Source organism: Melospiza melodia, chromosome 1 (genome assembly GCF_035770615.1).
Source record: "Melospiza melodia melodia isolate bMelMel2 chromosome 1, bMelMel2.pri, whole genome shotgun sequence".
NCBI lineage: Eukaryota > Metazoa > Chordata > Aves > Passeriformes > Passerellidae > Melospiza > Melospiza melodia.
In genome coordinates, this window is record NC_086194.1 from 150,046,502 (window position 1) to 150,118,394 (window position 71,893).

At 41.4% G+C, this 71,893-nt stretch overlaps 1 protein-coding gene and 1 long non-coding RNA gene across 5 annotated transcripts; one reads left to right on the forward strand and one right to left on the reverse strand.

Moving 5' to 3' along the window:
• Window positions 1-4,262: 4,262 nt before the first annotated feature.
• On the forward strand, window positions 4,263-24,206 carry ANKRD46 (ankyrin repeat domain 46). Of its 4 annotated transcripts, none has more exons than XM_063171684.1 (5): window positions 4,272-4,316; window positions 6,011-6,077; window positions 16,273-16,615; window positions 17,946-18,104; window positions 22,140-24,206. In XM_063171684.1, the coding sequence occupies exons 3-5, from the start codon at window positions 16,305-16,307 to the stop codon at window positions 22,354-22,356; spliced, it is 687 nt and encodes a 228-aa protein (XP_063027754.1). In that variant the 5' UTR covers window positions 4,272-4,316; window positions 6,011-6,077; window positions 16,273-16,304; the 3' UTR covers window positions 22,357-24,206. The 4 variants fall into 4 exon arrangements, with proteins under 4 accessions (XP_063027771.1, XP_063027754.1, XP_063027762.1 ...); XM_063171673.1 differs by lacking the exon at window positions 4,272-4,316 and adding an exon at window positions 4,446-4,578; XM_063171701.1 differs by lacking the exon at window positions 6,011-6,077 and having other exon boundaries at window positions 4,263-4,316.
• Window positions 24,207-29,411: 5,205 nt separating this feature from the next.
• LOC134430508 (uncharacterized) lies at window positions 29,412-32,598 on the reverse strand. Its single transcript, XR_010030841.1, has 3 exons — window positions 32,459-32,598; window positions 32,049-32,131; window positions 29,412-29,644 (listed from the first exon to the last, which is right to left on the reverse strand). It is a non-coding gene; the product is annotated as an uncharacterized LOC134430508 (long non-coding RNA).
• Window positions 32,599-71,893: the final 39,295 nt, after the last annotated feature.

Below are 71,893 nucleotides of genomic sequence, written 5' to 3' on the forward strand. Positions count from 1 at the left end.
CTGTGTAACTAATCAGCTGTGGATAGTAGCTTGTACTAAGAGGACTATGAGAGAAGGGCTGCTCTGCCAGTTCATTTCTTACACTGTTGCTGCTGGGTGTAACTCAATACTGATTTGCTCAGCTTATTTTGTTACAGTATTTAGAAGAGTATTTCAGCTTATTCTCAATTTACCTTCGTCAATCTGTTCTGGAGATCAAGATGCCTGAACAGATGAAAAATAGTAAGAAATACAGCATCCAACAAAAAAGGGGTTACTGAGTGAGAAATTTAGTCCAAAATGTAAATACAATGTGTTCTTGCATGTGTTGTTTAGCCCAACTACTGTTTTTCTGGTTAGGTAAACTTCTAAAAAATTTAGCAAGAACTTCTTCAGGTAGGAAAAGGAGGAAAACTTAAATTTTTGAGAAGATAAAGAGGGTAAAAATAAGTCTGAATAAAAAAATATATTTTAGCTTGATGGTTCAACAACTTGCTTCATTTTATTTGCTTATTGCAAGTGTTTCTGAACGATACATTTGAAATTTAGAGAAAGAGAGAATGTGTGTAGAGATAGGTATGTCTATCTGCATGCACCTGCTGATATATTTTACAGACTTGTACTTCGATTCCACACTGGGATTGTTTGTGCATTTGTTTTTTCCCTCTGGTTGGGAATCATACCCATTTAGAAAATCTGACATGCTACATATTCATTCACAGACATTCCCATCACATAAAAGATGCAGCTCCGAGTTCATTTGCAGGAATTGTATCCATTGCTGATAGTTCCTGAACAGCTAAATAACTAAAAGATGTTGCTCTTTCAAGTCGAAAGGGAATGAATGAAATGTTGAATGAAATGGAATAATATAAAGTGAATTAACCTCCACAACAGTGTGATTGGCTGAAGAAAAATATTTCTAAAAAAAATATTTCTAAAAACGCAATCTGAATTCAGAATATGATGCTGCCATAGCTTCAGAAACCATAAAACCAATCACTAACTTCTCTTCAATAAGTAAATCAGTTGAACTATGTGGTGGGTTCTCTTGCCCCTTCCTTCAAAGTGCTCTGTACTTGTTACTGCTGGAGATGAGCTTCTATGTTAGGTGTGGCCTTCAGCAGTCACAAATAACTTGCAAATGATATTAAGAGAGACAACATCTTCTGACTGGAATTGCACCTGTGCTGTGGGCTGAAGGATGTGGTTTAGTGGCTTTGCTGTGATGAAGCTTCAGCAAGTTCCATGGCACTCTGGGCTTGAGGCCATTAGTCTGACCTGAACATGTTTAAAATTTTTTTTGTGAGAAGAACAGCCTTGGACAGGGCGACAGAAAATCACTGAGCATATCAGCTGTGTCTGGTTGCTGATGCAAAACTCATTGAGCTGAAAAAATTAAAGCTGATAATTAGAATAGAGCTGTTAAAGCAAGTCCCAGTGTGCTCTTGTGTTTAACAGTGATAGTATGGAATGGTATATGTCATTTATACAGCAAATTTGAAGTGGTTTATGTCTTCATACACCAAGCTGTGTTTTTAGAGAATTAATATGAAACCTTAAAACCATGTTTAGCTAGTTTCTAAATGCTGTGATCACTATGTTTTTAAGGATTTCCTCTGCTATTTCTCTACTGGTTTTGGGTTTCTTTAGATGCTTGAAAAATGTAGTAAAAGTTTATCTTTTGTACATTCTCATTTGAAAAAGCATTGATTGAGTTGGGTCTTTATAATTTTGGCATTAGCATCCCCAAGAGTCTTATAAATCTTTGCTGAGTTGGAGAAAAGTTTAACCGATGCTGTTGAAAGACTCTGAAAACTTACTGCTGACTCATGAGAAGAAAAACATTTATTTTGTTTCTGATCCTGTAGGAGTGCATGATACTACTAGCTTAGTATAACAGCCTGAAAATTCTTGTCTGAATACACAAGCTAGTGCAGCAGTAAGAATTAGTAGGAAAATGAAGAAGCATAGGTGGACTTTGCAGATAGTGAGGCTTTGTAGAAGGGCCTGCACCTAGACAATTCTGCTGTTATGTGTTATTTTAGAAATCTTGAAACAGGCATGAAATAACTTCTACAGAGATAATGTATGCAAAACCTGGTTCCAGCTTCCTAATGCCTTGATGCTAGTTACTGCAGCATGGTTACCACAGCTTCATGATAAACATTTTTATTAGATTTTCAGGACATTTACTGTACAAACATGTATCAAGAAGATAAATCAGTGCCATAAGTTTTCCTAATAAACAGAAAACTGCAGATACAGGCAATGGAATAGTATAATTTGCCTGCTTATACCTGCCAGATGCTATGGTGTTCAGAAGCTTCAGACAGTACTGGGTACCCTTTAGGAAAAGTGGAGTTGAAAGGCAGCATTTATGCAGTTGTTATGGTTAAAGACTGTGATTAACAGAAGTCAATCTAATTCAGGCCTACTCAGCAGTTAAAGTATCTGTATATATATATATATATATATATATATATATATATATATATATATATATATATATATGTCCTTGTGGTCACTGTAATGCCAAACAACATCGATATTGGCACATTTGGAGCTGCTGTCCAATCCACACATACAGTACATTGTAATAAGCTTTAGAGCAGAAGCAACTGTTCTTGTGTCCTACTCCAGCAGGAAAAAAATAATTCTGTTCTCTCTGAAATATCCCAAAGAGATCAACCTGAACTGTATTATGTGAGATTTTCTAGCTTGTTTGTATCTACCTATAATTACTGAAATGCATATGCCCTTCTAACTGTTTATTTGTTCCACTGCATGTAGTTCATTTGGGTTGTATCTCAAGGAAAACATTTTTAGTTAGGCCAAATGAAGATGACTGTGTAGTTGAGAAAATAAGAGAAGAGGACCTTAATAATTTATTTTAGATACTGTCTTTCAAAATTAATTGTCTGAAAATCATACACCCATTGTTGAAGTCTTGAATTATAAAGAAAACAAACAAACAAAACTCACAAAAACAAAAACCCAAACAAACAACAAAAAACCAAACCAAATCCAAAAAAACCCCATAAACCAACCAAAAACCTTTGCTGTCATTCTTTGCCTGTGCACTGTTCTTTAGAGTTTATACAAATCTAGTTACTAGTGAGAATGGGTGCTGAGACTATGGTTTTTGTTTTGTTTTCCCTTTTCCCAGACACTGTTCCAGCAGAAAGGGGAGGGTTGACAGGAAAAGGTACTACTCTATTAGCAAGAAAAAGTATTTACATATCAGCTTGTCACGTTTCTGTGAGTGTCTGTAATTAGTGTGATGGTTGAGCAGGCTATTGCCACCCTGGCATTGTCTGGGAAAGGCATGCATTTCCTCTGATCCTTCCAAGCAGACCAGACTGTTGTGGTTCGCTTACTGACCTGCTGAGTTATCATCCATCCAAAAAAAAAAAGCTACACTGATATTTTTGGGTGAAGTCAAATAACTTCAGCCCCCACCCTTTCTCCCCTCTCACCCCGCTTCCATTCACATATACTCAGAGAACCTTGGTGCTGAGGTGAGGCGGGCACAGAGGCACTGTACTTTTGCCCGAATGTTTATCTTGCTGATTTTTGTGGCGTTATAGAGGTAGCACACACAGCAGTGTGAAAATCGCAGAATCAGTAAGGTTGGAAAAGACCTCTGAGATCGAGTCCAACCTCTGCCGGAACACCACCCCATCAACCACACCACGGTCCAGTATTTAAGTCTTTAAACACCTCCAGGGCTGGAGCCTCTCCCACCTCTCCGGGCAGTGTCTAATCGCCCTTTCCGTGAAGAATGTTTCCTCCTAATGTCCAACCACCCCTGGCACAGCCTGGGGCGATGTCTTCTTGTGCTGTCCCTTGTTCTTGTTACCTGTGAGAAGCGCCCGACCCCTCTGGCCTGAGGCTCCTCTCAGGGCTCTGCAGAGCGCTCAGGTCCCGGCCGAGCCTCCTTTGCTCCAGGCCGAGCACCCCCAGCCCCATCAGCTGCTCCGCTCAGGGCTTGGGCTCCAGAGCCTTCCCCAGCTCCGCTGCCCTTCCCTGGACTCCTCCAGCTCCTCAGTGCCCTTCCTGAATGAGGGGCCCAGTCCTGAGCCCAGTACAGGAGGGGTGCCGTACCAGAGCCGAGTACGGGGGGCCGATCACTGCCCTGCTCCTGCTGGTCCCGCTGATCCTGCTTTCCAGCCGCTCGCGGGCCGGCCCCGCACCGCGGCCCTGCCCCGTGCCCAGTGCCCGGCCCGGGGTGCCGTGAGGGAGCGCCCGGCGGCCTCCGCCCAGCAGGGGGCGCGCGCGCCCGCCCGGCCGCTCGCTCCGCCCGGCGCCGCGCGCCCCCCGAGAGCCCCGCGCAGGTACGGCGGGAGCGGGACGGGAGCGCGGGGCCGGGGCGGCGGCGGGAGGCCGGGGAGGGCACGGCAGGGAACCGAGGGCGCTGTCACCGCGACAGGCCCGTGCCAGGCCTGGGGAGGGAGCCGGGGACGGGCCCTGGGCACAGGCCGGCCCGCGAGCCCGAGAGGTGGAGCGCTGTGATGCCGTTTGGTGGGAGAAGAGCGGGAGCCGTGCCAGCCTTCAGGGGAGGGGAGGGGACGGGGCCGCCCTGCTGACGGGGCATTGGTAAGTGAGCGGCTTTGAACGTGATTTCGAGGGGTAAACAAGATAAGTGCGACTGAAATACATGTTTTAACCTGCTGTCATAACTGTCTTTGATGAAGTAGTTACTGTTTTTATGGGAAATGGAGTAGTTCCCTTTTTAATTTTCTAGACCACACTAAAGCTGCTGCACGTTGTTACTGTGGTGAAAAGGTAGGGATAACGCCTGAACTGTAGACAGGATAGGGAAGTAACTAGAAACAAACTGTGGTGAGTAATATTGAATCGAAAATCCATCAAATCTGAGTAGCAGAGGGTATAAAATTAGTTCTTTGAAGATCAGTCTTAAGACCAATCTTACAAAATATTTAATAGAGGCCTTGATGTAGCAATTAAAACTTTACTGTCTTAATTTGATAGTGATGGGGAGTTGGGAAGCACTGACAGTGTTGAAGAGGGTTATAGTACTACCCAGAAAGAATTGGGTGATCCTGAGAAAAAGGATATGAAGTAAGTTTAACAACAATTTAAAGAATGAAGGTTTAGAGTTGTTACATTGCAAGCAAAAATTTTGTAGAATAAATTCTTACCAGTTGAAAGCAACACAAAACAAAAGAATGTTATGTAGTTACAAGATATTGAATTGCAGAAAAAGTAAATGCTTACTACAGTGATCCAGTTAAAGGAGTTACTATTACCCATGAACAGAACTCTAGAATTCTTTGTATAATGTTAATCATTCCCAGCAAAAAAACTGGAACAGAAACAGGAAGATATCCCAAGGTCAAGTGGGGAAGTTAAAAGTCTGTTGGAAGAGGCATTTGGCTTTTTTTTTAATTTTGCAGAATAATTGTAATTTTGTTTTCTGTTTAACCAGCAAGGTAAACACGGTGATGGAAATAAATTGAACTAAAGGATCATGTTAATACATGAATAATTTAACATACATTTTAAGATTAATAATATATGAAAATTTCTAACCATCAGTGAGCACTGATATTTAGGACCAGCCTTCAAAAAGGTCAAGGAAGAGCAAAAACTGAACACTTACTAGATGGAATGTGGCTGGTTTGTAAAAATAATATTTTTGTTTGCTGCAGCAGAGGCCTAAGTTTAGTGTTACCTGTAGACTATAGACCAGTTTTTCTTTTTTGTTTGTTTGTGAAATAGATTATTAGCAAGAACTTGTTAAATTGTTTTTTAGAAGAAAAAAAATAGTAATGTTTGCAGTCTGAATAGTAGAGTTTGTGACAGTCAGGAAATGACAGTGGCTCATTGCTGGCTTTTTTGTGTCAAAGAAAAGGTGTGATGAGTACGCTGAGATGAGATGAAGGTTGAAGTGTAGAATGTGCATGTGCTGTCTTCTTACCAGAGCAGTGTGAGTTTGCCTCTGCAAGAGGGGACTCTAAAATTCAGTTCTGATCTGTAATCAGTGACAGAGATTTCCTCTCCTCAGGTTTTGGTGTCCTTCAGTTAAAGTTGTCTCATCAGCAGGAGCAAGGGATTTGAAGCAGTGCTTTAAGGTAATTGTGTTATCTCACCTCAAGTTCTTTTGAACTTAATGTTTGAGCACTTGTGGCCTTGAAGTCCTCATCTGCAGCTCAGGACCTGAGGTACTTGATTGTCCAAGGAGTGAACTACTACTAGAAGCTCTTCTAGGGATCTGGGTATGCTGGAATTTTGAGGGCTGTCACTCTTTTCTTTTGGTCAGTCTGTCAGTTAATATCTCCCCACATGATCTCGATTGTGGATGTTTCACTTCCAGACAGATCAGTTAATAAGCACATAAGATGTTTTAGAGGGCACTGGTTTATACATGTTATGTGAAACACGTGATCCCTTAAGCACTGGGCTTTCTGGAGAGACCATCCATAGAATGCTGTTAGAGTAGGCAGCAGGCCTGTCTTGAGTGCATGGGTTTGTTCCACCAAATTTCCATTGTGAGTGTTTATTGTGTGTGTAAGTCAAGAGCACAGATACTGAAATGGTCAGTTTTGTTGTGGTTTGCTTTGCTATTTAGGGATGATACGTAATAAATATTCATCATAAATAAATGTGGGAAAAAAGGTTTTATCTTGTGCAGTCCCCCACTGCAGCCTTGTCTGTACTTACAGGACTTAGATTCTGTTATCATTCATCTATCAGCACCACTTTTCCAAGTGGCATTTTTTCTTTCACTTTTTCAATGAAATTTCGATTGGTTGTGGAACAGAGCTGCTTAAACACCAGTTTTGTCAGTCAGCACATTTCTGACATCCAAGTAATGCAGCTACATCAGCTGAATTTTATAATATAAACTCAAAGGCATAAATCCTGTACTGCTCATTATGATATTCTTCAGCATGCTCAAGACCTCTTAGAGTGTGTTAGAGTGTCTGCTCAGTGACCAGCACTAGTGGATGGTGACAGAAGGAGGGCAGCAGGACATTTCAGGAATGGCTTGGGGTGTATGGGCTTCTCGTGGATGGTGTAAAATGCTTGTGTGTCTTCTTCACCTTGGAGTTTTTTATCTACAGAAGAAAATGCCTGTTTGTGTTATGTGTTAGTACCTTAGGGGGTTGTTCTCTCTGAGAATGGGTACATCTTCAGAGTTTTGCTACATCCATGACTCATCAGCTTTTCCTCAGGGTTACTGAGTAGGGTTGTAGATAGAGGTGATGTGGATCTTCTAGAAGCATTAAAACAAAGTACCATACTAGAGGCTTTTGAGGAGAGTGGATGTGTGTAGCATCAAAGACATTTCTTACATGCAGAAGTTGTTGGGTTGAAAAATTATAAAGAAGAATGGAGAATGGACTGCAGGAAGCAGCCAGGCTCGTGCTCTCCCAATGGAGGATCTCTGGTGGCTGCTCTTGAAAGCGGAGTGCTGGGTGAGCCAGATCAGCCTGATCCAGGACATCAGTTTAGTCAACTTATGATCAGCAAGACTGGAATAATACTAATTCTGCATGGTTCTGTTCTGGCTTCTGAACTGTTGGAATTTGTATGTACTGCCTAGAAAAGGCAGTGAGCAACAAGGTGGTAGTGTTTGCCAGGACATGGGTTGTAAAGATAGGGTCAGCTGTGAAAAGCTGCAGAAGAGCCCTGTAAAACTGAGTAACTGGATAATATACTGGCACATGAGTTCAGTGTAAGTAGAGGGACTCAGCATAAAGAGAATCCTACCTTCCCATTACTTCTCAGTAATGAGCAGTATCTTAGAGTTTTGATGAATGGTTCCATGAAAATGTAGCAACAGCATTAAGCATCAGTGGAAAAGTGGAAAACAAACAGTGGAATATTACTGAAGAAACAAGTAAAAAACAAAGCAAAGAATTTTGTCATGACACTTGTTAATCCATGGTTCACCCCACACATCTTGATTGAGTCAACCTTGCTCTGTCTCCCAGCTCACAAAACAGAGTAAAAATGAGTGAGATTCAGAGAAGCAAAACAAGAATGGTCACAGACCCAGACCCCCTTACAAATGAGGAATGACCAAGAAAGCTGGACTTCAAAATTCATCCTGGAAAGGGATGTCTGAGGAGGCTGTGATGAAGGCCTGTAGAATCATGAGTGACATGAAAAGAACAGGCTGAGGTGCACAGTCTGTTCTTCCTGCAGCAGAGCTTGGGGTCCACAAGGGAAGCTGCCAAGCCCCTGCTTCAGCAAGACCAAGAGATGTCCTTCATAAGAACTTAGTTGGAGAACTTACCAGAGTATGTTGTTGGTATTAAAAGTATTTGTGTTGAAGAGGAGAAAGCAGATTCAGAGGTGGAGGTGGAGCAAAATATGTAAAAACCCATCCATTTTGAATAGAAAAAGCAAAATTATATATGCTTGCCCTATTCTGTTCTTTCTGGCCTCTGCTTTTTGCCACCATTTCAAAACTTACACTAGGCCTAAAAGGACCTTTGCTGGGATCTGCTGTGGCTGCTTTATGTTGGCTCTTTGTTCACACAAGTCATAATTGATGTGGACTTTTTTTCACAGTTTCTCCTTATCCTTCCTCAAATAGAACTTGTCAAACTTCTTTAAAGAAACATGGGTATTGCTGTTCATTGTCTGGACACCAGGTTTCATGCTGAATATTGATTGGGTCTTTTACAGATGAGTTACTGTTATTTAATAAGTTATCTAAAGGCAGAAGTTCCCCCTGTATATGTGATGTCTTCTGTTTTCAGGCTCAGCAGGATAAATTGATGCATTGGTAAACATCAATTGAGCTACCTCACTCTCAGGTTCTTTTCAATCATCTTTCATTGCATTTCTGGTCAATTCCAGCCCCTGTGCAGATCAGGAGCTTGAACCTGACCTCCCATTCTCCTCAGACCTGCCTGTTGTCTTGAGAATGCTTAGGCTGCTGGTTTACTCCCTTCAGTCCCTTTAGACTGAAGTTGGGCAGTCACTTTTACTACTACATGTTTGCCTACATGGAGAAATTTTTTGAGTCTAAGCATAGTGAAGCAACTATTTATGCAAAGGTAGTATCACTATGTATATAGCAGTTAGACATACAACCTTAATAGTGTTACCATTTTATCTTGTCACATAAATCCACTGTGATACTGTTGCATTGTTAGTGTCATGATGGATGCATTGATAGATATTTAAAATATTTGAAAGAGTAAATTTATCAATTTACTATTTGTCTTTGATAAACTGGTTTAGTGATTTACTGTGTGAACATGAAAATTCTGAACAGAAATATGTGTATCCAGCACTTGTAGTAAGAGTTGCATGTTTGACACTCTTAGTTGTCTTATCATTGGTACATTGATGTAAATGCATTAGTGGTATAAAATAATGAACTTCAATGAATAAGCAGAGCAAGATATTTTCTCAAAGGTGAAGTCAAGCATACAGTTAGATATAAATGACTCACAAATTTAGGAGACATCTGCTTTTAAAAGTGACTTATTTCTGTTCACTAGCCACTAAACCAGATTTGATGTTTTACACTAAGGCCATGTCATCAAGGTTATGCATGACTAAGGACATATAAGCTATTATATATATATTATAAGGGGAAAAAGTAAGAAAATATGAACTATATAACAAGTCATTTGATCACAGGATCTTAGTTTGCTTTATTGCTTTTATTAAGTTCTGATTTCTGATGATTCCTCCTGGACACAGAAAGTTTTTCCCCATGTTAGTTAATATGTCATCTCAGACTTACTGTTTGTCTAGGTAAGGACTAGGTTTTGTGGGGGGGGGTGTTTTGGATTTAGTTTTGGGTGTTTTTAAAGAAACAGGCATAAATACATACTTTTTAAAATTAATACCTTTAGTTTCAGAACTCGAACCTAAGTTCTCATTTCACTAATAGAGAATCAGAGATTAAATGAGAATGCTGTTATACTGCAAGGAAGTTTGGATTTCAGAATCCTTTTAATAAAGTTTTATAAAATCTTATTTTCAGGCCTTTCATAATTTTCTTCCCAGGATAATAGAAAACACCACAAATGTAGAAAAAGTGGTGTGTGTGAGTCACGGCTTACACACCGTGCCAGTACCTAAAGGGGACCTACAAGAAAGGTGGAGAGGGGTTTTTACAAGGACACGAAACTGGGAATGGCTTTAAACTGACAGAGGGAAGGTTTAGATGGGATATAAGGATGAAATGCTTTCCTGTGAGGGTGAAGAACAACTGGAAAAGTTTCCCAGAGGAGCCGTGGGTGCCCCATCGCTGGAAGTGTTCAGGGCCAGGCTGGCTGGGGCTGGGAGCAGCCCGGGTAATGTGTCTCAGGTGTCCCTGGCCGTGGCAGGTGACCTGTTCGTGTCTCTCCCCGCTCACGGCATTCTGTGATTGTGTTTGTCGCTCCATTCGGACAGGAATCCGGCAGTCCACGTGGTGGCAGTGTCCGTCCAGCCTCCCGTGCTGCTCCTGCCTCGGCAGCCAGCCGGACACAGCCCTCCTCAGTCAGTGTCTGCTCCAGAAGGCTGCTCCGAGGCTGCAGCGAATTTAAACACAAACGCTTCATTAAGAGTGGGACAAATTCTCACTACTCCGTTAATAACCAGACTATTAAACCAATAACAAAACAATGTGTAGTAATCTTTAATATTTTCTTGACCAGCATACCCCCTACGTGTTCCCAGCAGAAACAAAAAAGGAGTTCAGGTAAAGCTTTGTGAAGAGGTTGATAATTATGACTTGTATGATTCAATAACTTTATATTAAAACAGATGTATTCAAACTGGCCACAATGATCAGAGAAGTACTGCAGCTATATACTGGTTTAATTGAACCAATTGTGAGGAATTAGTTACAGATTATTTGAAAAAAATCTGTAAATTGCCTTTTTTCCTAAATAGTTCTTGTACAGAAGATGGAAGATGAGCAATGTTCAAAAATACTTAGCTGTATATTTGATTGAAGTTAAATGTGCCCAAACATGTAATGCAACTGAATTACCAGATAAGTTTAGCAAGGATAAAATGTTTGTGAATCTGCTTGTTAATAAAGGCATTTTAAATGAATGATCTCTTTCTTATTTTTCCCTTTTTTTTGTGTGCCTGAGTACACAAAGCTTGTACTATTTTAACTGGGGAAGCATCCTGCAACCCTGGATTGGCATTTGAGGCCTTGTATATTTTTTATCTTGTAGTGTTGACATAGTGAGCAATAATGAGCAAAGCTCCCTATTTCCCAAAGCCATCATCTGCTGATCCATAAGAGCAGCAATAGTTGTTAAAGCTTTTTCATAAAGCACTTTGTAGCCTGTACTTGTAAAGTCCTTTGTAGGTGCAGTGTCCCAGAGTTTCTGCTTACAGGATGGTCCTGACATCAAGAGATCATTACCTGGATGTCTCATGTCTGCATAAGGGAATGGGAATGATTGGAAAAAAATGGCATAAATAATGTTATTCTGTTGGCACCTGCCCATGTGGCTGACTAGGGACATGAGAGGGCATGTAGGTGTTATAAACCTGCTGTGATACCTCAAATCCAGGAACTGTTCAAAAAATAGCTAAAGTTAGAAAGGGAAAATCTGTAGAATATAGCAGTGTGTAAAATAGGCATCATGCTGTGCTTAGTCTGAGATGCTGCTTTTAGCAGCAGTTCCATATTGGTGGAGCCATAAAACCATTCTAGTTGTACTGAAAAGATAAAGATTTCTAATAGAAAATACAGAACTTAAGTGGATTTTGATGTACATAATGGAGTTCTTTCCTAAATGGAAATGAGTTGATCACATAATTTTTTACTAAATATAATATTTATTCAGTGAAATGACTTCTCAGTAAGTTACACATAAATTCGCATGTGCGTGAAAACTTAGCAAGGAATTTCTCCCTCAGCATTTTAAGCAAAGTACTGGAATGTTTTTCATTAAATAATGAAGAGGAAGAGCTCTGCAAGGCACTGCCACTGAAGTGCTCTCAAAGTGCATTACAGAAAGAGGATGCTGTTTACCACAAGGGAGTTGAAAAATGCAAATTTTGCAAGTAACATGTATGGTGTGTTTGCTGGCAGAGGAGATTACTATTTCCTGGATTTGTTTTAGTTTCCATTTCTTGGTGGTGGCAGTTTCCCTAGTGGTGATCTTACTGATGCCTGAGTTCTAGATGTCAGAGTTTGTATTAATAGTGAGAAATCTCGAGGATGGAGCGATCTGATAATGTTCTGTGGTACTGATGTGTTGTTTTAAAATAGGGGCAGTTAGTTCAGTTTTCCTGAATGAAGTGGGGGAAACTAGTTTTCCAGAACTTTTCTCTCCTGTTTTTCTCTCCAGCTTTTCTCTCCTGTTCCTTGGGCTGTTTGGTAGCTGTTGGACTTAAGGAGAAAGCAGAGACCACAGCATATATTTAGTAAAATAAAACTGTGCACAGTTAACACAAATTTTAGGACTAGTTTAAGAAGTGACAGAACTTGCATTTAGCTCTGTGGTTTGAATTTTTCAAGATCGCTCCTGACTTCTGCAGATGAGAATGTGTCCTGCAACAGATGAGTGTGTGACATTGAGTTACCATTGTGCACAGTTTAGTGAGAGACAACTGACTCCTAGTAAATAAATTATTTTTTCAGAATCACTTAATGTAAGCATTCTTTTTGAAAACAAAACAGCTTGGTTAAATTATCTTGTGCTATATGTGTCATTGAAGAGGCTTACAGCATAATTTCTGAAGTTATTAATTAAGAAGTACATTGTGTTGAGGCCTAAAGAAATGTATAAATCTAGGGAAAATGCGTTCTTACATTATGCCTTTCTAATGGGAATCCTTCTAGATTTGGAGGATGTCTTTGAATTTACTTTTTTTCACAAAACTGATTTTCAGTCAAAGTACCAAGTTATTAAAAGCAAACCTTTTTTTAACAAAAAATATTATTTAACAGATACATTTTCAGTAGATAGCGATGCATTTTTACAAGCAGTGATTTACTTCTGTTTTTAAAAATTAGATTTATTTAAGTAGTAGTAGTATTTTTTTTGGGATGTTCAGGATGGTCATTTTGCAATATTTTGTGTCTTATTACTAATGCAACTCCATTTGTCCTAATTGATGCTTATGAAATCAGTCCTTACTGGTAGGATATCAGCTTATGGACAGGTTCAGAGTTGTTACCTCATTCACCTTTCAGAAGCAATTTAAATTGAATGGCTAATGCTGTTTTGTTTCTAAATTTTGCTCCTGAGTCTGTTGTATCAGATAATCATTGCAATAATAAGCTTTTTTGATACTGTGGGCAGAAGTGCAATCACCATTTGTTTAATGAAAGATATCTAATTAATTTTACTTGTGATTTTTTATGAGTTTTCTTACACAGGAAATTCTGCTAGGTTGGGTTAATTTTAAGGCAAGACCATGCTGTTTTGGGACTGACATTTTAAAGATGGTGCATAGTTCAGCTTTGTGTGCAGCTTGTATTTGGCGCAGGTTAGCTAGCCATATGTGAAATAGAATTGTGTTAGTAGAAAAAATCTTTTTAATCACAAAGATAAATCAAACCAGATGGTCCAGATTTTTTTTTGTGAATGTATTTGCTTAGTCCACAATCTTCAAGTATTGGGAAGAAGGGTTTGCCTCATCTTTGTCTTTCTTACTGTGAAATACTAAGGTTTTACTTTAGTCTTCTACACGAGTGATCAGTTCTAGATTTTAGTGATGATAAATTCTGAATCAGAATGACTTCCAGTTGCACTTTCTGTTAACTGCTAGTATTTGTGCTTCCTGTTCTGAGAAGATAAGGAGGTGACTTTTTTCCTAGGTATTATTAGCTAATGTTTCATCACAATTGGGGAATTCTCTAAGGCTTTACCAGACACACACGTCTGGTATGAAAATACAGCCATTAGCTTATATTTAACAGAGCATGTCATGCTGTTTCTCAGCCTACATTTCTTCCAGTATAATATTCTCATGTTGATTTATGTTAGGCCTTGTTTTATTAAGCAGGTTTAAACAATGAAGCGTTATTTTACAAGCAAACCACTTTTTGTCAAGTGTGAGTAGGGGTTTGTGGTATTGATATGCTGCTACTATGGCTGATAATTGGAGGTTTTAAAATGATTTATGATCTACAATGATCTTGCTTTAGGGAAGATTTAGTGCAGAATATAAAGGTCACAATCACATCAGAGAGAAACTGGGCCCATTATTTTTTCTCAGTGAACACTGGATGAGCAGAGTGGAAGAAAAATTCTCATATCATTCATGATTTGGATGGAAAATGGGCAAGAAAATTGAAAATGCTGTCAGCTGGGAATCATAGCTTTGTAGCATCCAGGGGGTTGTAACATATTCACTGAAAATTTAAGTAATTACATTTTCCTTTCTTTTTGTATAGGGTTATAAGGAGGCTGTCAGTGCCCTGCATGACTCCAGTCTCACGCTAAGTTTTATGGTGTATCAGTGAACCGGCCACTTGCTGTTGGAGATGGTTGTGGAAAAGAGTTCTTGAGCCAGTGATGTACTGTCACGTGCTTCAAAACATACTTGCAGCCCAGAGGAATGTACTCTGCTTAGAATCATTCCTTATACAGATACCAAGACATAGAATTTATTTCTATCTCTTTCTCTTCAGCATCCAATAAAGAAAAAAACGTTGTGCATTCCCGCACTGGAAAACTGGACAAGTGTTGATATATGTAGCAGAATTTGTCCAGATAGGAAACACAGCCTAGTGAAGTTTAAATAGGATTTATTAAACTCAACAGCCTCCAGTGCTAGAGCTGTTATTCAAACCAGTGTGTACACATTTTGAAATTACTTCTGGAGGTACTTTGATCTTGAATTTGATCTAAAACATGGGGGAAGAGCTATAAAATATAGACATTATGAACTCTCATAAAAGGAGAGGTTTTAAATTGAATTCTTTGGCTACTGGCCATGTTTCCATTCTCCTGGCTGAATGAGTGCACTGGTGTGGAAGGATACCTTATATAGATGAGAAAATTTAAATCTGTGTATAGCAGTTTTAATAAGAGATTCAGATAGTTAATCAGAACACTGCTACACCGTGAGCCCAGAATAGAACCCCTGGGCAAGCAAAAAATACTGTTTCAAATGACATTTCAATTCACTTTCTATTCCAAGCTCATCTAGTAAAATCATGTTTCCCTCCTATCACTTTAACTTTGTCATGTATCAATTGAGATTTCTTCTAGAGGAATTTTATTTGCTTACATGATTTTTTTTTATTTTTTCCACCTCTCTGAGGCAGTACAAAAAGAGGACTGTTGTCCAGTCTTCTAGATGTTTTCATTGCTTAAAATTGCATCATGAACATTTTACCATTCTCTTGCTAAACCACTCTCTTTTTCCTTATTGTTTTCAAGTAATCTTTTCTGTGTCCCGTAAGCATGCGGTGTCATCGTGATTTGACTCATCCTTAAAATATTCTTCTGCAAAACTGAAATCATAGTTCATCAAATATTCTATACCAAGTAATCCATGGTGAAACATTTGTCTTTGTCTTTTATGTCTGTCCTGATACAGAAAAGGGCTTAATCCTTTATTTAGTATTAAGCCGGAGAAACTGCATTTGTATTTCTCTATGTTGAGGTTCTGCTCAAACCCACAGTAGCTCTGTGCTTGATTTTACCATTGTCTTCCTTGCACCCACTTCCAGTTTTCAGTGGGCAATTTCTCCTAATACATTCAGTTTTCTGTGTTCTGTATTGCTGTTCTTGTTTGTTCTACAGTTTGTGTATCTCTGACACTGTAAAAATAATGTTCTCAAAGACTATTGAAAAATACATTTATTGCAGAATGAAGAAATTAGTATTTTTATTAACCATTTTTATCTGTACTGTAGTTTGTGCATTGAAGTTCAAAATCAGAGGTTGAAAATCCATTGGAGCAGCTTTGCTTATAGCTGGTAAAAATTGCAGTTAGTGTGACTGTACCTGTGGACTGAATTGCTTAGAGTTTCCTCATTTATGAAAAATTCTTCCTTTCTGTCCCAATCTGTGGGGTTTTGCCCTTTAATATCACTACTACTACTGGTTCCTTACTAGGTTGAAAACTAATCACCTGTCTGGCATCTGTGGCAGAGATCTTACCAGTTTCCTCTCCTAACAAAGCTTTGCTGCTCTTTCCAGAGGTGTGAGCTCTTTCTTTTTACCAGAAGGGAATGCAGCACACAAAGTTAATGTGTTTCAGGAGGGTTTCAGAGTTGACCTGTAAGCTAGTTTGCATTCTTGTTTGGGACCCGAGCAGTCTAGTGAATATTAGCATTGTGTTTATTTGCCTGGTTTCACCATCATTTCTTCACCCTTTTGCTTGCAGGTTGCTCCCCTCCTCCTGAGAGAGTCAGAGCAATGTCCTACGTTTTTGTGAACGACTCCTCGCAGACCAACGTGCCTCTGCTGCAGGCCTGCATCGATGGAGATTTCAACTACTCCAAGCGGCTCCTGGAGAGCGGCTTTGACCCCAACATCCGTGACAGCCGGGGCCGCACCGGCCTGCACCTGGCGGCAGCCCGAGGAAATGTAGACATCTGTCAGCTCTTGCATAAATTTGGGGCTGACCTGCTAGCCACTGATTACCAGGGCAACACAGCCCTTCACCTGTGTGGCCATGTTGATACCATCCAGTTCCTAGTTTCTAATGGACTTAAAATTGATATTTGGTGAGTCACTTTTTACAGTACTTATTTTATAATACATTAGTCTTCTGTCACCAGAGCCTTGCATATAAATCTGCTGTTGCTGAAATGCTGTATTTGGTGCAATTCTATTTTACAAAGATACCACTGAATTTAAAAAAGCAAAATAAAAAGGCAGGGAAACAGTAAGAGGCCACTTCTGCTAGTCTGTGCAACAAGCAAATCAAATGTAAATAGCTGCTGGTGGTGTGAGCTGCTGTATCTAATTGTGCCTCATTTATGACATTGCTGCCCTGGTTTGGCCAGACAGCCAGGTGTGGGTGGTTGGCACCAAAGAAAAAATCACATTGACTACTTTAAAAGAATTTCTCCACCCCATTTTCTATTGTGGTACTATCTAAGACAAAGAAAATACAGTATATGTGTGTGTCAGTTCATTCCCATACTCTTCTGGTAACAATGCTTCCTTTCAGTGTTTTTGCCCTCCCTCAAAGTCTGTGACTCAGAATATTGTATATTCTTTCCTTCTGGCTTCCAGCAGCTGTCAGATGCCAGTGCTCAGATGGAAGCTCTCAAGCTGCAAAATAACTAGCTGTTTCATTCCTGTGCTGAATTACTTTGTTTGTGGAACTTTCTGCATATTCACAATGTGTGCAAAAGCCAGGAGTAATGTCAAAACCTTTTGAGTTTTTAAATCTGTCCCTTTTTCACCTGTCCCTCATTAGTGTTTTCAACTCAGCAAAACTGGTTATTGGTAGACCCGATTATTTATGGGTTGTGGGTTGGGACTTTTTCTCCTCATTTCAAACAGCTCTGGTGGAAATTCCTGGTCTAAAGGCAGCTCTGGACCTATTCAGTATTATTTTAATAGCAGCAGTGGGACCATCTGTATTTTATTTCATTTCTGCCTCATGTCCTAATACCCTCATGGAAAAGGAACTATTAGGAGCCAGATTGCACAATTCTTTCTTGAAATTAAGCTTAAACTTGAACATTGCCATAAATCTACTGGGGGTTTTTTGGTTTTTTTTTTTCTTTTTGTTTTTGTTTTTGTTTTTTTTTTTTTGTTTTGTTTTTTTTTTTAATGTAACACTCAGATTCCAATTAGATTAGAGTTCTAAGAATTTGATTTTATTAGAGGGGGAAAAGAGTTGTGCAATTTCAAACCTAAATATACTTATTTTCTTCTATATCCAATTGTGCTGTAACTTGGATAGATTGGAATTTATTACTGTCTGATAAAACAGAAAACAGCTCTCAGGACTTACTAAATTGTAATATGTTATGCTGAGTTGACTTGTTACAAAATTTCTATGTTAAAATTTTCTTATGTCTTTTTATGGGCTTGTTTTAGCAACCACCAAGGTGCAACACCACTTGTTCTTGCCAAACGAAGGGGTGTGAATAAAGATGTGATTAGACTGCTGGAATCGTTAGAGGAGCAGGAGGTGAAAGGATTTAACAGAGGAGCTCACTCAAAGCTGGAGACAATGCAGACAGCTGAAAGTGAAAGGTATTTACCAAACAAAAATAACTACCAGGAGAGATAATGTTTATGGCTTTAGATTTTTGGGATTGACTTGATTGTTTATTCCTCAAAACAGGTAATATCAAATTTGGCCTGACATTATCAAATCAAAATTGAGTGTTAAATTCTGGAAAAATCAAAAATCAAAATTGAGTGTTAAATTTTGGAAAAATCTCTTTAAACTGATCCAATGTTAGAAAAAAAAGGAACTTCTATTGAGATTTTAATTTTATGGTAAAATTAAAAAAAAAAAAAAAAAGGCTAATTTTCCATTCGGAGTCCCAAACACAAATACTCTACCACCTACCACAAAGCCAAGTGGGAAATAGTGGGAAATGCAAAGTGTCAGCATCACAGGCTAACCTGACATCCTTTTGATGATTTTCTATGCAAAAAAAAGGGGTGGGAGACTTTTCATCAATCTCAACCTGAATAAAGAATTTTATATGGTGTCGTATCTGAAATTTCTATTGTTAGCAGTCCTGGAAAAGATGGAGAATAAGAATATTTTGATGACTAAAGAGATAGTTAATGCAGAACTGAGGATTTCGAGAAAATTGCTGATCATTTCAGGGAAATGGTTGGGTTAGAGGGAAGTTAATAATGAAGTCCTAAAAGTCTGGTTCTGGGACTGTGCTTACTTTGAATTTTCTTAAATAAAAAAGCAAAAGCATGAGTAGTAGAAGCATGGTTAGTGATACCAAGAAACAAGGAAAATTGAGATGGCATAGACAAAAACCTGGGGTTACGAGGGTGAGGAAATCAATAGTAATAAATTGTGATTCTGTAGCAATGCAACTGTAATTACTGAAAGTTGTATGCTATAAAATAAAAAGTTTCTCAGCAAAAACCAAACATATAAGGAGAACAGGCTTGGTGCATTAGTCAGTTCCAGGAGTTAATGCTACCCTGAGAAATGCAGTGAAGTACAAAACAAGACATTTTCACTGCATAAAGAAAACAATCAGTCCTGTTGTATAAAGTAATGGTGACTTCTGCTCTCTGATATGTCTTATTATGCTGCTTACCCCCATTCAAAAAAATGTGGATTTTTTTATATTGTCTAATGATGACCATGAACTATGACTACTGGAACATTATATCACAAAAGACAGGGAGTTTTGTCATATAACTGTTGCTTGGTTTATGTGAAAATGTAGACAGGCTGTACTGTAAACAGAAAATAAGCTGTATAGATGGAGTTAGATCTAAGATGAGTAAACAGAAAAGGTGAAACCAACAAGACTGCAGAAATAATACTCAGTACTCCCATTAAGTTCTTTCTTATACATCAGGTGACCTTACCAGTCAGAGAGACTGTTCTAAACCATGAAACAGAAAATTAATTTTATTTTCAAAATTACGTGGTTGTGCATTGTAAGAATTAGTGCATATTACCTTTCAGACTTCACTAACTTTTACTGAAAATGTCTTGACACACACAAATGCACTTAGGCTGATTTTGTTTAAACATATGGACGAACAGCTCAGCCCCATTTAAATTTTGGTTTTTGATTTGATGGTGTCTCTTTAACAAACATAGCTTCCTTTCTGTTATTTGACCTTCATAAATGTTATATTGTTTGCTTTGGCCAGGAAGTCAGCAACTCTCCTTGGGGACAGGCACAGAGACATAAACAGTGCACTACCCAGCTTGTTTGGGAACGTGTTTAAAATGTCTGAAATGCATTATTTTCAAAGTAACAAATGACAGATGCCTACAGGAGCCAAAGCAAATGAGCTTGTGTGCTGTTTGCTTTATAAATAAATAATATCTTTTTACCAGTTGGCTTCTCAGACCTCCACAGTTTCACCACCCTTCTTTGTATTATTTTCACATTTTAGGGACACTTAGATTTATGACTTCTGTCCTCTGCCCTCTGAACTCTTACATTATGTATGAACCTATGGAGAAATAACACTCTTTCTAAAAACAGTCTCTGCCTTCAGTTTTCTGCTCCGTGTTACAGGCAGTTGCTGCTGCTCAGGAAGCAGAGGCCAGAGCTCTGTTCCCAAGTCAAATTTGGTTTTGCTTGCTTTGCCCTGCTGCCAGGAGGCAGAGCTCCCTCTGTCCCTCTCTCACACAGACATCTGTCCTTCTGCACAGCCCAGCAGGACCTGTGGCTGTGCCACAAGCATGTCTAAATGTGAACTCCCACCTGCTGCTGGACACAGAACATCTGTCTGGGCTGTGTGGCACAAACTCTTCTCTTGTCTGCCATGTTGCTGCATTACCAGTTTTTATGCAGCTCTAATTTGTAATAAGAAAAAATATATTGAATAACATTTGTTTTAATTGGGTCATAATATAAAATAGTAAAAATGTTTTCTGTGTACCCTTTTTAATGAGCAAGCCTGTGACCTTTCCACTTAAATTGCATTGCACCTTTATTTAACCTCTCTGTGGTTATGTATTAACTAGTTAGTACTCAAGAGTAAGCAATTCTGTTCTGCACAAAGGGCTGTCTTTTACTAAACCCTTTGTTTTGCTTGGGAAATCATAATAAGCAAGGAAGATTACTAAATCCTGCACCTATGGGTAAGCTAAAATAGCTTTACAGCATGGTAAATATTTAAAAAACAAAAATGCAGACTGTTTAATAGGCAATTCCTGAAATCTTGTGCACATGATGCTGCAATACTTGAGCAAGTTGTGGGAGTTCAAGCTCATTGTTCTTCAGTGGTTACACTTCCTGAGAAAAAATACCATATGAATAGTGTGAAGTTTTCCCATGGTGTAATCTTAGAAGAGAGCTTTGTGAATGAGACTTTTTTCTGATAACCATAATTTTTCAATTTATTTCTGTCAAGAAGAACAGCAGCATTTCTACAATTAGTTTTGACTTGGAAATTACTTTTCCTTGATTTTTAAAAATTTTTATTATTAGTCTTGTAAGAAATATCTAGGAATATGGTAATGGAAAACAGTTAAAAGGGAGGAAAAGATTTTTTTTTTTTTTTTGCTTATATTCTGCTATTGACATCATTGAATATGTGATTGATTCCACCATTTCCTTTCTGTGTTTGTCAGGGCCTGATCCTGTAAACAGCCATGTATGTAATCTCACTCAAGTGAAAAGTAGTAAGACTGTGGAGATGGCCAAAATTTTAAGTGAAGTCAGGCTATGCAAAAGCTTTCCTATTCTTCATGAGATTTTTCATAAGTAACAGATAGTTTCCTGTTATAATTGTGAAACCAGCAATATTGGGAGAATTACACAAGAGGCTGTGCAGGATTTTGAAACAACTTACATCTTTTCTAAAGGTGATCATTGTCAAGAAGACTGCCTCTCTCAGATTTTATATTTGTTTTTCTTGAAAAGTGGGAATTCCACTCCCTCATTTATAGTCTGACAATTTAAGGGCCTGATAGATTGGTAGTGGAATGCTAAAACATGAAAGCAGTCACTGAACACCATATGGCAGAAAACACAGCAATGCTAACTTGTTCAGAAAGTTTCTGAGCTTCTTGTTATCCAAAGTTATTGTTTTCTGTGATTTTTAATGTTTTTTTGGAAGGGTCATGTAACAAAGATATCCAGGAGAATAGTAAAGGTCACTGCAGAACTCAGCATCTCAATTAATATTGGTTAAAGCTTCCATTTTATTAATCAGAGTTTATTTTTAGTCATAATTTGTTTTATTAACAAATAATGTGTGCCCCTTGAGGTCTTAACTTATGCTTCATTATATTTTACTAAGCCATATTTAGTAGGAATTATGGGGACTGACCTTTGAAGGCTTCTGGCTAGCAGGCCTGAAAATTCAGTGCAGTTATACATAAACAAATATAATTCTCTTTGCACAGGTTAATAAAATGTCCTTTCAGCTAAAATAAGTTTAGAATTAGAAGTATTTTCCTGATCTAATTTGTCTTGATTTAGCAGAAGCAATGCTATAAATCAGTAGAGGGGGTTGATTTTTAATCTAGAATGTTTCAGATGCCCTTAGTGGGATCACTGTCATACTGACAAATGCATTCCTTTACTCTGATGTATTTTTCACTTTAATCCTTTGTAGTGCAATGGAAAGCCATTCCCTGCTCAATCCAAACCTGCAGCAGGGTGAAGGAGTTCTTTCCAGTTTCCGCACGACGTGGCAGGAGTTTGTGGAAGACCTGGGCTTCTGGAGGGTGCTGCTCCTCATCATTGTCATCGCTCTCCTGTCCCTTGGAATTGCCTATTATGTTAGTGGGGTGCTTCCTTTCGTAGAAAACCAGCCTGAACTGGTGCACTGAAGCAAATGCAAAGAAGTACACAAGTCCTTTTCCCTGTTCTAATCTAATCTTATTTTTAGCTTGGAATTATTTGCTTGGTGCAGACAGTGGCAGCTGTATATACTGTTTGCCTTTTGTACCTACTATTAACCCCTTTGGAGGAGGGATTAATTAATTTCAAGTAAAACACTGATTTCTAAAGCATTCCTAAGATACCTCTGACTTACCTTGACTTGCAAGCAAGATGTGAAGATAATCCTCTCTGATAAAATATTGTGATTAGAAAAGGCCTTTCATTATGAATATTAAGTTCCTGCATATGAAAAATATATCCTAGTACAGAACCACATTTGGTTTATTTTTTCTATGAAGAGAGGTAAATCTGTTCTCGGATTTTTTTGTAAGTGCTTCAGTTGAAAGAAAAATACTCTTAGAAGTCCCCCTCAAGAAATCTTAATAATGTAATAACACTTTCTGATATATAGATGGTGATAAGCTGCAAACTCCATTGTTATTTTAATACCTCTCCGTAGTTTCCTGTCTGCTAGTTTATAAAAGTAATGAGAAACAGTTCAAGTTCTGCTGTGTCTCTGTTGTATAGATCACTCCTTTATTTATTAGGTTAATGTAGTGCGTCTTCCCCAGATGAATTTAATGTTGTTAATACCTGCCTGAAATAAAATTTATAGAATAGAACTGTTTGTTGTGCTTTAGAAGAAGACTTGAGCTGAAAATCTTGCATTTTTGTTGAAATGTTGCTAAGCAAACTTTCTTTGTAAGGGTAATTAAAAGGTGATTTAGGTGTTCTGCCGTGTATATAATAATTCTGTAAGGTCATTGTGAAATATATCATGAAGGATAATTTTTTTGTCCTCCCATAAGGGTCAGACTGTACCATGTAATTGTGTTTTCGTGTTTGTGGAGAGAACTTGATTGAATAGAATTCCTTTCCAGAATTGTTTTCCATTTCATTTGCTTTCAGACAGAACAGACAGGCTTATGAATTATTTTCTGAGTATGCAGAATAAAGAGGTTTTAAATACTAATATTTAGAAACATTGTATGAAGTTAAATCTTGATCCATTCTGTATTTCTATTCCTATTTCGCTTCCCATTTTGCTGTGAAACCCTTTGTTGTAAATAACCTAGGGATACAAATCCATTAGATACTTCTTTAGGAAGGCTGGAAAGGTATTGCATAGTAAGTGGGAGATTTTCAAAGAAAGTGGATTCTCTCTCCCCATGCTGATTAGACATCTAATTCTCTTTTGCCATTGCCTTGCAAATCCCAAACAAAATTAATTCTGTGAGCCTAAGGAGTCAATTTTATTTTTTTTAATTAGCCACTCCTCAGTTGTTGCTAAATAACTTAAAACATTTATTGTACATTTAAATGTAACCTATGTGGTTCTGTTCTGGTACCATGTATATTTTTATTTCTTGTTTATTGGTTTGAATGAAGAGGGTTGTTGTCTTTGTTTTGATGGGTGATATGGGTTTCACTGGAGCTGGGCCCCATTCTAAATTGCATCTGAATAAATCTTGATCTCAATTCTTAAGTTAGACTTTTAATGACACAATACTTTTTTAACAGCACAATGCTGCAGAAAAGAAACCATCTTAAAAAAAAAAAAAACAAAAAATGAGAGCATATTCCTCTTCTGAGTATTTCACTTATGGTGCCATTGTTCACAAAGATAAATATAAACTCATCAGATACCTAAATTACTTACTTGTCTAAATAAGTACATTTCTGTTAATAATACCATGCATCTTGATTAATGACATTATCTTTCTGTATGTATTATCTGCATAATTTGTAATTGTATTCTCAGTATGGGTGATTGCCAAAAATAAATACATGTAGTAAATATGTTTTGGTTTCTTATTGCATTAGTGCAGCAGTAATGACACTACCCTATTTCACTAAGTTTGTTGTGCATTGATAATGAATATTTCAGCAGTGGGGAACTTTCCTACACAAGAAATGGCAAACATGCAGCTGCTATAATGAGATTTTAGAGTACAGGTTCTTTAGATTTGCCTGTTTTGTTTTCAGTATTGTTGCTGAATTAAAATTGCTGTCTGGCTGTCTCTTCTCTGAGACTTCAGGTATTGACCATGTGGTCTGGAGGCCTCTCAAAATTTAAGGTTACTTATGAAGAGGAGCAAAACATAACCAAAAAAACAAAGCTTGAGCCTTAAGTAGCCTTTCCTATTTCGCTGCATGCATAAGTAGACATGCAGGAACTACACATTGAAAAGGTTTGAAAAATTGTGTTTGAAATTAAGATATTTCATGTTTTAAACCACAAGGAAATCCAAAGCACTGTTTGAACTTCACTGTGTAATGAGTGCTGCTCCTTTAAATAGGGACATGATAAATGTCTGATAAAAGTGGAGTTTTTTCTGTATATGCCTCTGTTACTGTAAAAGGTCTGGTGTGCCTTTCAATATATCTGCAAACATTAATGTCTTCCCTTTCAAAGGCTCCTTCTGAAGAATGAATTTACCTCTGTAACTTTAGCTTACTTGTCATGGAGGATTCTACTATTTCAATATAAAGACTTGGATTGTCTGTAGGTAAATAAGATTTATTTATTATTGCAGTGGTATCTTGGAACCTTGATCCAGGTACTCACTGTTGTGCCAGGCAACACAAAATTCAGCTGAAGTGCTTAAATATGATTAAGATAACAGGTACATCATTCCATCCTGCAAGTGCAGGTACAGAATTATCCCTGCTGTCACCAGAAATTAATTTCATGATGTTAATACAGATTCAAGATTAGTCACTCTTCAAATCCAAAACAGATTGTTGTCTCAAGCTGTTGTTAGACTAATGAGCTCAAATGGAATAAGGAATTGAGAGGGAAAACAAACAGCTATGAAGAGATTTCTGTTTCCAGTGACATGAAACAACTTGGTGGACGAGATAGTGCAAGGTGAACTGTAAAAAGGACAGACGCAGGCTCCTGTGCAGTGGGCTGTCCTGGTGCTCACATTTATCCCCTGCAAGATCACACCTATCTTACCTCACAGGAACTTGTTCCCTACCAGAGCTCTGATCTTCAAGGGCTCTGTTTTCACTCATCTTGGTAATTTGCTTTGTAGAAGGGGATGTTCTGTTGGCTGTCATGAGTAGATACTGTTTCTGGCTGCCACAGTGCAACAGGTAGTTAATTACTGGATGTGATCTGGCACTGTGAGGCTTTTCTTCATGAAAACCTCCAGGGGGGAAAGAACATGGTTTCACTTTGAAATATTGAAACATAAGATCTCAGTAGTTTCTGGGTCTGCAGCTGATTGGGGGTTTGATTTTACCATGAGTCAATGAATATCTAAGGTTGTTTTCATTAACTTAAGTAAGTAACAATCATCAGCTCTGGCTAGTTAGCTAGGTAGTTCTTTTTCTAGTCAAAATATATTTGGTCATAATTACTTAGAGAAATGCAAATCAAGTAATTTATTCAGAAATACAAATTGCAAGTGATGACTTCCCTGAAAACTCAAAAAAGGGTAATATTGGCTGATGTAATTAATGTTCAGGATTTTCAAAAGTCTAGCATATATTTAAATGTTACCCCAAGCTGATGTTTAACAGAACCAATAGCATCCTCAGCTGACACACAAAGTAACTGGTTTCTGTAGTTGTTCCTGTTTCTGAAGTCAGGGCTTTATTGAATTCATATTGGATTTGGTGGTTAAAATAAGTCTTCGATTATGGGAGAATTAGGTCAGAATGCTTTTCTTTCATTCATTGTTGTTTTTTCACATTTCAGCATTAATCATTGTGGATTGGTTTCTTTGCAATACACTTTGTAAAATTTCCCCAGTGATCCAAAGGGTTACAAAAAACGTTGCCAGTTGTTCCTGCACTTTTCATCTGTGGTGTTGCAGCTTTCTAGAAGAATTCAAATGTCATTGCACGGTTTCATAACCTGCAGTTCTCTGTGAACTCGTAAGTGGTGAAATACTGTTGAATCATGACTCCTGAATCTGTATTCATATTATTAAATTAATTTCTGGTGACAACAGAGATAATTCTGGACATGCACTTGCAGAGTATTAGGATGTGCCTGTTATCTTAATCATATTTAAGCACTTCAGCTGAATTTTGTGTTGCCTGGCATTTTTGTACTGCTCTTGGCAAATGCTTCAAGGAGAGAACACTTTTAAAACATACAGTATTAGGGAACAAATGCAACTAATTGGTAGTTCTTTGCTATTTATTGCTGGGAAGTGAAGTGTTCCCAGGGTCATGCTGCCAGAGGAATCTGAGATGAGCACTACTGTCCCCGGCTGACAGTGATCTGGTGTGTCTGTGCTCTTACGCAAAGCAGGGTGAGCGCTCTGGGTTGCAGCTGAGCAGTCTGCCTGTGCAGAACCCTGAAAAATGTGTCTCTGCTGTAGGCATTTGTAGTTTGTAATTCACTCTTGTAACTAAGCATTGAGCAACTAGTATTTCCTAATGACTGGGCTGAGACAAAACTGTTGTTCTTCATTAATGCCAAGGGAACGGGGAATCTACTGGAAATTGCTGTAACTAAAAAGCAACAAATTAGAATATCTTGTGAAGTCAAAGTGTGAACAAGTCACAACCATGGCTTCAAGTGATACATTCTTTCCATTTGTGATTTTAAACTACCTCTGGATAAGGAAAAACTGGGGAGAGAGACCTTTGGAGCAGAATTTGTTGTGTGCAATGTATGGCTTGCAGAAGCGAGGAGGGAAGTGACTGCAGCGAGCCAAGAGCAGCACGGCAGGCAGAGCAGTGTGATACCTTCATGAATCACTGCTTAAAGGCCAATCCCAGCCGCTGTAGGCAGTGTGAGGAGTGACCAGTAATAGCTTCCTAGCAGGAGAAGGATTTCACTGGCTTGTGATGACACCATCCCACAGGGGTGGCCATGCAGCCCTGCAACCCGAGCTGGCCCTTCTTGACTTTCAACGTCTCCAGCACTGCTATTTCAGACAACTGCGTGTTTGAATGTGTGCCTGCATTAGCAGCTGCTCATGTGGAAGCTGAACTGGTTCCTCTTACACAAGGATCCTTCTGCACATAGGTTAGCAAAAGAAGTTTTACCAAATATGAACAGAAGCTCTTTGTAAAACATTAAATATTTCTGGTGTATTAAGTTGTGTTTATCTAAATATCAGAAGGCAGGAATCCAGATGAAGGATCAAGTATATGCAATAACATTTCATTTTCCTTTGCCAAATAAAAAAGAACAGATAACATTCTCTTAATGCAAAGCAAGACGATCACAGTAAATTTGTTTTGATCTGTACAATATTAATTCCTCAATGAGCCAAATTCCTTAGTATGAGGGGTTTTTCAAAGAAATACTCTTGCAGGTAAGTTTTCTAAAAGAAAAGCTGACATAGCCTTGCAGGGATGTGAAGGTTGTAATGTTTAAAGGCTGTCTGGCTTAATGAAGTGTGCATACTGCAGACTATGTAAGAGAGTGGATTTTTGCTAGGATGTAAGATTGAAATGCCATATGTTCATCCCCCTATTGCTGTCTCACTACAAGCTGAACATCTGGCTTGGTTTGTTTGGCTACAGATATTTTCAGACAAAAATGAAGTGTGTAGATATCAGTAGGTTTCAGCTGGCAAGACCAGTTTCTGTGGATGACATGAAGAATAATGAAGTATCCTACTGAAGTCATGACAGCTTGTCAGGACTGCACAATCCTGCCAGATGTGTTCCTTGCAGAACTGATGGTTTTCCCATTTATGGTACTGGATTCAACCCTTGTGTCAGGGAACACGAGTGAGGAACACAGGACTTGAACTGAAGGCCATTCTCAAAGTTTTTAATTATAATAGGAGTCAAAGCTTTATTTTTTATTTCAAAGTTCAAGGAACTTTCTGGGTTTTTTTAGTCTAATGTTTACTCGAACTGCAGCCTGCAAATGTGCACAGATAATGAGCATGTGGGTGTCCTTACTCTGTGCTCTCCTATGCCAAAAAGATACTTAGGGATAGCAAACAAGGCCTCCAGTGAGATCAGTTTGAAATAAGTCTGATTTACAGAATTCTGGTGTTTGTCATTTGTCATCAGATTGGTGTTTAATATACCACCAATTCTGGTTTTATTTGTTGCACTGACTTAATGGCATATTTTCTTGGTCCTGGTGGTAGAAGAAGGGTAGATCACATTACCTACTTCTCAGAGGTGTGCTTCCCCCTCTGAGCACCATTACTTTAATAGTGAGTGAATTTGTCTGTTTAAAAATGTCAATTGTCTTTGGCTTTTAGAGTTATGTTCTCTGTTTTGCAAAGTGAGAAACTAATTTTTTAGTGTACTACAGTTTGTTTAGTTAAAAACTTGGTCATTTTGTCCAATTTATAATGTGAAATTTAACACTAATTAGAGGAACTGTTGGCCTTGGCTTAACTTGGTCCTCCAGAAAGCTTCTGGAGATGGAACAAATGCTTGGGAGAATTAAAAGATTATCTGGCAATAAAGCTGGAAAGGTGTCTATTCATGGCATTTTCAGGCTTTCCAGGACCCTGGGGATTTCGTATTGTCCATTCTGAGCCATTCTACCCAAAGGACAATAGGTTTGCAGAAACATTAGGCCTTTATATATGTTCTAAAATTCAAAGGTGTATTTTGAAAACTTGTGTCTTCCTCCAAGAAACAAGCAATGCTCCAGTAGAGCAATTAGGAATACTTTATATGTATTTTTAAGCCAAGAATGTAAGCTTAACTGCAAGTCAGTTTTTAAATCTTAACTAACATAAGGACACGAGGCCACAGACCTCACCTCCTGCAGCAGCCAGGCATTGGTGCTTTATTCCTGATGTGCCTCCTTGCCCCTGCCCTGGCACTGGTGCTTGTGTCTGACCCCAGGGGCCTCAACTGGGAAGCTGTGTCAGGTAGCCCTGACAGAAATTTACTCTCACTCCCACTGCATTCCTCCTGACTCTGCCCCTCTTTGTCATTTCATCTTCTGCCCTCCACTCCATGCCTCTGTTACATTTCATCTAGGCTTGAGATTTACCCCATTTTGTACACACTGAGGATTCTGCTCATAAAACACACTTCTTCCCTGCAACTTCTCTCCATTTTCCATCTTTATTGCTTGTAGCACACTGTCCCCAATCTTACTTGAGCCATTGTAATTTCCAAGGTATCTTTATTTGCCCAGCTTTGTCTAGAGTGAAAGCTCTTTATGGGATGGAAGAGAAGATGTATGAGGAGAGGGTTATCAGTTGGCTCCAGTTCACTTGTTCACTGCTGTCAGTAGTAATCATCTTTTTAATTTAGACTTTCCTGTAATAAAGATACAAGAAGCTAACCTTGTTGTGTGAGCCTTGTTTTCAGTTTTACTTCCCTTCTTCAATACTGTAGTTAATTATTTTGTTACTTTTATTAAATCAAACTAAATGTGTGGATTACTTCAGCTGTCAACAGAAAACATCCAAAATGTGACCTGTGAACAAGCTGGACCTGGTTTAGGTCAGAGTGGGGGTAAGGAGTCTTTGCACTGCTTGAGAGATGGGATAGTGGGACTGGATGGAGACTGCTCTGCTCCTGGAACAGGGTGTTGTAGGCTCTGGACATTTGCAGAGTGCAGCAGCAGCAGCACACATACAGGGGTGGCCCAGGTTTACTACCAATCTTTTGGCTATGGCTTCCTAATAGACAGATGGAAGATGCTGCAACAGCCTCTGGAGTGGGCTCACAGCCCTGCTGATCTCCCCCTCTGCTGCAATGGCCCAGGACACAGCCTGCTGAGGCCAAGGCAGGGTTAGGGGCTGAGACCACTGGGGTTCCCAGTCACCTCCCAGTGAGTTGGCAGAACCAGCTGCACATCTGCCCTGCTTTGTGAACACACCGTGGCATTTTTGGCTGTGCCCTGTCACTTCACAGATGAGACAAAGATGTGCACCCAGTGCCAGGGTGGGGAGAAGAGGAAGTGCAGTCAGTGCTGTGTAGTCTGCTCTCTCTGCATGGCCAGCTTGAGGCCACCAACCATGTGTGAGAGCCACTGGTGCACAGCACAGATCATATTTTCTTCATAAAAACATTTCATTTCAGTAACTTCCTCTGGCTTGGGTAGGTAAGTATTAGAATATGAGTTTCAGTGTGACTTTTTCGTGCATGAAGAAAGAATGCTGAAAGTAATGGATCAAAAAGGGTAAGGAGAAAGATTCAGAGAGAGATTAGCAACTTCCTTAGAAACTGCAGATGTTTCTGAGGAAAACTGGGCAGACACAGACATGCTCCCATGCTCCTGGCAAAATGAAGAGTTTGAGGGAAATCTTTTCATTCTTCCAGTTACAGATACCTACGTGTAATTTTACCAGAACTCTAAAAGCGAGCAAAATATTCTTAGTTTTGAAACAAGAAATATTAGCAGAATTGGAGTTTTTCCTCTTGACTACAACTAATAAGCTTCTTAATATGAATTTTATTTGTTATATTATTTAAGATGTTTCTGTATACAAGGTCTCAGAAGTCTGTTTCTGAAATGGCAATGCATAGTAGGAGTAGTGTCTGGTTCTGACTTAACTACCCACAGAGTAAGTTTAGAATGTCAGGTTCTAAATTAAGTATCAGAATATGTGATTTCTCCATCTATTTTTTACATGTGAGTATGGGATCAGGAGCTTTTCCAGCTGCTTGACTTTAACCAAAGCCAAGTTCAAACAGGGCCATTCAGTTCTTTAATCTCTGAGGGGTTTTTTGTTGCTACTTTGTCACTTGACTCTCAGTACCTACCTCTCTTTCAATTAATGAGAAAGATTGTTGCAGGTACTTAATTTTAATGTGCCAGCCACAGCTTGGGATCTGTCCCGTGTCCTAAGGTGTGTAAGCATAAATGAGGTGCAGTCAGAAAAGGGTGCAGGGAGAAGGCAGTTTGCAGCTTGAACCACTGTGTGCATTAAGGCCCCTGTAAGTCCTGTCTGATTATTCAGGGAGGTCTGTCAGGTTGAGCAACTCCCTTTTGTTTACTTATAAAACAAAATTAACTTTTTATGGATGGAGACTCTTGATGGAATGGAAATTAATTCTTTATTCCTGCTCCAGAGTCAGATTCCAGATGGTCTGGTTATAATATTGTCACATAATCAGCACTTCCTTTCACACTTGTCTTGGCTAATGTCTGACAAAAGGTCTTTGAAATTGCAGGGTCAGTTCTATTTAATTGGCTTCGTTTTCTGAAGATGTTTCATCTTTGAGATGAGTAAATTAGAATTTAAATTCTTAATTTGCTTAAAAGAGGTTTTGTTTTTGTAAGCATTCCAGTACATATGGATTGGTCCAACTCTGAGGAGCAGATTTATATAATATAGAGCAGTAGCATAGAAATAGTCTTCAAGAAGCTGAAATAACAGTATCACTGCTTGTTTCCTACAGTCTCATGGCTGCCAAGATCTGCATGGAAGGAAAGAGTTCTGGCTTCTCTGAACTTTTCGTCTACATTGGGACAAACCTCCATAAACTTTCTGTGAAATCTTAGACACTAATTAGATTTTGTTTGTATTGGAAATCTCATTGCATAAAGCTGTTGTGTCTATTTCAGTTTTGTTAAAAACACTGTTAGAACAATTTCCCTCATGTTCTTCTAGTGCTCCTGTTCCTGGCTAAGGCCCTGGTGAGGTATGACAACTTAAACAGAAGTTGACTTGTGTTTTTTGGATGGTGGAAAACTTTTTTTTTTTTTTAGAATTAATGCTTACTTTATCTGTACCTTTTGTTCCTTCTGATTCCTCTTGTCCCTTAAGAGTTCTTTGGAAATATGCATTCCACAGTTAGTCAGCATGACCTGCTGGACTGAGCAGAAGGCAGATTTGGGAGTTATAAATCCAAGGGCTTGCTGTGTGGCTTTAAAAAACTCGCTTAACCTCTGCTTCCCTGCCAGTAAAACCAGAATACCTTAATCTTAGAGCAATGTTTTCATTAGCATGCACAAAAAGTCTTTAACTACTGGTGCTGACAGCCTGTAGGGTTTTTTACTCAACATATATGTATTCACTTTACCCAATATATTCATGACAAAGTAATACAAATTCCTGTGTCAATTAATAATCTCATTGTTAACAGTTATTTCTTTAGCACTCTTAGGCATGCATGAATTGCAGACAAAAGCTCTGATCTTACATCATCACTCTCCAGCTGAGATTTCTGCACCAGTGTGTGGAGTCACAGTGATTCCAGTGGCTGTGGGCATAAGTATTTGGTGTCCAGAGAAGATTTAGATCCAGAATCATGGCCAAGGATGGAAGACCTGCCTGTTTTCAGCTAGGCATAATGGAAATGAAGGAAGATTAAAACAGGGAAGCTGAGCCAGGTGTTTGCCATTTCCTACGGTTTCTAAGAAATTCATCCCTGTGTCCCTGCCTCTGGCTGAGGTTCAGTGTAAGCAGAGAAGGAAGGATTGTGAACAAGACACTTCCCTTTCTTCTTTCTGGTGGATGTAGGGGGTCTCACATTTCCCTGTTGAGCAGGGGATCAGTTTTCATTCTGGAAACAAGTTTGGCACCAAGAGGATGTATGAGCTATGGAATCAGAGCTTTGGAAGGTCTTCAGTGACATTTCTCCATTCTTAGCACATCATTTAATGACAGCACTTGATGGCCAGGTCCTAAATCCAGCATCCAGGCTCAGAAGTCAGGTCAGACACTGCCTGTTTGAATGCAGCAAGCTGGGGAGGGCTCTCCAGCCGTGTCTTGGACCAGCTGTGGAGCTACTTTGCTCAGACTGCTCCAGTCCCACAGGGTGAAGATGAGTTTGTAAAAGGGAGCTGCTTTATTTCCTGCAGCACTTCCAAGTCCCCTCCATTCTGCTCCCTGGGTTTCCAGGCCAGGCAGTCACACAGGATCATTCCTAAAGGTCTCACTCTGTTCTCATACAGCCCTTGGCAGCACCTGGTCCTGTGCAATAGAGGTCAGGACCAAAGCTCCTCACAGCATTAGAGGAAGTGAGCAGTCTGTCCTCAGAGCTGGAGCCCACCTTGCCTTCTGGTATCCAGAAGGAAAAAGTTGGGAAATTTCAAGGGAAACAGAAAAGTAAATGCAAACAAGTATCCACTGAGAGACAGGAGGGAGGAAGAGTAAAGGGAACGCAAGGTACTGATAGCAGACTTGTGAAGCTTTACTCTGACTGTGAAACTCACTGCTCTCATCACCCCTGTGCACAGTGTTGGGCTGTGGGAACAAAACACTGGTGTTCAGGGTTTGCTGCATTGTGAAAAGCTGCCTTGAAGTGTCACCCTGACTTGAGTGAGGCTCTTGGTGCAGCACAGCTAACATCAGAGACACTTCTCTGGAATGAAAACAGCCAGACTAAAAAATATTCTTAGCACTCCAAGATGTATGAGTTAAGCAGTCTTAGGCCTCCTGTGTAATCAGTGTTGTTTCTATTTTATGTTGTGTTGCACTTGAGAAAATGTCCTTTACCACATATTTTATTGCACTAGGCTGAGGCAAGATCAAGTGTGAACCTCTCTCATTAGAGGTTCATGTTGAAGCCTGTGCTGGCCTCATTGATGGCTGGGAGATCTCTTGCTTACAGTGATTGTTAAATTTAAAATAACAGCAATTCTGATTCTCCCTCTGCAATCTAACTCCAATCTTCCTTTGGAGCAGCTGGATCCTTTGCATTCTCTTACTTGGCTGCTTGCTCATCTCCCATGAGGATAAACAGAGAGTTTAAGGGAATTTCCCATGTGGAAACTCCCTGTTCTTTATGAGAACACTGGGTGCAGCATTAACTGTGTGCAGCAGCCACTTCACTTTATTTTTGGTCTAGTTTCATTTTTGTTCGCTTCATTGTCTTTCTTGGGGGAGGAAAAAAGGTGAGAAAAGGATTTATTGACCCATTATTAGTTGTCCAGATTCCAATCTGACTTTCCACACTGTAAATCCAGAGTAACTCCACTGAAGCAATGGTATTGCTCCAGCTTTCCACTGTGGAATTGCCTGTCTTATTGTCTTGAAGCTCACTGTACATGGAGATATCAAGTAGAGATTGACAAAGATGTCTAAAAAACAATAATGTCCCTTTCCAGCTGTGTGAATTGCAGGCAAATTTCCAACCATTCAAAGCCCAGATTTTTTTGTTTTTTTAATGGGCAGCTCATCCATTCACAAGAGACACTGGTGTGCCTCAGCAGGGCAGCTAACTTAGGACAAGTAGCTATGCAGTGGACTTTGTCTTAGCAGTTCAGTGGTGTGTAAATGTCTGATGATAGTTTATGAGAGAAACCAAAAGGCTGGGAATACTGACTGACATTTGCTCTGGGAATGGGGGAGGAGATGGGTAAGGAGAGTGACATTGCTTGAATGCTGCAACTGACAGACTCTAAGCATCATTTAAACCCTGTGCAAAGTGTAGATTCCTCTTGTAAAGACAAGATTAACTTCTAAAGACAATATAAACTGTTTTATATTGTCAAATACTCTTCAAGGAATTGTTACAATTTGTAAACAAATATCTTAGCTACTACAAACCACCAGGCTGGGCAGATTTTAGTCTCTGTGTCCTCACGTCACCCTGCTGCACTCTCCAGGTGAAGACACACTCCTTTTATTCTGCCACAGCTGGGTTGTTATTTCCTTGGGTTCTTTTAATGAACCAGCTCTAAGGCGAGATTCTTGCCTGCTTTTGGGAGTGGAGATGGCAGAGTTAGTCCTTTGGTGGCGCTGTGCAGATATCTGAGGCTTTCTGAAAGCTCTCTCAGTTTAGGTCCATCCAGCTTTCTGTGACACCAAAATAATCTTAAGGCATGGACAAGGTAATTTTACAGCCAAGTGATCTCAATCTTTTCCTGAGGAATATTAAGATAAATAGCTATAATAAGTGCAAAGTGTGAGCCTCTGGCTTGTTCTCTCACTCCTTGCAGATGCAGCAATGCTTGTATTGGTAAATGCTTGTATTGCTTGTAAAACCAAGAGGTGCAATAATTAATGCATGGAATTGGCTACTCAGAATTAAGTTGCAAATCTAGCTAAATTAAATATTGATTAAGATGATTAGGCTCTTCTTGCACCATCTTTAAACTCTGAATACATTTTCTTTTTATTAGGAAAAAATTTAAAAATAGATACCTTGGAGTTTTAATAATGAGGTCCTTTGAACACCAAGTCCTGAAAGCAGGAAAATTATTCTGAATAGAATAATGGAAAGCAAATAAGGATAAAGCCAGCTCTCCATAAGAAAGGGAGAGTTGCTTAGACATCTCAGCCATGTAGAAAACAGAAAGACTAAATGAATGAGGCTAGAATTGTCTTTCTATGTAGAGGGTGACTGACCCCAAATAAAAGGTTATGTGATTCAGGCAAGGAAAACTTCTCTCTCACTGGGAATAATGAGGTATAATTTTTTTTAAATAAAATTGGTGTTCAGTTCTGTAGTTCAGTCACCACATTGAAATGGCACCCTGCCTCATCCGTTTTTAGTGGCTTTGTCTTTACTTTTCATGTTTATCCATAATTTATATTACACTGAAGGTTTTTTTGGTGAGAAAGCAATATTATCTTGCCATGACTGCTTCATGGGTATTAAAAATGGAAATAATAAATTCTATGGTTTTTTTTTTAATTTCTGACCTGGTATCCTTTCTCCCTGTGCTAACAATGAGGGACAGAGTCCAGCACAGCACAGCCCCTGTGAGTCATAGGCAGTGTAGCTCTAGAAAGGCTGGTGTGGGTAAGATTGCCATCATGAGAGATTTCCAGAGTCCTTGCAAGTTCTGGATCCTTGAGAGGAACTGGCATTTATCAGAAAGATTATTGATGACTTGAAGGGCAATAGAGTCAGCCCACAGGATATGAGTGGTAGCAGAAACCACACCAAGGCACCCAATTCTTTGTGTCATTTGTTTGAAATGACATGCCTCTTTTGTTTGGTTGTATTTTTCTTTTTGGACCATCACAGTTACTTTGGGGACAAAGATGTCGCAGGTGGGCATGAAGCTTTGTGTTTTCATAACTATGTTATGCTAAAGTAAAACAGGGCAAGTAGAGAAAGAGTGTAAACATGGGTGTGAATGGAATGGACTAAACCCGTGGGAGCCTGGTAGCTGGTGCTGAGAAAGGATACAAAAAAGAAAGCAGTGAAAAAGAGAAAAAATACAGCATGGAAAATCAGGGACCAATTCTACCAAACTAATTAAGCAAATATGAAGTAAGTAGATTCTGTCTTGATGGGGTTACTCAGGTAAATACCTGTTTACCTGAAAGCTATGTCTGGCCTTAAGCACTGACTGTGGCTCTCCACAGTGTTCCAGTTCTTGCCCTGAAATAACCTCTTTCTGCCAGTGTAACATGATTCACCATTTTGCCAAGAGTACCTGTGTTCTTTATCATGCCTAACCTTGTGTTCCACAACTCAGAGCCAGAGCAGTTTGTGTTGGGCATGGCACAAGCATTCTGTTCCTCCACAGCATTCAAACCCTGTTCAGATATTCCCCAAGTATTAATCACCACAGTACCCTCAAGCTGAGGCTGCTGATGGCAAAGCCTGGTAACAATAATGGGGTTTTTATATCTTCAAGGCTACCTCAAGAAATAAATTACTTCTGAGGAGATGCCAGCTGACATTACAAGAGTTTGAGCCATAGTTTGCAGAAGTCAGCAAAACATTTTCTGTAGACAGAAGTGTTCCTGAGCAGAATTGTCACTTTTCATGCTAAACAGAATGAAAAACACAGACCATTTGAGCTGACCTTAGTATTCCTCGTTCTCTGACAAGCTTGAGCATTCATCATTATGCTACAAGGAGGAAAATTGTCATTTTCCTCTCTAAAAGCTACTCCATTTGGTTTTCTGTCTATGACATTAATTTGCAACCAGCTTTAGGATTTCTTCTAAAGCATACCATTCCTTTTTAATTTATATTTTTAAAATATCACCAAAATATTTGCATTAGCATTAAATAGTACCCATCACTCCTGTCTAGCCATCAGGCTTGCTGTGAGGACAGTACTCACAGAGTAGGTGCATGATAAGCCATTGCTCTTCTGGATCTCTGTGTCCCAATGTATGCTGAAAACTCAATGACAAAAGCGAGAAACAATTTTCCACCCTGAGATACCACCATTTGAACTTACAACAATGCCAAATTTTACAAAGCTCTCATTCTACATCAGCCCTTATGACTGTGCACATCCCCATCATCTCTGAGTGCATTCCAGCAGTGCCTTGAGCACTGTGCCCAGCATGTGTCCACTGGGGTTTGTTCTCTCACTGTTGCCTTGTGTTTGTGCTTTCTAATTGAACTTTTCACCAAGGAAGCATCAGTCTCTCTAGGCTCTGCTTCCTGCTATTTTTGGTCAAGCTTTCCTTCCTCAGATAAGACCCATCTTCATCCAGATATCCAAAGCAACTTAGCAGGCTAATGAATAGCTTAAGCAGTTGCAGTTCCTGTGGGAAGATTGAGACCTTTTTTCCTCAAAATAGCTTTTCTATGAACTTGTGTATTATTTCCTTTCCCCTCTTTCTAAAACCTTGAACAGTTCCTTAATTTTGGTTGTTGGAAAGCTGTCACTAAGCTCTTCTCATTGTCTAAGCAGAAGTAAACCAGAAATCTGAGTAAGCATGACCATCTCCCAGCCAGTGCCTGCCATAAGCACTGGGATAAGATTTTGGGATGGCTCCTCTGACAGTGAGGCTCAGCCCTGGCAGGCAGTGACAGTGCTCAGGCTGCACCACCCCACTGTGGCACCCATCCAGCAAGTGAACTTTTCACATGTTCACTGTGACATGCAGGGCTGCCCAGCATCCAAAGTGCCTGCAGCTCACCCACCAGCACAAAAACCTCTCCTTCAGAAGGGGATGTTTGGTCTGTGGAAGACAACTAACGTTGTCACCAAAAGCCATGTCTGCCTTTTGTACAGTAAAGAATCCTGAGCTTTTTAAAAAAGATTTTTTCAGTTTCTTTGCAAAAAAACCTTCTCTTCTCCAATGCAATCTTCCCATCCCCACCCGCCCAGCCCTGGTGTCCCATTTAGTGGTGGTTGTGAAGTGAATTTGGCATCTGTTCAAATGGAGTTCCAAGGTTCTCAGCACTGTAAGTGAAACTGATTTTTGCTGTTGCAAGGATGGCCTGGTCTAATGTGAGAAGGGAAGGGACAGAGGCAAAGGTTGGGGTGGTCCTGAGGTCAGATGTACTCCTGCCATTGCCAGTGCCATGGGAAGGCAGTGAATGCTGCAGCTGGGAGGGCTGTCTTCATGAATCACAGGTAGCACAGAGAGGAACAACAGGCAAATGGAGAGAAACCTGAATAACCACATAATCCAGTACTGTAGGCAGAAGATTTGTGGAAAAGTAGCACATTAGTAGTATTGGTCACTGCAGTTGCAGTGAATGAGATTCATCAGGAAAAATCACTCAGTTGTTCCTACTGCATCTTTTACCCACCCTGGTAGATGCTGATTTCAAAGCATCTACCAGAAAAAAAAACCAAAACAAACCAAACCAAAAAGCAACACACCAGCATATCCACATGCACATCCTCTAATATTTAAAAGGGCTTGAGCCCCATATTTATACTTCCCACTTGGTATAAATATAAATAAAATTGTATAAACAAAACCTCAGTTAATTTGCAAAGTCAAGCACTCAGATAATGTAACAAATACATTTTAGACCAAATTTCATGTGGTTTTCTTTTCACTCAGAGGCTGCAGCTCTCAAAACATCTTACAGACACCCAAAAATGTTCCCTATGTCTCTGTAAGGTCAGATATGGAGTGTATAATGACAATTAGGTGGATAGAAAACTGACTGGAGTGCCTGACTCAAAAGGTAGGGATCAGCAGTACAAAATCCATCTGGTGGCAGGTCACAACTGGTGTTCCCCTGGGACTGGTACTGGGGCCAGCACTTTTTATTGTGTGTATTAACAGCTGGAATTGCAGGGATTGCAGGGATGTGGTTCACATTCTGGAGGGCATGGCTGCTGTTTGCAGGGACCCTGACAATGGGAGGAAAGGACTGGCAGGAGCCTCATGACAATCTGCAAAGGCAAATGCAAAGTCCCATTCATGGGATGGAGTAAGTTTCTGCAACATAGTCTGGCCAATTGTCTAGGAAGCAGCTTTGTAGGAAGGGGTCTGGGTGTCCCTGTGTGCTCCAAGCTCAGCTGGTCAGAGCAGGGTGCTAATACCACCAGGGTTGTGGTTCAGCCCCTGTGGGTTCAATCCCTGAATGGACCATTCATTCACAAGCTTGACTTGATGATCCTGCTGGGTCCCTTCCAACTCAGGATATTCCGTGATCTGTAATGGGCTGGCAAAGACCAGCCATATGTTGGCCTGTTAGCAGGAGTATCGCCAGCAGGTCAAGAGTGGTTGTTCCTCTCTGGTATTCCATACTTGTGAATTCCACAGCTGGGGTACTGTGTCTGCTCTGCAGTTCCCCAGCTCAAGAAGTTCACTGACAAATTGGAGCAAGACCAGCAGAGAGTCAGCAGGACAGTGAGGGGGCAGGAGCATGTGGTGTTTGAAGAGAAGCAGTCGGGGCTGGTTTTGTTCAGTCCCATGAAGAGAAGGCCCAGGGAGATGGTTTTGCTCTCCCCAGCTCAGTAACGTGAGTCAGACCCTTCTGTGTGGTGCACCCTGATGGGACAAAGGGCAATGGGCACCACCTGCAGCACAGGAAATTCATTCAGATGTTAGGAAGATCATTTCACCATGAAGGGATTTTGTTCCAGAGCAGGCTGCCCAGAGAATCTGTGTCATTTCCAGACCTTCAAAACTTGACTTACATGGTATTGGGCTATCTGATCTTGCTGGACTAATGTTTAATGGGAGGAGGGACAAGATGACTCCTAAGGTCGCTTCCAATCTAAATGATCCCAATTCTAAAGGGAAGAGATGCTGAGGGGAAGTTCAGTCCCACTAAAACCTATTGCTTTCATTATGAAACTTACTGGTTGAGGGGGATGTGAAATGAAAAGCTCATGCCATTGCACAAGATCAGTTTAGATTTTAGAATTTTCAATTCATTTTAGTAGGCCAACACCAAGTTCTTCTTTAAGTTTTGTTTTGGTTTTTTTTTTTTTTGTTTCTCTAGAAGGACATGAGAAAAGATCAGATGTTTGTCTAGTAATCAAATAGTAAGTAACCCTCAAGCTCTTTCATCAAGAAAGGGAGCCCTGACCATCAGGCCATAAAGTATCAGCCACCTTCCTCTTTCCCTGGCACAACATATACCCTATCTGGAAAACTAACCCTGGAAAGAGTTAAAAAGTGAGGCATTTTTACACGGAAAATAATTTAGTGAGAAATTTTTAACCAGGTCTACGCAGCCCCCACAGTGAAGGACCATACAGCAACTTTAAAACAAAAAGTAAAGAAAGAGTTTCCTCACACTGCAACCACTGTGATTTCTGAAATAGAAGGACATTGTGAAAACAAAGAAGTTGGCCAGGATTTGAGATTAACACCTCTGAAATGCAAAGTATGTCCCAAAATAGATTATAATCATAAATGATAGAACTCTGCTTTTGTGTCTCCCACAGTAATGATGCATTTGAATTTCCTAAACAGGAACTTCCCACGGAAAAAAAAATAAAGCAAGAATGAGACTTCAGACTGTGAGCTCATGTGGTTGCCAGTGTCTTGTGATTGTGATGCTTTTGTGTGGGGCAGGAGGAGTGGTGGTAACCAGTTGTGGAACAGACTTCATAATCACCTACAAGATTGAAATACTTTCAGTGATAGTGGCCTTTATCTTCCTTGCACCAGACAGTACGAAGAGATATAAATCTGTCCCAAATATCACATAAAATCTTTGTTGCCTGCTTCTTCATCACCTCTTTTTTCAGAGATGGCTAATTATGGATGGAAAATGCTCTCATCTTCCTGACAATGTCCTAGACACCATCCTGTCAGCCAAGTCTGAAAAGGTGAATTTAGGGAAAAACAGGTCCTGATCATTCTCCTTCAGAGGAATCCAGACTGCCTTCTGATGAATATCCAATATTTCATCTTTCCATTTTCATCTTCCACTGCAGTCTTGAGTTCTTCCAAGTGAGCAATGCCTCTGCCTGGGTAACCAGTGCCTACCACAGCAAATCCCTGCCTCTGCTCACTACTGCAGGATAGAGTAATACTTATATTAATAGAGTAATACTTATCCCCAGCCATCCAGATGTGGGCACGCTCCTACTGTGATAATGGTGAGAGCAAAATGAGAAGCAGGAGGAATTTATTTTTATGCTCTTGGTAGCTACAGGGCATTTGGGGAGAGCATGTGGAGCAGCAAAAGCCATGCTGCCATCTGTGTGTTTATCAGTGTTGTCTTGAATGTCACAAAGACTCTTTATCCAGTTGCCAAATTAGTTGGTGAATACAGGGAAGATTCTGCTTGATGGATTTGGTGGTCAAAAATTGTCCATCCTGACTTGTAACTGGCTTGTACTTGGGTGAGGCCCAAGGATACTTAAAGCTGCTTTTGGACACCACAAGCACATTTGGGAGTTCCCAAGGAACCTAAGAGAACTTGGCTTCCCACAGACACCCTGGGAGTCCCAGGGAGCCTTTTGTTAAAACATATTTGCTGGCTTGATTCTGATTCTGCTCAAATATTGATCCTGGATCCTTGCTTTGATACCTGTATCCCACTCCCCTTCCTGGTTCTTCATTTCCTGCCCCTGCCATTTGCACTGGCCCAGTGCCACCCACACCCCCCTTTTTGGGGCTGTGGAAGGGGAGGATGTCTCTGCTGGAGTGCTAACAAAGTTTTTCTCAGAAAGTGCTTTTCCACCTTCTAGCTAGCATGCATCTCCAGAGACAAATGCCACTTTCCTCAACAGAGCCACTGTGTTCAAGTCAGGCAAGAAAAGTTTTTAAATAGCTTTAGTAGAGTCGTCTACCAAGCCTGTGGACTCTCAGGCCATGAGAGGAAGTTTTTAAAATGCTCTTCATGTACAGGGAAGCCTTTTGTCTTCAGGAGTTCAACACAGGCCCCTGTCCCAGCCACACAGTCCCACTTCCCAGCAGGAAAGGCTCCCATCCTTTACCCCTCTGCTCTCCACTGCTTGCTGGAACTGAAAGATGCTGGAGCAGGCAGTGCTGAGGCCCTTCAGGTTTGGACAGGTTCTTATCTTGTTTATACTCTGGGAGTACAGTTCATGATCACAAAAGAAGCCTGCCCAGATCTGTCTGCCATGGCTGGTGACAGAAATTGCCCTGCCTGACGCGCTCAGAGCGGTGACTGAGCCAAAGGGGTTTCAGTTTTTTTCCATCACTGATATTTTCACTTTTTCTCTAAATAAATCTTCAGGTTTAGAAAGACATTGTGTGAGAGGTTATGCACAATTTGGCAGGGGGCTGTTGTTAGACTATTGGCCTTAATAAAGAGTTTTATGTCATGGTAATAAGACCAGTAATTCTGATAGCTTGTGACAACAGACCTAAGAAGTCTGATCCCCAGAATTAAGTAAAGGGATTTTATACAGCTCACAGACAAGGGAAAGGGTCAGGCACCCAGCTGCCATGGCTCCTTACATTTCCACAGTCAGCTCTGCCACTGTGGTAATTGCCATCAGAAGCTAATGTCCCACACACTTGTCCCCTGTGGCCTCCTTTCACAGCTCTGTTATCCTGGGGACTTCACAGGAGGAAAAAAATCAATGTGATACAGTGAGGAGTAAGGCACAGTTCAAGATATTTGGGTTTCTTAACTGTATTTTTAGATTATTCAGTGTTCAGCATTGGAGAAGATGGTTTATTAAAGGTGTTTAACTTTGGAAGTTTCAGACTTGCAAAACACCCTATTATATTCTTATTAATTTTGTACCTGCAAGCAGATATACCTATATAACAATTCAAGACACAGATGGATGATTTATTCTTCTCAAGTTTTTGGATGAAAATAATCTTGAGCTTTTAAAAATACTTGAACTTTTAAATATAACAATGAGTAGATTATAACATTTTGATGTGTGGTCTTGTTTTCAGAAGTTGTGTTGGAATGTTTTTAAGTTTGTAATTTTCCTCACTGTGCAAATCTTCCTAGAAGAGGTGGTAGATTTAATCTTTTCAAGAGGAACTCTCAGCCACAGGCTGTATCCTCCCTTTAACAGTGTGTTGGAGCATTTATGCACAAAGTTAGCAAAGCTCAGATATCTGATCAGTTCCAGTATAGACAGTCTGTGCTTGGGGACTGCAGAATCCATCCAATGCAACTTGCCTCTCCTTCCTTGGGATCAATAGCTAATAGAGATGAAAGTAACACATCAAACTCCTTCAGTGTTAACTGTTGATGCTTTCTGACAATCCCTTGATTGAAAGGAGGGACCCCACAGGCTCCTTCTGTTAAGAAGAAAAAGATAACAGTAAACATTTTTCAGTGCGATCCCTTTCATTTACAAAGAATGTGCAGAAGTCTGTTTCTTTTAGAGCAGAAGAAATCAAATAGGAGTGACAGCATCTTGGAGCTGAGAACAAAGACATTATCTCTCAGCCAAAATCATCTACAAGGGTGGGGGATTTTTCCTGCTATGAGGACTTCTATGTCTGCATATAGTTGGTAACTTTTTTTTTCTCTGCTGTGCCTGCATATCTTTAACATTCACAGAAACCATCAGAGATAGCAAAGGAGCCACTCTGCCTTGTTCTGAGTCAAAATCAGACACTCAAAAAATTGTTGTTTGAGTGATTTGGTTCCAGAAGGGACCCTAAGACTTCCTGTAATAATGGGAAGTGTCTGTGCCCAGCCCCTGACAGCACACGTCACCATCATAGCTCTGAAGGTCCAAGGACACAAACAAGGACAGGACTGCAGGTGAATTTTACATGAGACCAACCTATCTCTGCACTCAAAAACTATCCTAAATCTTTGGGAATCTGAGCTTGTATTCTAGGCTGAGACATGCTGCAATTTTCATGGTACTGGTTCGGAAAAATTGTTTTGAAATCAGTTTACTTTTCCTACAATAATTTTAATAGCCTAAGGTAAGACACCCATGGACTACAGAGGGTCTGGTAAGGAGAGAGGTGGTCTACAGCAAGATAGGAAGTACTGAGACTGTAAGGAATTAGCAGGTGAAGGATGTGTGAAACACTGCAGGATGACAAGAAGCAAACATCTCTGCTGACCGGCTGGTTCTTAGTGGCTAGTAGAGGAATACTATTCCCTAGGCTTGCTTTTGGTAGGTCCTTCTTGAAAACTGCTGAGTGGAGAACAGGTTAGTTGTTTTATGAAAAATGCTGTCTCATGGGTAGCTGGTTCAAAGGTTGTCTGGGCACTGATCGTGGGCTTGCCTAGAGACCACTGCACATCCCAGCTAGAGTCTTCCTCCCTCCGGTTCTGCACTGGGCAAAGTAGTGATAGGAAGTCCAAAATCGAGTCATGTGAATTTTCTTATGATTTAGTACTTTTTTTTCTTGTTGTCTTGTCTGATAAACTTGTCCAGCCATGCCCCAGTAATTTTGAGAACCTCTTTGGACAAAGGAAGGAACAGACAGTGAATTCCCTTCAGATTATTTTAGCTTCGAGAGGGAGTGAGGGTGGCTGTGGAGGGTGTGGGGCTCACTCATCGAAATCAGACAATGCAGGGAAACTAATTGCAACCTTTAACTGTTGTTGCAATCTTTTCTGTGGAAGAGAGATTTTCACATGAATATTTCTTGCATTAGAGGTGAAATCAGATCCTGGTGCCGCACTTGCTGTGTTTGGAGCGCTGCCAAAAGGCCCTTTAAAAAAGGCATTCCTGCTGCAATATGTCATGGGCTGTTCTGTGCTCCCGGCTCAGATGGGGACTGGAATGCAGACCTCCCAGTCACACACTGGCCGCGCCATTCCGGAGGCTCGCGTTGCAATCTAGAGAAAATAAGCATCGAGGCAGAGGCAATACCCCATGGAAATGACAGGGAGAAACAAGCCCAAGACATGTGCTGGCTGTAGGGAGCTCAGCAAACCCGCAGCCCTCCAAACCTGCGTTTAACTCTGGCCGGAGCTCCAGTCAGCCTAACAGCTAGCTGGGATTTGCACACAGGTTCTTCTACTCAAAAGTTATTTCATTGCTTTTAAAGGCAGTATCTCCACAAGAGAACGAGCTGCCTAAAGAGTAGAGCGAAAAGCAAGAGGAAAAGGAAACATCTGAGCTGAAAAAGGTGAGAGTCAAATCATGGAAAACTCTTTAAAGACAAGCACTAGATGCAGGGTTCTCAGTAATGTTGTGGTTAGCCTGTCTCCCCTAGAAGGGACTACCCTCCTGTAATGAGAAAGAAGTGTAAATATATTTAGTGTGAGCTAGAGATAATTTCATTTTAGATTCTGTTTCCCAGATTTATTTTAAACGAGCAGACACCCCCCGCCCCCTCCTCCCCCTTCCCCCCTAGTAAATATTTCCTACTTTCTTTGGTGTCCTGACAGATTAAAACTGGAATAGCTTCCAGAGATCATGTGAAAATGGTTCTATTTTTGCTGGGTAGGTGTCCTGTATATCAATATATTAAATAGAACCGATAGTGACAATAAAAATGTTGATCTCTGTGGCTGCTGAAAGAGTGACATTAAGTGACTCTCACTGATATTTAATTTGCAAATTGAATTGCACTTATTGAGGGAGGGGGAAAGCAGCAGTGCTTGTGTTGATGAGAAATTCTGCATTTGAAAATGCTCCTTATTAATGATTCAAAACATACTGTTCCTAGGAGCTGTAAACAAGTTCAGTATTCTGCACACTAATCCATAACCATTATCATATGTAGAGAACAAGAAGTTACTCATAAACAGATGTTCTCTTTGCCAAACCCATTCATTTAATGCACATTTTACTTTCCAAGCCCTAGTTAGCAACCTTCTGTGGTGGCTACATGAAAGGATGGAAAAGCAGGGATAAGTTTGCCTGCAAAGGAGCAATGTTTTCATGGCTGTTCTGAGTCTTTTCCATCTTGCCTTGGAGTGGAAGAGTTATTCATCTTGGCCTTGCTCTCACTGCCCTGGAGGGCACTCAGCTTTCTGCTTCCAGGCACTGTGAGGCAGTGGGAGATGCCAAACGTGTTCTGTTAGCAGAGAGCTGTGTCATTAAGTGTGCTCTCTGCTCTGACTGGCAATGAAGCCTGGCATGCACAAATGCTTATGCCCAGAGAAGGCAATTATCTTACCATAAGTTATAGGTGAGCTTCAAGGAAAAGGTATGCCAAAAGCAAGGGTGGAGGAAGAATTACTGCTCAAAGCATAACTAATTTCTAAGCTGCTTCATGTTTCTCAGGGCCTAGCTCAGCCCAGGTGTTGAGTGTCTCTAAGTGTGGAGATCCCACCACCTGAGCAACCTGTACTCCCATTAAATATTTTTCCATATGTCCAGCTGGAATTTCTCTCCTTTTGCTATGCACATCCAATAAAACATGTGACTTAGTCTTTCCTATAACTCCCCAAAATGAAGATGTATGCACCATAAAGGTCTTCCCTCCACCTTCTCTTCTCCAGGTTAAACACATCCAGTTTTCTCAGTCCCTGCTCCCACAGTGAGTGCTGCATCACCACCTTGGTGACCCTCTACTGGACTCTCTCCAGTTTGTCAGTGCTCTCCTAGGAGCCCCAAACTGCACACAGTAGTCCAAATGCAGTCTCATGAGTACTAAACAGCAGGGATCTTTACATGGATCCTAACAAAAAGACTGTCATGAACTAAAAGCCTGGCCAGGCTGTGCTGAGATCTCCCAGAACTGTCTCACTGCAGTTACTTAAAGGGAGTTTCTCAAAGATATTTAAAGAGAGAACAAGAGACAATGGGCAGAAACTAAAATACAGGAAATTCCATTTAAATGTAAGGAAAAATATCTCTCACTGTGAATGTGGTCTAACACTGGAACAGTTTGGTAGAGAGGCTGTTAAGCTTCCATCCTTGGAGATATCCAAAACAACTGAACACAGCCCTGAGCAACCTGCTGTGCCTGATTTTCCTTTGAGCAGGGATGGGTTGATGAGGTATCTTCCATCCTCAACTATTCTCTGATTCTGTGAACTGTTAAGTGAGATGAAAGCTATGTGTTTAAGGCAGGTTCTAGGATGATCCACATTTGAATCTTTATCAACATGAGACGCAGAGACACAAACAGAAGATTGCTTTAAAAAGAAAACAAACTAAACCCAGCCACAGAACCCACAAAAATATGTTATTCCAGAGTTGGTGTTGGGTGGCACTCAGAACCTGCTTCAGATGTTACTGGGAGAGCAATTCTGTGTCAGTAATCACAGTACAGTTAGGGCAGTGTTGCAGGAGAGAACAACCCAAGCAGATTCAGCATATGGATATTCATTTTCAAGAGAGGCTTATCAAAATGAGAAGAAAAGAAAAGAAAAGAAAAGAAAAGAAAAGAAAAGAAAAGAAAAGAAAAGAAAAGAAAAGAAAAGAAAAGAAAAGAAAAGAAAAGGGAAAGAAAGTAAGCAAGTCTTAAACAGACCAGTCCAAAAGCCAGAAGGGAACAGGCAGCCTGGGTGCTGTTAAAAAAAAAATTACTATATTAAAATCTCAGGTAAAAATTTTGACATAATTTGAAAAGAAAACTATGTGATCCAAAAAGGCCATTTCACAGCTCAATAGGTATATTAAGGACGCTATCACAAGCAATAAGTTAATGTTTAAAGAATGGGAAGCTTACCCAAATTAGGACAACAGGAAAGTCCATAAAATAAGGGCAAGTCACCCATGTACACGAAATTAAAAAGGCTAAAAGATTATGTGAGTTCAGCCTTGCTATTACTGATAGTAAATAGTTCTTTATGTAGCAAAGGCAGGAAGCCAACTAGTTTGAGGACAAATATGTCAAAGGGCACTTGGGGAAGACAAGAAAACAGCAGAAATGTTCACTGGGTTTAATGTTCCAGTCTTCCCTGCTGAAGACATGAGAGAGAGCCCCAAGCCCAGCATATTCTGACAGCAGTTCTTCAGAGGAGTCAGTGCAACCTGAATTGAACTCACAGGACGTAATAGACCAAAGAGATAAGCTGGAGGTCAGTAAACCAGTAGGACCAGGCACCACTTACAGAATATTTCACATGTGAAGCTGCAGAACTGGTGGCCCAAGGTGTGTGAACTGCCATTAAAAGTGGCCTCTGTGCTGGAGAAGGAGGAGCTCAGAATTGCTACTGCAGCCCCTCAGCCAAAGGGGTCTTGGGAAACAACAGGCCAGAGAGTTTGACTTCCATCCCTCCTACAACAGCAGAGCCAAAAACCCATACCCATAGGGTAGTGTGATGCCAAGGGAAGCAGTCCATGTGATTTCTCTAAGGGACAGCCTTGCAGCCAGTCTGCTGGAGGTTCATAGGGCTGGTAACAAAAATGTAGAGATAGTGGACATATTGTATTTAGATTTTCAGGTAGCTCTTGACAATTTCTCAGCAAAGGTATGAAGATACTAAGTCATCATGGACTGAATGAAAAGTCCTTTTGTGATTTGAAAGTGAAAATTTGAGGACTCAACTGAGACTTTTTTAGGATGGAAAAGCAGCAGCAGGAGAACCCCTAGAAGTCACTCTGGTATTATTTAACATCCTCACCAGCAGCCCAGGTTTGCAGTCAATGGCAAGCTCATTTGTCTGGTGAAGCACTGAGCTGTAGGTGAAGAACTCCAGAAGCACTTAACAAAGCCAAGGAAGGGGACACAAGGGTGACACATGAGCTTCAGTGTTCACCAAGGTAATGTCTTGGGGAGAATAATCTGTAGAATAATCTGAATAACATTTACATGCTTCTGAGCTCACAACTGGCAGCAACCACTGAAGGAAATGCTGCTGGAGTCACCACGGACTATTCCCTAAAACCCTCAGCTCAGTGTGCCATGGCATCCAGAAGCCAGGAAAATGGTGAGCATCCTCAGGGAGGCTCTTCCAGCTCAGGGCACCCACACTGGGGCAGTGTGTGTGGTTCTGCTCTCTGCAGCACTAGAATAGAGTGGGTTACAGAAAGGCAACCAAAAAGGACAAAGGGATCTGTTTCCTCAAGAGGAAAGCCCTCAAAGCCAGGATTGTTCACATTAAAGAGGAGATGGGTGTGGTGAGATCACAACTTTTTAATGAACTTATCTTCCAAAGAGCAGAGGTGGGTGTGAAATCTGGTCAACTGGAAGCGAGGGAGTAACTTGCTTAAAAGAAAAGCATTTGTTTCCAGAAAACCAAAGGCCTTGTGGATGGTGTTGGTAGTACCCCAAAGCAACCAGAACTGCTCCTCTGATCTCCTCAACACCCTGTGCCCAGGAGGCTCTGCAGATGGCTGGGCAATGTCCTTTGTTCTACAGGAAGTCAAATTTTTGCTCTGTCACTCATGAGCCAAGGGCTGATCCAATCTGTGGGTGTGCAATGCTGCTGAAGCTTTTACTTGAGAAGAAGCAGAGGTCCTGAGATCAGCAACAGGGCTGAGGTATTTCCACATGAGCCACACATTTGCTTCATTCTACTGGCCAACTTGTTTTGAGTGTTTTTTTCCATTATGTGGTTTGCAGTTGTGTCTCAAAGGGAAAGAAATTATATGTGTGCCCTTTATGCTCTTTATAGTATATTAAAAAAGGGGGGAAAACTCTTTGTTCTGAGTTTCCTTCCAAACAGGATTTTTTGGTTGTCTTAGGATTTTTTTTTTTTTGCCTTAATTTGTTTCACTGGGTAATGTCATCATTCATCTTTCCTGTTTTTGCTGTGGAACTTCTTAGATGGTTCACAGATGTGCACTGGAAATTAAAAGGTAGCATGCTGAATCCTGAATACAAATAATCTTCATTTGTAACTCGAGCTGTTATCGCTCACAAAAGACAGAAAAGAGATTCCACTTGATCTGGCTGCTTTGGTTTCTCTTTTCCCTGGAATTTTAAAAAACTGCCTCCCAAGACTTGCGCAAGAACCAAACTAGTTTTTTTTACAATAACATCACAGCTCAGCTGGCAACCTTCCCCAAAACAAGTCTTTCCTCATCCCATGGTTCCTTCAGGCCTTTGCTAAATGTAATGGAACTTTCTGATCAAGAAGGCTGTGTTTTTTCTTTTCCTTCATCTCTTCCCACTTAAAGCAGATTGTAGTCCTGTTCAAGTATCTATTTATATTATTTACTGCAAAAAGCCAGGCTGATCTGTGGATGCATTTCTCTGGTTCTCCCTATCAGCTGTTTATTTCAAGATCCCTTTTATATCTATTTTCCCACTCAAACATGTACTTGAGCTCAGAGATGTGACCCCTTCTCAAACTTCCAGGTCCAAACAGAGAAATTTCTGACTATCTGCTCCACATGCTAAACATCTTTGGAGATGGACCCTTCCTAATTTTTCTGTTTCAGACAGAACATCCTCTTCTTAGAGGGAAGGTATGATTCTCGAAGCCCACAGTGGCAGCCCTATACCATCTGGCCCTGTAAAATACCATTCCCAGTTATTTCTAGTGTGTGTAGCATCATATTTTCTTCATAACATGTGATAAAAAATACTCGGTTGGAATGTGAACTATTCAATGGAGGTGGTGGCAAACATCCCCATGCCTGCTGTCCCAACCAGCATTAAAGTTGCTGGTGTTCCTGCAGAGAAGCTGTGTGACAATTCAGCAGAGAAAGGTGGCTGAGCATCAAGCATACCAGGCATCTCTGGAAATTGTATCATGTTGTTTTCATTAGGTTCCAATCTTGGTGAGCTGGGATTGACTGAATGCTCTGAGGGAGTTCAAAATGAGAACAGCTGAATCACAGCAGACTCACTGGAGTGATCGAAGGCAGCAGCAAGCAGAAATCTGCATGAGTCATCCCAAAGAAGAGGCCAGAGAAAAGGGTGGGTGTGCTTTGTACTAAAGTACATAGCTCTTCTGGGAAATGAACTTCTCAGGAGCTTCTGCTTTTCTATTCTGGTAGATATCCAAAGGGAATCTACTATTTTCTATGAATTGCTCTAGATAAGGATGGGTTCTGCTAGAAACAAGAGGTACAGCCCAAGTTCTTACACCCATGCTGTCCTTCAATTCAGCTGTTTTTCATCTTCTGCAGATCTATGTAAGTGGGAAGGCATCACTCCAGAACAAAGGCCCAGGGCTGAGCAGGGACAAAAATGTACCCAGAGACATTACAGGACCATTACCTCAGCTTCTCCCACTGTGATATTCCAGAAGAGTAAAGAAAAGGAGGTACTCATTTTGGGCAGAGGCCAAGAGCACAGTGCCTCCCACAACAGGGCCATCCCTTGGTCCACCTCATGGTGCCACCATGCACAGCCTGTCTGGGCCCTCACGGTGCCACCATGCACAGCCTTCCTTGCACAGCCTGTCTGACCCTGTCACACCTCCCACAGCTGCCAGTGCTGGCAGGAAAGGGCACTAGCAAGAGTTAGTTGAGTGGATAGGTGGATGCATGGATTTTTTTCTATTTTTTCTTTGTGTGGACTGGGGGATTGGCAGTGCCACAAAGGGTGTTGGTCTGAATCCCACCAAGCAGTGTCTCAGCACCTTCACATTTTGACAGTAGGCCCACAGCCTTTGTAAAACTGTGTTGTCTGCTTCACAGTAAATATCTGCTTCCTGAGTACAGCCACCACCAGGCCTTTGCTTGAAATACTTGAAGGAAATTAATTGTCCTGTCCCCTGCATATCCCTTGGTTGTTCCTAGAAGGGTGAGTGTGTGTGGTACCCTGCTACTCTCAAATCAAATAATAATTCCTGCTGCTCATCTCTGGTGGAGACAGCATGCTGGTGACACTTCTCCCAAATGTCCTTTTGTTGGAATCAGCTGGGTGAAATGACTCACTTTAAATAACCTATCATTTGGATACTTTGGGTCTTTTTAACCCCAGAAGATTTGGGGTGGCCCAAATGAATACCTGCCCCGGTACACAGGGGCTGAGCCACTGAGTGCTCCCTCACAGCCTCCCTGCTGCTGAGAGCCTGGCAGCATGTTTGAGGGACTCCTCCAGTGACTCCAAAGGCTTCCTCTGACCAGGCTCCTGTGAATTTTCCACTCAGGGCAGGGTTATCTACAAGGTGTCATGCTTCCACAGCATGGCCCAAGCATGGATCTCAAAGCTCTGTATAGATGGAAATTATTGCCATAATTTCAACAGTGACCTTCCCAGCCCCAGCCAGGAAGCCACAGTGCTCCCAGCTGCTCCCAGAGCTCACCTACCCTCTGCCTTGCTTCATCTTTCCATGTTTATTCCTTTTGGTCTTCTGTTTGCCAGAGGAAAACCAGTGCCAGCATGACCATAAACTCCGTGTTTCCCATGGCCAGGCACCTCCATGTTCAAAGGAACTAAGCTGTGCTAATGTTTACAAGAAATATTCTAATTCCAGTGTGTGAAACCATCCTCTTGACAACATCTTTCTGTGGCTAAGCATTAAAATGTTTATTCAGACTGGACCAAGATCTATTTCAAGTCAAAACCCTGTAGTCAGACATTCCTGCATTCTACAGCAGCATTCCCTCAAGCTGATTGTGACAGGGCAAAGCTGTTGTTGTCTGGGGACAGAAGGATTCTCTCCTGCTCATGCATTGTCCCTTTGTTTCTGAAAAGTGCTGCACAGTCACAGTAAGTGATGGCTCTCTAGATAAGAAGCTGCTCTGCATGTGAATGAGTGCCCAGCACTCTCAGGAAACTGTGAGATGAGCAGTTCCCCTTTTTAATGCTCTTTGATGTCCAATAAAAATGTATTTGTCAAAATATGTGCACCAACTGCCTTCAGCCAAACATTGGACTTACCTGCATATTCCCACCAATCTCCAACTACAGAAAATTATCTCATGAGAGTTTACTTCACTTCTAGTTTCGCTGTTTCTCAGTGGGAAAAATCTAGTGTCTAATGGCATATGAGCTGGGTGTTTTCAGTTTTGGTTTGTTGTGGTTTTGTTGTTGGTTTTCTATTTTTTTAACCACATTATTAGATTTCTCCCAGAAAGTTTCTCCTTGTGGTCTTATGGTATGGATAATCTTCTGAGTATTATGGCATATCTTCCCAGATTAATCTAGGAAAAGGAATCATGTGAACAAACAGAAGTATAATTACATATTCCTGCACATTCTCTATATGTAAGCATTTGATATGTGTATAAAAATACAAGGCTTGCTTTGATAAATGTGATTCTGTGCAGGCAGGCACTGGCAACAGATATGTGTATGTCTACCTGTATATAGCATGCCTTCCTTTTCCCGAGTGTGGTCTTACTAACTTGAAAAACTGAAAAAATAAGAAGAAATTATCACACTTCCTTAAAAATGATAAAATTTTAAAACATCAATATATAGTGAATTCTGTGCCTTTCAGTCTTCAGTCTTCAGGTTCTGCTCCAGGAGATATTTCAAGCCTAAAAGAAAAGCATTGTTGAGATTCCTAAATAATCAAACCAGGGCTTGAAAAGACAGCATTTGTCATGAGCCACACACAGAATCTGTGAGAGCTGGCAGCAGTGACAGTATTAAATTAAGAATAGCATTTTTTCCAGATAGGATAAACACCATTTGTCACTTCATAAGCTTTTGGATGGGAAAATGGAACTACGACTATTTCCTTTCTCATCCAGATGTAGATGATGTTGCTTCATTTTCTGACAATGTATTTAGTAGACATCATTAAATGAAATTTAAAGCCTCCTCCCTTTCAGCTCCCCTCCTTATTCCCTAATTCTGACACTATTTTCTTGATCACTGATAGAGAAGTAATAAACCATCCAAGTGGTTTATTACTGATTGTCTGTATCACTTCATAGTCAAAATGTGCTATACCAGAAAGGAAGATCCAAAAAGGATTACAAAGAAGTGTGTGGGAATATGTGAAGTTGTTAATATCCATACTGGAAAAATCTGGTATTAATTATGGCAGTACATTTCAGAATTGCACGTCTAGGGTTGGTATGACAGAGGTAAATTTGTAGCTAAATTGGATGCCTGGGTATCTTTTTGTTATGACAGTTGCACCCTGTACAGAAATGTCAATAAAGCTGTCAGTTATCCATTCCATATGGCAGCAAACAGGAGAGGGATATGTGTGACCACATCCAGGGGTGCAGCTGGGAACGTTCACTGCAGCACTGCAGAGCAGAGGAAACTAGAAAGGATCCTGGCCAGGATTTCCAGCTATTCCCATTGTAATATTCTGGTGCACATCATCCAGGAAGTCTGTGGGAGTGCTGGGTGTACAACAGTTTTGAACACCTCTGAAAATCCTCCAGCCAAAAGAAGCACAACTGCAGGGATGGACCATTGTTTTTTCAACAAAGTTAAAAAGGGATTTTTAATGATCACAGATAAATAGCATCCAGGTAATGCCTCTTGCTGCTGAGATGTCATAACAAGGTATTTCCTAAGGGACACAGAGGAAAATCAGACAAAAAAATGGCCAGTAGCCCAAAGGTAGTTCTTGTGTATTTCTTTCTGAAATCTCTCTCTTGCTCTCATATGCCCAGCTCTGAGCCTCAGGGGTACCTCCTTGAGGGATTTTGCCTCTTTAAGTGACTATCAGAGTTCTGCTTGCTCTGCTCCTGCCTGGGCTTTGGACACTGACAAGTCATAATCTTTCCTATGATGGTGGTCACAGGGGTCTTAGGATGAGGGAAGAGACGTAGCTCTGACTCGATGTTACAGAAGGCTTGATTTATTATTTTATTATATATATTACATTAAAACTACACTAAAAGAATAGAAGGAAAAGTTTCATCTCAGAAGGCTAGCTAAGCTAAGAATAGAAAGCAAAAGAATGATAACAAAGGCAGCTGCCTCAGACTCTCCGTCCAAGCCAGCTCTGCTGTGACTGGCCATTAATTACAAACAAGCACATGAGACCAATCACAGATGTACCTGTTGCATTCCACAGCAGCAGATAACCATTGTTTACATCTTGCTCCTGAAGCCTCTCAGCTCCTCAGGAGGAAAAAATCCTAAAGAAAGGATTTTCATAAAAAGATCTCTGCGACACTTTCCAGCTGTTTTTCTTTCATTGGTCTGAATTTTGATTTTTTTCCCCGACAGTGCCCTCCAAAGTGTGGAGAGGCAGCCTGGATGCAGATGCTCAGCCAGAAGCCTCTCCCCCTCACAAAGCCAAAGAAAATGTAGATTCCTTTGCCGACTCATGACAAGAGAGACACAGCTTCCCTCTGCACACCCCTGTCCTCACCCTGGCATGCAGTGGTGCCCGTGTTTGGGGAGGGAAGCAGGGCTGGGCTGTTCCCTCTGCCCTCCATGGAGGACACTGTCCTTCCTGGGCCCTGAGGGGATGCCTGCACTCAGCACTCCAGGGCGAGCAGCACAAGGAGGAGGGCAAACCATTCACTGCTCACCGAAAAGGAATGTTAACTTAAAGGGAGACGCTGTATTTACAGTTCTTGAGAGACAACACCCTACAGCCACCAGGAGGAACAAAGCAATGACTTAGGGGGGGACAAAAGTTCCGCACAGGAGAAGATGAGATTGAGCTTGTTAGAAACTGCTAAGTGACACAACCTAAAAAAAACCGAAATAAGTGCTGAACAGCCTCAGCTTAATTCTGTGTACTGCAATAGTCTTTCCCCACATGATTGCACACAATGCCTTCACCAGGTCACTGTGATGGGCCATGAATGGCACAGGTGCTGTGCCCAAACTTCACCCCATTGTTCAAGGCCCAATTTCATGCACAATGGGCAGCCCCAGCCTCGCTGTCTGCTCCCACAGGAGAAGCAGTGCACTGAGGCAAAACCCCCTGCTTTGTCCCCTTATGGCGTCCCAGCACTGGTGAGAATGAGGACCAGTCAGAAGGATGGGCCTTTCCCCTTCCTCTGTTCCTAAAATTCCTTATTTAGACCCTTAAGCAGCCTGGACACTTGGCATCTCCACTGTCTTTGATCCTCTGACACCTGCTCTGGCTGCCTGCAGTTTCCAGCCGGGGAACGATGGAAATTTCATGGTAGTCCCCCTTCATTTAAGCACGTGCCTGCCTTGGGGTTGAGTCATCCCTGGTGAGATGATTTGCAAAGCAAAGCATCCCCGACCTGAGCTCACTGAGCTCTGGCTGCTGCCTTGCCAGACTGCCTGTGTGCCCAGGGCTGTGAAAGGAGCACTCACAGGCATCAGCTGGTTCACAATGCACAGGCTCAGAAACACCAGAAAGAGTGTTTGACCTTCGTGTGTCAAGTGTGCTAGAAATGGATCAGCGAGAGGCACAGGTGCATTTTGAGCAGGAGAAAAAAGGAACTTGGCAAGTCCTTTGATGTGTCTCAGTGAGCAAGCAGCAACACCAACAAAGACAGGAAAAGATTTAGAAAAAAAGCATACTTGTAATAGCTGAACACAAAACTGTCCAAAAGTAACAATTTTGATAGCTTCAGAGACAATTTGCCTTGTGTTGTGCCTGATTTGCTGTCATTTCACACAACACAAAAACTTGAAAATAAGACACAGTCAAAATGCTCGGAGAGGTAATGACTGTTCATTTCCTAGGCTGCCATCCTGCCTCAGGTGAACTTTCTCCATTCTACGTTCAAAGGTGGGAGGTGTCCATAGGCCTCCAGATGGGGATGATTTATGCTGTATTATTTAGAGCTACTCTAAGTGAGGGGAGAGACAGGGGTATGAAAACAAGCCTTCCTTTTTACTTTTCTGCTTGCCCTCCTGCAGTGAAAAATCTCCACTTCCCGTGGGCTTTCCTATGACCTTGGTCTGGGAAGCTCAGGTGTTTAACCAAGGAAGTCAAGCAAAGCAGAAACTGAAACAAAGACTGTGACTAATTAAGATGTTATCTTGTGAGCACATTCAAATGAAAGTTCCTGGGAAGAGAACAAAAAATAGTAAGTAGCTGGAAAGTGCTTCTTTTCACCAACCTTAAAACAGGGTACCACATAATAACTCACAGCTGTGCATATTTGATCCCCATCTAGCATCAGTTCATGCATTATTTACATCCTTATTACTGGCAGTGGAACAGAAATCAGTTCTAACAGAATATCTGTCACACCTGATGGGAGACAAGCATTTTGCATAGCTCACACTTGTGGCTGAGCATGGCCCAGAAAGGCAGGGGCAGAGGAGGTAGAAAAGCAACTGAGCTCTGAGAAACTGGAACTCCTTAGAAATCAGATAAAAGTGAAGAGGAAGCATGTTTTGGAGCATGAGCAGACATTCAGTGGATGAAGAAGGAAGGAAGGAAGGAAGGAAGGAAGGAAGGAAGGAAGGAAGGAAGGAAGGAAGGAAGGAAGGAAGGAAGGAAGGAAGGAAGGAAGGAAGGAAGGAAGGAAGGAAGGAAGGAAGGAAGGAAGGAAGGAAGGAAGGAAGGAAGGAAGGAAGGAAGGAAGGAAGGAAGGAAGGAAGGAAGGAAGGAAGGAAGGAAGGAAGGAAGGAAGGAAGGAAGGAAGGAAGGAAGGAAGGAAGGAAGGAAGGAAGGAAGGAAGGAAGGAAGGAAGGAAGGAAGGAAGGAAGGAAGGAAATTTGAAGGTTTCCTGGCCACCAGCCCAGGCAGAGAGCTGCTTCCTGGCTTGGAGATATCTAGTAAGACACAAAGAACTTTGGCACTCCCCTAAAAGAAGTGGTGAGACACACCACACCCCGTGGCAGCCTCCTGTCATCAGGAATCCCAGGAGTGCTGTCATGTAGCCTGGTTGTGGAGGTGATTGGTGACAGCTTCTGTAGGGATGACTGCCCATGGGGAAATGGATGAACACCACCGATTTCACTTCTGCAGAGCACTTGACAGCTGGTGGCAGCTGAAAACTTTGCCTCCTTTACAGTGACTTCTAGAACAGAACCATGAAAAGGTGTGTTTTCTATATCTGAAAATGAGTTTAGCTCCTTCATGATGTCCCATAGGCACCCTGGAACAGACTGCTTCTGCTGTCTTTACACAAATGCTCCAAATTCCTTGCTGGACAGGAGGGACAAACTTCCAGACAGGCTGCCGGGCAGGATGGTTTGGCTCTACTGCTGTCTCATTGTTATTAGCAGAAGTATATTCCAGGAGCCCATCCAGCTGCAGGCAGAAGCAGGCAGGAAGCTAGCACACAACCATCTGCTCTAAAAACAGGAATCCAACCCCAATCCAGTCCTTCAGGCAGTAACATGACTATACCCAGGTCAGCTGAAACCAATTTCTCCATTTGAATAAGCAGACCTCCAAGTACAACTTCTCTGATGCACATAGTAGCACCGTGCTGGATCATCACAATTAAGACGAAAATAGCCTTTTTCCTGCCCTGAACTCCAAGTCAGAGCCAATTCTTCACAACTGGTCCACGTGGGTCATGAACCAGTAGCACAAGATTGCAAAATCTCTGTGTGCTGGCCTGGCTGCAGAGGAACGTGAGGGAGAAGTCAGCAGCTCACGTCAGGTCACGTTCCTGAACACACAGAGGGTTTCAACTCAGGCATGTTACCAGCTGCAGCCACCCAAGGCAGCCAAGGCTCAACAACAAGCAAAACCTCTGTGTATGAAGGTCACAAGAAGAAAAAATGTCCAGAGCTGTACGAAAGGGCCCATTTGGAGGACCCCTGAGCAGTGGCCCCCAGGGAAGGCATAGCTGCTAGTGTGCATAATTGCCAAGAGGTTTAAAAGGAAAACTCACAGCACAGCAGGACTCCTAATGTTGTCCAGATCAAAGCAGCTTTGTGGTTTAGAAAATGTGTCATCGGAGGGAGGGAAAAAAATTAATGGCAACCTCTTCCAGGACAGCCTAGTAGTGGCTACTTGGTACAAACACCTTGTGTGAGACTTGTATCACCCTCACAGGCATCCTGGAAAACTGCCAGTGGGCTTGAGAAAAGAGGGTAGAGCAGCCCCAGCAGCCCCAGACCAAGGACAGGCTCATGTGCATGGGCTAGGTTTGGAGGCTACACCCAGTGCAGCCAGATCGGCCTCCTTTCCCCTTCCAGGGCACCTGGGCAATTTTGACTGGTCTTGCATCTTCTCTAGTGTTTCATGGTGATTTGGGAAAATGCAAGGAGACAGAGCTTCAGCTTTCCACAAACTTCCCTTGTAAGGCAGCCTTGCACAGGACAGCTATAGAAAAACTCCTTATATTCCAGCCCTCCCTCCCTTCCCAAGTTCTTCTGTGCAGGGATGAGGTACAGATGCACCCCAGCATTTGCTGTTTGGAGACAATCCTACACCAGAGACCTTTATCTAACTCACCTGATTGGCCCTTACCCCAGACTAAGGGCAGATCACTCCATGTGACTGATGTCAGCAAGCAGTAGGACAAGGCTGGTGTGGGGGAATATGTTTGTTGGCACATTCCATCCATGCAGTTATCCACAGATGCCTAACCAGACCCAGGAAGGCAGCCACAGGCCAGGCAGCTCAGACTTCATCTGTAATTGCTTCTTGTGCAACAAGCTGCAATCATATGAGAGCCACAGACATTGAGACTCTTGCCCCACCAGGAGCACAAGCAGGAGGAGAGACCTCCCGGACACAATTTTAGTACAGATCATCCCAGGAACCCTGTCTGCTGTGAGAATCAATTTGTGGGCTAAATCCTGAAGGCCTTGCTCAGAATTTCTCTGGAATTGAAAAGCATTTGTGGAGGCTGTGCAGAAGCCTTACCTGGCTAAATGCTTTGAGACCAGGAGCCCTGCTTTCCCTCAGCAGATATCTAACACCACAAAAACCTGCTTTGCTTGACAAAGCACAGAAAAGGGATTCTCTGCCCTGAGAAAAGCACAGTATAGGAGATGTAAATATGAGGATGGGCAGTCTCTCAGTCTCATAGTGCACCAGTCTCCAGTAACCTTTACGTCTTTCTGATTTTTGCTGTATTTGAAACAAACAAACAAAAAAATCCAATGTTGTTGTGAATCCCTTTAGAAATCTAAGGTAGCATGTTTTCCAAACTCTTGCATGTTTTCCAGTGAGACTTATTAAGAGCAATGGGAGTTTTTGCCCATTCATACCATTATGGCAGGTGCTGACCAGGGGTACATTTCTCAGCCCTACCAGGAAAATAGAGAGAGAGAACTGGGAAAGAGCAGGTATCTGAGTCCTTGCATTGAAGCAGGTGATTAAGTACTACACACTGTAGCACTGAGTATGTTCTGTGTATGTTCTGAACCCAGTGAAGGCAAGGGGTTCTGTGGCGCTGGGTACAGACACTCAGCCTATGCTAGGCTGGGCCACTGTTCCTTAGAAAGAACAGCAAGAGGTCACAAAGAAAGATGCCTCTCCTCCTCAATATCTATCATTAGGGCTGAGGGTCTTTCAAGGATTCCCTGCCCTCCAATCTCTGATAGACTGAGTTCAAATGAGAACACAAATCTCAATGATAAGATTGTAAAATATGCCAACAGAATGTCAGATTTGATTAAAAAGGAAGATAACAGTGATGTGATAGTTCATGGGGAGGAGGCTGCTGAATCAGTTGTAAAAATGGACAATATGTTAAAGGAAGCAGCAGAGCCCAAGCAGAGTGAAAAGGTTTACACTACACAGCAAAAGTGAAATGTGGGTGCTAGTGCAGGAAGCTTTACTATAAGCTTCAGTCATTATATACATCAGTCATTATGGGAGGTTTGGAATATCTTCTTGGGCAATCACCATCCAAATGGTTTTGGGATAACTCCTAGGGATACCTGTGATTTCACTACATTAATGTCTTGCATTAGATTCCCTGGTACACTGATTTTCAGCTGGACATCTATCTAGCTGAACTGTCTCTGGGTGGTGGTGTGTGACCTTAAAAAAATTAGTTCTTTAACACCAGCCCCAGGGATATAGCAAGGAGAGGAACTCCCCACACACATCCCATTAGCAGGATCACAAGGACAACTTCCCAATTCCTTATTACATCAGCTGCTGTGGCAGCACGCTGCAGGTCAGCCAGGAATGGCCATACAATTCCTGCCACTCAGATTACAGCCAGACACATATTTGCACAAGAAAAGGCTGGAGGCTGAGGTGGAGCAGGAAGGAAAAAGCTGGGTAGAGAGTTGGTGAAGGGCAGGACAGTTGTCACAGTCCCCTTTCAGCGACCCTAAAGCACCTCAGCAGAACCCAGAGGTGATGTGGTACAGGTGGAAAGGACCTTGCCTGTACCTCAGAAGAAAGCAAGGCACCGGGAAGAGCTCTTACTTTCCTGGCTTGTGGTTTCTGCCTTGTGTTGTTTCTGAGACAGTGACCCCACGGGAAGCTTCAGCACACAACAGGCCACTTCACCCTAATCTCAGCCTCATTTATTTCCTTGTGTTCCAGCTTGTTCTTAGGGAAAAGTTGGAGCAGGCAGACCCTGGCAGCTCAGCCTGGTGCACCCTTGGGTCCCTTGGATGCTGTGGCCATCCACAGGTACACTGTGCCCCTGGCACTCTCTTGGTGGGCTCTGCCTTTCCTTTCCTTCCCACACAGTCGCCCTCCTTGTCCCCAGCACACCCATGGGTCTCCAGCAAGCCACAGCTCCCACCTTGGCCAGGCTGAAGGAATGCAGCAGAGAGAGCAAATGCCCTGCTGTGAGAGGGTGTGTCTGTGCAAGCTGTTGGTGTGCCAGCTAGTACTGACACACAACCCTGGCACAAATGCACCAGCTGTAACCTTCGCACAACAAAACTCCAGACAAGCATGACTTGATGATGGGAGCCGAGGCCATGGCAAGGGAGCAGTTTCTGGCCACCAACAGCAGAAATTTGGGTTAATCTTTCATATCAATAACTCTTCCCTTTAAATTTAAAACTCTTCATCCTTCTGCCTTCCTACTCTACACCAAAGATGCTTTACCTACTGGTAATTTACTGCTAGTGAATCAGATGAAATAACCATTCTTCTTGCACTGTCACAAAGCCCCATTTTGGGGTAACTGCATGTGTGAGATTTTCCAGGTGGTTGTGATAAGCAGCCCATGTGAACAGAAAAATAAACAGCATGGCTTCTAGATGCTGCTCAAATTGCCCTGGATTGTTTCTGCAACACCTGCACAGGCCCTCAACCAAAGCCTCAGGCTGCCTCCAAGGGAAACAAGGCATTTGATGATATCACGACAACCAGATGCCAAGCAGAGAATTTTGAAAGTGTCAGCAAACAATACAGGAGTTGTTGGGATATTTAAGAGTGTCTTGAGCAGCTGTAGCCAGCTAGAGTACATAAAAGGGAAAGAATAGCAATTAATTCACAGTGGTCCATACCATTGATCTAACACACACAAACAGGAGGAGCAGGTGGGTAAATGTCATGTTTCTGGCTTGTACCTGGAACCCAGGTAACAGATTTCTTGTTCCTTGCCAGACGTAGCAGAAAAAAATGTGCAGTGCTGTACTGCAGTGGCTGTGGAGTCAGATAAAACTCCAGTAAGAGGGGTTGTTTTCTCTAAAACACAGACAAATTAAAAGTATGGAAGAAAAGCCAGGTTTCAAATCAGTTGCTTCCCTCCTATTGTTAATTGAATTTTCACATTTAGCTGAATTATTTCTAATTGGTGGTATGCTATATAAATCCCTCTTACCTGAAATCAGATTTCTACACATTCTTCTATCCACTCCTGCTCTTCTTCAAGCCAACAGTTTTGTTGATAGTCAGGAGAACTAGCTCCAGTGCAGACCAGTGTACAGACATTAGAAGGGTGAAGGCATGTACCTGGGAAAGCCGTGTACCTCCCTCCACACGTGCTTTACCAGAAGGCACAGAGAGGGGCACATTTAGGACAGTCCTGTCTCTGGGTTTGGCAGGGATGCTGGGCTTGCTTCATTGGTATGAACCAAATGCCCTCAGATGATGTGTTGTATACAGCAATATATATGCCCAGGGTAGAGAAAAAGGGCTAGAATGGGCTCCTGGGGTCACCAAACTGAGCTCTTGACTGCCACAAACACTGCATCTTAATTCCCAGTATGGATTTTCAGACAGGACAAGAGGGGATATTCTCACCTTCCCCTTGCACCCCAGCCCCATGACACTGTATGCCACATGTTCAGCCCCCCTGCCTGTGTGTGTGAGCTGCTTTCTCACTGTGCTGCATGTAATATAAATGTAATGTGCATCTGCTTGTCAGAGCCCCTGAGGTTATCATGTGTCCCTGAAAAGCCTTTGAATGGCCTGGCAGTCCTGCTGCCCAGCCTTGAGCACTGAGCTATCCAAGGGAGAAGGCCATACACCTTATAGCTACATCTGTTGGTCTTGACCTGCCCCCTGCCCCTTCCAAAACACCTCAATTGACAGTTCCCTGGAGCAGACCCCCAGTTCACATCCTTAACAGCCTGCCCCATGCCAAGGACTCTGTCCCCCCTCATCTCCTGTGTGCCACACACCCGAGCCCTTTGGTCCTTCACATCCCTGCTCACTCTCATGGTCACCTGCACACTCCTTCCCCAGAAATCTTCTGCACTTCCAGACATCTGCCTTCCCCATCCCTGAGGAGCATTTGGCTCCAGCACCAGCTCCATAGCCCACAGGTGATCCAAAAAAGGCAAGCAGAGAGCAAACCCTGTGACACTGATACCTACACTTCCTCTCTTTGCTTTTACTGTCAAATGGGACCCAGAGGTACCAGAAAGGTGCAGGCATGGGATATCATCCAGATACAGCTCACATCTCTTCTGTGAATTACAAGCAGGAAAACCCATGGGGTGGCTGTGGGCAGCTCCCAGAAACAGCCTTGGTGTTTCTCTGCAGCTGGTGCTGCACCTCAGGAAGTCCTTCAAGGCTGGAGCAGAGGCAGCACGCAGCAGCCTGGGGACTGCTCTGTGCATGGGCATGAATTCAAAGGTCACAAGAAATGCAGAGGCTCTTGGAGTCACGCACAAAGGCTGTGCCAGATGAGCTGGGGACACCTTGCAGAGAGCAGACACCAGAGCCACACAGCCCATGGAAAAAAAAAAAAATCAGCCCAAAGGCTTGAAAGGAGACAAATTTCTTACAAACCATACTTTTCCTGCAGTACCAACAAATTGTGCTTAAGAAATATAACTCTTCTTTTAGAAAAATTCACCTGACTTGCTCCTTCTCTTGAGCAATGTTTCCAAGCCCAAAGTGAATGCAAACAGATGTGAGTATGTCAGAGGTTGTAAAAAACTGGAAAATCCTTATAGGAAACGGCAGCCCCAAAGAAATACACCCAAGACAGACTTTTGAAACTTAATGATGGTAAGGAATGGTGTCAAAGGGGATGACTTTAATGAAATATCCAGCCAGCTCACCTGTTCTGCGGCTCTCAGTGCTCCTGCTACCTTCCAAATGGCCAAATGCTCCTGATCCTCCCTGCCTGGCTACCAAAATCTCTGCTGCTTGTCTCAGGATACAGCCTGGGATTTTTGTTTTATCATTCTGTAGTGCAATGACAATGTAATATTTAAGAGACACATGAAATTAATGTAGTCTCAAACTAGGTCTTCTTGTGAGTGGTACACAAGGTGCATTATTCATTTTCATATTTAATTCATTCCAAAACTCCATTTGTGGGGCCTGTTGATGTGTGCTGGCCTGAAGCAGCACAGAATCAGTGTTTCTCACCTCAGAATGTATGGGGACCCACATCACATGATGGAGAGCTCTCTTGCACTTCTTGGGTGTCTTGAGCATAACTACAGAAGTTCATATCTGGATTCAGACAGCTCAGTGACTTGGGCTGTGCTCTGCAGTTAAAGGTGGCTTGCTGCTCTCTGGGCTCATTTTTTAGAACTTCTGAGGATCAAACACAGCTTCAGGAGCTAAGCTTTGAAATTATAACTATTATTTGGTGATGGATATTGGGAAAAATTAGGTATATCTCAAATTGTGTCCCCCCAAGATTTTTAATTTTTCACTTTAATCTATCTCAGTTGTGCCAAATCAAAACTACCCTGCCTTAGGCTAGTTCAGTTTGCCATTAGCTACAGACATCACCCCCACAAAAGAATGGAAACAACCATTTCTTTCCAGTAGCAGCAACAGCTACTTTGTTTGAACAGCATGCAGCAACCAGGATATAAATTCACTCATGGAACAGTGAGAGAAAGCCAATTTTGCATCACTGCTCAGTAAGTTAGAACCACACATTTCCAACACTGAATGAGGTCATAAAAAAGCTAAAACCAGAATATATGATCAGGTAATAAGCAGTCTGCAAAGGGGCAAAGGACTCCCTGGTCCTGGTCTCTCCAATCTCTGTCTGCTTGAGTTTGCAGCCTTAATGTTCTTTGAACACAGATTTTGAGTTATAGATTAATATTTGTGTGTGGTTCTGTGATTTATATTACATGATTACCCTCATTTCCCCTTCAAGACAAGATGCACCAGTACAGGCATAGCATCTGATCCACAAAGCTTACAGTCTAGGGAGACTAGTACAGGAGGAAGGGAATAAAGGAGAAATAAAGCTTAAACACGTGTGGTTGTGTGTATATACATGCACACACACATACACAAGAGTGCATCTCTGTATTTATGTTACATATGTACTGATTTAAATACTCAGCATTTTTAATGTATGTATATCCATAGAGTATTTGCAGAACTATATATGTGTATGTATATATCTGTGCATATATCTATATTTCTATATATATATTTTTTTATATATATTTATATATATCTTGCATATGTAAAGGAGCACTGCCTTTCCAGCTGCCTTGCAGCCTGGATCACATGCAGTGGCTGGTTTTCTTGCTGGTGTCACAGCATCAGCAAGCTGTGAGAGGCATACCAACCACAAGGCCTTCCAGATTCCTTCAGGGACATGCTCCATGCATAACGTGCAGTGATACTGCAAAAATGTTTGTGAAACGAATGGGAAAAATTTTAAAAGCTTCTAGGAAATTACCTTTCTAATTAGATTTGGCTGAAAGAACAAGCATTTTAATGAGAAATTATTTTTCAATTTCTTCAATTTACTTGTATTTTGTAGACATTGCCCATTTTGTTTACTTAGTTTGAAGGAAAGAGAGCAAAACCCAATATTTTTACTTCCCAAAATTATTTGTATGTGTATCACATGAAAATTGAGATTTAACGTATGAGTTTTAACCTAAGAGTTTTACACTGTGAGGGTGATTGAGCATTGGTGCAGGGAGGTTGTAGAGTGCCCATCCTTGCAGATATTCAAAAGCCATCTGGACACAGTCCTGGGCAACCAGCTCAAAGTGAGCCTGAGCAGGGGTTTGGACTAGGCGGCCTCCAGAGGTCCCTGCCAGCCTCACCACTCTGTGATTCTGTTCATTTGAACTAAATGTGTGAATCTGATGATTTAGATTTTTCATTTATATAATGTTATTTACTGTCATCTATCTGCGAATGGCAAAAGTGGCACTCAGTTTTCAATTATTTTTGAGTCATTAAACCCTAAATGTTTTCCAGTAGAAATGCAGATTTATCTCCAGTAAAATGAAACCTAATCACTGAGAGTTTAATTTTCTTACTCATGGTTTACTGAGTCTCCTGGTCCTGGTTCCATGAATCCCAGCAGGGCTCCAAAGGCTGCAATAATCTAATTGTTATCATTAATAACTATTATTTTCTTGGAAGAACTTTGAGCTCTAAGGCACATTCAAATACCTACCAGTGAGTAATAGTAATCATACATGAGTATTGAGACACATGGCACTGCTCCCATCCTTCAGGTACTAATAGAGATGCCCTGTAAACATCTGTGGGCTGTTCTTGGAAGGAAACCAAGGAAACTTGAAGGAAAAGCCTGTCAGTCTCACCCACAGCAACCCTGGCTTCCAACCCCTGGTACAGTCTCTTTCTGGAGTTCCACTGATTCATTCTTGGAGCGGGCAATTACCTATTTTAACCAACCTTACCAAAATGAACATAACTCTTACAGGAGCACCAAACAGCCCAGGAAATCCATGCAAATACTCTTTTGCCTTCGTGAAAGCCTGCTTGTGCTTTGTGCAGACTAACAAATCAAAGTGCCTGCAGTGGTGACTAATGCCTCCCTTGAAGAAAAAGACTGGTTTCTGTGATCTGCTGCACTTAGCAAACCTGCCTTTCTTCATTCTCACCAGTGTAAATAAAGACTAATTTAACTGAAATCAGTGGTTATACCAGTGGCAAACTGGGGTACAGTAGGATTCAGTTCAAGCCCACGGTGGTGCATATACAGTTGCTGACAAGTGTGCATACCACGGGCCAATCACTCAGCTTTCAAAAAGACTGGGAAGCCTTGACATTGTGGATTGCATCTGTACCAGCTAAAGTCTGTTCTGTGGAATGACCCTTCTCATCCTGGCCCAAAAGGTAAAGGAAGAGAAAAACTCCCTTATTCTGTTATTAGTTAGCATTTTTCTACACATTAATAGCACTCCAAATGCCCACCCCTCCTCCAGGGCCTGCTGTGAAGGGAAGAGTGAAAGAGGAATGACTTTTCAGTGGAGAAAATGAATGGACCAATGAATTAAGGAGACAACACCTTCCAAAACATGGGGAAAGACAAGAAGGGATGGCTGAGGGGAGGCAATCACTCACATGCCACATGCCACCAATCACTCTGAGAGTCTTTGTGAGTCTATTTTTCATTCAACCTCATTTCACAGTTGCATTCAGTTGCTCCAGCCTTCACACAGACTGACACGAGAAAAATTGTCCATCAGTGTTACAAATGGTCCAGCTCTTACTCTATAGCTGTCACACAGATTTTGCATTAACCCTGTCTGCCTGGAACACACAGCTCAGTCTCTTCTTGAGCACCTTGCCTTAAGTCTGAAGTGAAAAGCAGGGTTTTTTTCCTATTTCTGAAATAATATACTTGAAACACATGCACTGAACTCAGGAAATTTCTGCTACTTTATATTCCTTGATAAAGGCTCTTCCAAAAAAAAGTGCCTGTATGTGTTGCAGTGTTTGCTAGAGCACAGTGGTAAACGGGTACTCTGTGTCCTTTTAGTTGGCATTAACATTGTAATGAATCATTGATAAAGCTAATAATGTACTCAGTTTAATCTAATATTACAGCACAGTAGCTGCACCCAGTGCTTACAGCACAGGAATATACAAAAGTAATTAATTTTACACTACTGCTGCTCACTGAAATTGAACCTCTCCAGGTCATAAAAGTTTGCTAAAGCAAGTGATGAATATGATCAATGTAGACTGAGCAGGGGGTGGGTTTTAAAGAGCAGAGCCAGATTCGATGGCACAAACAAAAGAGGATAATTGTATCTGATATACATCTGATCTATCCCAAGCAGCCCGTAAAAAAGCTATTGACAGCTAGGTATGAAACTGAGCTACATGGGAGCTCACTTCAGGTAGGAATCATTGCTTCCCAAGTCTTTCCTGGAGCATGATGGATGTTTACTTTATAAGCACATTCATTTCATTTGCAAAGTAAGAACAGATAATATGGGGCCAAAGTAATCATAGTCCTGAAGCCAGCCCCTTTGTTGGTATCTACCATTATAGCTCCTTGATGGGAGTCATGCAGTCATGGGCCAGGTGAAGCTCTGATCCACTCCCTGAAATTACAAACTAAGCACTGTCTTTTAAGTTAGCATTTTTAAAAAACTTAGATCAGAGTATTATATTCCAGCTCAATATACATTTAAGTAGTATCCATAGTCAGACAATTCTCATCTGGTATCATATCCTGCTGAGGTGGAAAAATTTAGTTGAACTCACTCCTCTGGCAGCAAAAGCCAGAACCAAATTAAACCCAAATTTATGCTGGTCTGTGGATCATCACAGCCCAAGACATTCACAAGGGAATTTACTGCTTCCTCACTAGCAACAATGCTGCATTTTTTATCCTCTTCTGTTAGCTACATCATCAGAAGCAGGGGAGGACAGGAAAGGAGAGGACAGGACAAGGACACATTACTGGCTTGAGCCTGTAATGCCATCAGACTCAGTCTTCTGCCACATGTAATTCTTTTAGAAATGTTTCCATCTCAAAGACTACCATCATGCTACCCATCTGCCAGGCTCTCTCTCTGGACTGATCAAGGAAACATCAGCTCAGGCCTCCGGTCACCCTCTGAGGGAAACCATCCTCTTCCCGCCCAAACGCCCAACATGCCCTATCTTCAAAGGAAAATCAAACAGATGGTGTTGAGCAAACATGAATTTATTGGGCTGGAGAGCTGAAAAGCAGAAAAAGCTCCCCAAAGACAAGCAGTGGTTCCACTGCCCCAGATGAACAAAAGTTTGTCTCTTGGTGGAGGCCTGTTTGGCCAGAACACCCCTGCCCCCCACTGCTTAGGGTGGGCTAAGCAGAGATGGTCTCCTCCTTAGCCCCTGGAATCTGCTCTGCTTCGACTGACACCTTTCTGCACCAACTCAGCAGTGAGCAGGGAGGGCAGCAAACCCCTCTTCCTGGTCCCTTCCCTCGTCCACCATTTCTTTACCTCAAGATGATAAAAGCAGGTAGTGTCGTTACTCACCCAACTCATGTGGGGTTGGTTTGCCCCCTGGTATCATAGACCAATTGGTGTATTTCACATCAGGTTATGACATGGCTACTCTTCTTCCTCACACTACCAGGGCTAGGACAAGTCAGAGGTGGAAGGACAGAGCTGGGCATCAGGTCCCAGCAAAGTCAGCAGTCCCCAAAAGGTGAGGCTCCTGCGTGATGTTCAGCAGCAGTGCTAATGAAGCAGGAGAGCTCAGTGGAAAAAACGTCCAAAGACAGATATAAACATTAACAGAGATGGAACAACATGAGGAAACAAGAGTAATGTAGCACACTGAAATAACACTGAATGTTGGAAAACTGCTATCAATCTAGGAGATAGCCTGTCAGAGCTGAAAAACAGGGCTTTGGCACAGGGTTTGCCACCTCTTGATTTGAGCTTTAGAGCTAATCTATTTTGTTTTACTAGTTCTATGTACCTTGTCCTGCTGGATGGAGTTTTACAGAGAAAGTTCACTGTGCTGTTCAACAACGAGGTAAGTTTTGTTGAAAACACAAGTCTTTTGGCAGTATGTTGAGTTTTATGATGATAGTCATTTCAGAGTGTTATTTTGAGCATTCTTCTGGGAAGTCTTTATTGCCAGGACCATTTGGCTAAACAGAGAAGATTCTTACAACTATGTTGCTTTTTAACAGTAAAAGTTTTTACAGAGTCATCATTTTATCTCACAAGTTGCCATAAATTTCCATCAGCTACTTTCCTCTTTCACTAGAGATTTATGATGATAATAGGTCATAAACAATTATGAAAGGTCCTAGAAAACTCATTTCTATTCAGAAGGATAAGACCTACTTTGACTATTGTCCCTGCTATTCACAAACCCCTTCATCAGTTGAAGTCTCTTCAGTTCATGTGCTCATTTTCTTGTCATTTGTCCTGGCTTTCTTCAACTGCCCTTTAGTTTTGCATAGTGGAGATTAAAAAGCAAAAAAAGAATAATGAAGAAAAAAGACCCAATTGCTTGAGATGATTTTTCTGCTTGGTGGGAAAGTCTGTCTCTTCAAGAAGACCAATTAACATTCTCATCATCTCTCTGGACCTAATCTAAATATGAATAAAATATCAAACTCTTCTTAAAATTGTTCTTTGTTCTTTTTACCATACTGAAATTAACTTTTTGACACGATGCCTGGCAGAACTTCTATGGAAAAGGCACGATTCCTCCCTCTCCACATTTGCATAATAAAATGCACTTGCATGTGTAACTGGGCAGTGCTACTGTAACAACAAGACACCTGTCTTTCCCAAAAAACCCCAACCCTCATATTTAACAATTCAGAACTGTCACAAAGTTTGGGGGGTTTGGATATCCAGATTATGACACGGCATTTATGAATATATGGCACCACATCTTTTAATTTACTTAAAGAAAGGAGATTGTACTAAGCACTGAACATCTTACAGAAAGATGAAAATCTTGTATATGGGAGCATTTGCAAGGTTCTTGCTCATTTCTGGCTAATTATGGTCATTTCCACAAGTAATTACCCAAATTGCTCTTGCAATCAATGTAATTGTGCTAAGTTGTTTAAAAATCAGCTTCATTAGATTTTGCCTGGTAAAATGTACAGTTTTTCAAAACCTAAATTTTGATCTTGTATTAGATGTCAACAAGCCTTTAAAAGCCAATAGGTTTTATTTTATCTTCCTTCTCCCTTTCTTGCATGTTGGTGTGAGATTTTTTACATTCATTACAGATTAACCATAATCAGAAAATTTACCATAACCTCTTGTAAAAAACTATTATGTGCGTCTGCAAGTTATTGTATGGTTCTCTTTAATTTTCAAAACCCTAAGATCTCTAGTCTTTACGGTTCTGGAATTAAAAGAATATTTCAAAATGTGAATATTGAGTGTTTAGGTAATTCTACCCTGAGTCTGTGGTGGGCTGAAATAACAAACAGTCACACAATAAGCAGAGCTGTTCACTGACTCCTGCTGCACCCACACAACCATGCTTTAGAGGAAGAGAGCGATGTGCCAGGAGCATGCTCCCTCCCAGCAGTTCCAATTGCATTCTGTCTAGGATATAATACACCACCACCTCTCCCTCTCTGACCCCACATCTCTCCCTGGCAATCCGCCTGCTGCTTTCATTTCCTTTCCAAATGGTTCCTCTTTACTCAGCCATTTACAAGGGGAAGCTGTAACTGCAGTAAGGTGCCCTCTGTGTCCTTCACTGCAGATAGGACCTGCTCCTGCTGTTAGCAAGCATTTGGACTGGCATCATAAGCATCTGCTGCTCAGGAACAGTGAGAAGCTGGGCTCGTGCTCTGGAGAGAGAATGGTGCTGGGGTGAGAGGGAAGAGGAGCGCTGAGAGGAGGCTGAGGCTGCCCACAGATCTGCTCCAGCGAT

Excerpts from the sequence above, each read along its gene's own strand:
- ANKRD46 (XM_063171701.1), top strand. The coding sequence starts at position 16,305 with ATGTCCTACGTTTTTGTGAACGACTCCTCGCAGACCAACGTGCCTCTG. Across the intron at positions 16,616-17,945 it reads GGACTTAAAATTGATATTTG|CAACCACCAAGGTGCAACAC; the intron begins GTGAGTCACTTT and ends GGCTTGTTTTAG. Across the intron at positions 18,105-22,139 it reads CAGACAGCTGAAAGTGAAAG|TGCAATGGAAAGCCATTCCC; the intron begins GTATTTACCAAA and ends AATCCTTTGTAG.